Source organism: Capricornis sumatraensis, chromosome 11, assembly GCF_032405125.1.
Source record: "Capricornis sumatraensis isolate serow.1 chromosome 11, serow.2, whole genome shotgun sequence".
Taxonomy (NCBI): Eukaryota; Metazoa; Chordata; class Mammalia; order Artiodactyla; family Bovidae; genus Capricornis; species Capricornis sumatraensis.
In genome coordinates this window covers 6,292,453-6,362,015 of record NC_091079.1, presented here as the reverse complement: position 1 = coordinate 6,362,015, position 69,563 = coordinate 6,292,453, and positions in this window count along the sequence as shown.

Below are 69,563 nucleotides of genomic sequence, written 5' to 3'. Positions count from 1 at the left end.
TTCCCGTCGCGTGGTTCAAAGGATCTGTGGTTTTCCCTCGAGGCTTTCCCTCGAGGCTTTCCCACAGGCTGTCCCACGTGCCACCGTGGTGTGAGTCGATCCTCGGCGTGAAAGATGAGCCAGTGCAAGGCAAAGAGGTTCCTCTGGAATGGACTGAGACATCTGGGGGACTCTTGGAATGGTGGTACGACCATGGAGTTCCTCTCGCCTTTCCTGTTGAGAGTGCCTCCTCTTGAGATGCGACGGGAACGCCGGGAATTCTTTCCCGTTGAAAGCAGGGAAAGGATCGCTCATCTCGAGCTAGGAGGGGGAAACGGGGCTCCTCTGGATGTGGGCGGGACCATCGTGCTTCCTCTAGAGTGGAGACGGGTATGGTGGTGAACTTCTTGAGTTGCAGCAAGGGTGTGAAAGACCCTTTCGAAGTTCCAGAGTTTAGGTGTCATTAGTCTCCAGACGCCTCATCGGAAATAGGCCTCATCTCGCCTGGAAGGGAGAACTTCCTGGATTTTCTCGAGTTGCGGCAGGTGTTCTCGAGTTACGACGGGGACCTCAGGGACCCGCCCTGGTTTCCTCAGGAGAGGCCAGTCCCCATGCGAGTTGCTAGGGGCCCTCTCGGGATTCCTCTCCCGTCGATACTGGGGCCAAAAACCTTGTGTGGTGTCAAGGCCGGAACCGAGGATTTCTCTCAGGGGCTGACATGGATCTTTGGGTACTTCTGGAGTCTCCCCAGGGGAGTCAGGCCTTTTCTCGAGTCGGGGCATGCACGTGCGCTTTCCTTCCAGGCTGTAGCAGCAATGTCACGCTTCCGGTCGCGTGGATCAAAGGATCTGTGGTTTTCCCTCGAGGCTTTCCCTCGAGGCTTTCCCACAGGGCTGTCCCACGTGCCACCGTGGTGTGAGTCGATCCTCGGCGTGAAAGATGTGCCAGTGTAGGGCAAAGAGGTTCCTCTGGAATGGACTGAGACATCTGGGGGACTCTTGGAATGGTGGTACGACCATGGAGTTCCTCTCGCCTTTCCTGTTGAGAGTGTCTCCTCTTGAGATGCGACGGGAACGCCGGGAATTCTTTCCCGTTGAAAGCAGGGAAAGGATCCCTCATCTCGAGCTACGAGGGGAAACGGGGCTCCTCTGGATGTGGGCGGGACTATCGTGCTTCCTCTCGAGTGGAGACGGGTATGGCGGTGAACTTCTTGAGTTGCAGCAAGGGTGTGAAAGACCCTTTCGAAGTTCCAGAGGTTAGGTGTCATTAGTCTCCAGACGCCTCATCGGAAATAGGCCTCATCTCGCCTGGAAGGGAGAACTTCCTGGATTTTCTCGAGTTGCGGCAGGTGTTCTCGAGTTACGACGGGGACCTCAGGGACCCGCCCTGGTGGCCTCAGGAGAGGCCAGTCCCCATGCGAGTTGCTAGGGGGCCTCTCGGGATTACTCTCCCGTCGATACCGGGGCCAAAAACCTTGTGTGGAGTCAGGGCCGGAACCGAGGATTCCTCTCAGGGGCTGACATGGATCTTTGGGTACTTCTGGAGTCTCCCCAGGGGAGTCAGGCCTCGTCTCGTGTCGGGGCATGCAGGTGCACTTTCCTTCCAGGCTGTAGCAGCAATGTCACGCTTCCCGTGGCGTGTATCAAAGGATCTGTGGTTTTCCCTCGAGGCTTTCCCTCGAGGCTTTCCCACAGGGCTGTCCCACGTGCCACCGTGGTGTGAGTCGATCCTCGGCGTGAAAGATGAGCCAGTGCAGGGCAAAGAGGTTCCTCTGGAATGGACTGAGACATCTGGGGGACTCTTGGAATGGTGGTACGACCATGGAGTTCCTCTCGCCTTTCCTGTTGAGAGTGCCTCCGCTTGAGATGCGACGGGAACGCCGGGAATTCTTTCCCATTGAAAGCAGGGAAAGGATTCCTCATCTCGAGCTACGAGGGGGAAAGGGGGATCCTCTGGATGTGGGCGGGACGATCGTGCTTCCTCTCGAGTGGAGACGGGTATGGCGGTGAACTTCTTGAGTTGCAGCAAGGGTGTGAAAGACCCTTTCGAAGTTCCAGAGGTTAGGTGTCATTAGTCTCCAGACGCCTCATCGGAAATAGGCCTCATCTCGCCTGGAAGGGAGAACTTCCTGGATTTTCTCGAGTTGCGGCAGGTGTTCTCGAGTTACGACGGGGACCTCAGGGAACCGCCCTGGTGGCCTCAGGAGAGGCCAGTCCCCATGCGAGTTGCTAGGGGGCCTCTCGGGATTCCTCTCCCGTCGAAACCCGGGCCAAAAACCTTGTGTGGAGTCAGGGCCGGAACCGAGGATTCCTCTCACGGGCTGATATGGATCTTTGGGTACTTCTGGAGTCTCGCCAGGGGAGACAGGCCTCATCTCGAGTGGGGGCATGCACGTGCGCTTTCCTTCCAGGCTGTAGCAGCAATGTCACGCTTCCCGTCGCGTGGATCAAAGGATCTGTGGTTTTCCCTCGAGGCTTTCCCTCGAGGCTTTCCCACAGGCTGTCCCACGTGCCACCGTGGTGTGAGTCGATCCTCGGCGTGAAAGATGAGCCAGTGCAAGGCAAAGAGGTTCCTCTGGAATGGACTGAGACATCTGGGGGACTCTTGGAATGGTGGTACGACCATGGAGTTCCTCTCGCCTTTCCTGTTGAGAGTGCCTCCTCTTGAGATGCGACGGGAACGCCGGGAATTCTTTCCCGTTGAAAGCAGGGAAAGGATCGCTCATCTCGAGCTAGGAGGGGGAAACGGGGCTCCTCTGGATGTGGGCGGGACCATCGTGCTTCCTCTAGAGTGGAGACGGGTATGGTGGTGAACTTCTTGAGTTGCAGCAAGGGTGTGAAAGACCCTTTCGAAGTTCCAGAGTTTAGGTGTCATTAGTCTCCAGACGCCTCATCGGAAATAGGCCTCATCTCGCCTGGAAGGGAGAACTTCCTGGATTTTCTCGAGTTGCGGCAGGTGTTCTCGAGTTACGACGGGGACCTCAGGGACCCGCCCTGGTTTCCTCAGGAGAGGCCAGTCCCCATGCGAGTTGCTAGGGGCCCTCTCGGGATTCCTCTCCCGTCGATACTGGGGCCAAAAACCTTGTGTGGTGTCAAGGCCGGAACCGAGGATTTCTCTCAGGGGCTGACATGGATCTTTGGGTACTTCTGGAGTCTCCCCAGGGGAGTCAGGCCTTTTCTCGAGTCGGGGCATGCACGTGCGCTTTCCTTCCAGGCTGTAGCAGCAATGTCACGCTTCCCGTCGCGTGGATCAAAGGATCTGTGGTTTTCCCTCGAGGCTTTCCCTCGAGGCTTTCCCACAGGGCTGTCCCACGTGCCACCGTGGTGTGAGTCGATCCTCGGCGTGAAAGATGTGCCAGTGTAGGGCAAAGAGGTTCCCCTGGAATGGACTGAGACATCTGGGGGACTCTTGGAATGGTGGTACGACCATGGAGTTCCTCTCGCCTTTCCTGTTGAGAGTGTCTCCTCTTGAGATGCGACGGGAACGCCGGGAATTCTTTCCCGTTGAAAGCAGGGAAAGGATCCCTCATCTCGAGCTACGAGGGGAAACGGGGCTCCTCTGGATGTGGGCGGGACTATCGTGCTTCCTCTCGAGTGGAGACGGGTATGGCGGTGAACTTCTTGAGTTGCAGCAAGGGTGTGAAAGACCCTTTCGAAGTTCCAGAGGTTAGGTGTCATTAGTCTCCAGACGCCTCATCGGAAATAGGCCTCATCTCGCCTGGAAGGGAGAACTTCCTGGATTTTCTCGAGTTGCGGCAGGTGTTCTCGAGTTACGACGGGGACCTCAGGGACCCGCCCTGGTGGCCTCAGGAGAGGCCAGTCCCCATGCGAGTTGCTAGGGGGCCTCTCGGGATTCCTCTCCCGTCGATACCGGGGCCAAAAACCTTGTGTGGAGTCAGGGCCGGAACCGAGGATTCCTCTCAGGGGCTGACATGGATCTTTGGGTACTTCTGGAGTCTCCCCAGGGGAGTCAGGCCTCGTCTCGTGTCGGGGCATGCAGGTGCACTTTCCTTCCAGGCTGTAGCAGCAATGTCACGCTTCCCGTGGCGTGGATCAAAGGATCTGTGGTTTTCCCTCGAGGCTTTCCCTCGAGGCTTTCCCACAGGGCTGTCCCACGTGCCACCGTGGTGTGAGTCGATCCTCGGCGTGAAAGATGAGCCAGTGCAGGGCAAAGAGGTTCCTCTGGAATGGACTGAGACATCTGGGGGACTCTTGGAATGGTGGTACGACCATGGAGTTCCTCTCGCCTTTCCTGTTGAGAGTGCCTCCGCTTGAGATGCGACGGGAACGCCGGGAATTCTTTCCCATTGAAAGCAGGGAAAGGATTCCTCATCTCGAGCTACGAGGGGGAAAGGGGGATCCTCTGGATGTGGGCGGGACGATCGTGCTTCCTCTCGAGTGGAGACGGGTATGGCGGTGAACTTCTTGAGTTGCAGCAAGGGTGTGAAAGACCCTTTCGAAGTTCCAGAGGTTAGGTGTCATTAGTCTCCAGACGCCTCATCGGAAATAGGCCTCATCTCGCCTGGAAGGGAGAACTTCCTGGATTTTCTCGAGTTGCGGCAGGTGTTCTCGAGTTACGACGGGGACCTCAGGGAACCGCCCTGGTGGCCTCAGGAGAGGCCAGTCCCCATGCGAGTTGCTAGGGGGCCTCTCGGGATTCCTCTCCCGTCGATACCCGGGCCAAAAACCTTGTGTGGAGTCAGGGCCGGAACCAAGGATTCCTCTCACGGGCTGATATGGATCTTTGGGTACTTCTGGAGTCTCGCCAGGGGAGACAGGCCTCATCTCGAGTGGGGGCATGCACGTGCGCTTTCCTTCCAGGCTGTAGCAGCAATGTCACGCTTCCCGTCGCGTGGATCAAAGGATCTGTGGTTTTCCCTCGAGGCTTTCCCTCGAGGCTTTCCCACAGGCTGTCCCACGTGCCACCGTGGTGTGAGTCGATCCTCGGCGTGAAAGATGAGCCAGTGCAAGGCAAAGAGGTTCCTCTGGAATGGACTGAGACATCTGGGGGACTCTTGGAATGGTGGTACGACCATGGAGTTCCTCTCGCCTTTCCTGTTGAGAGTGCCTCCTCTTGAGATGCGACGGGAACGCCGGGAATTCTTTCCCGTTGAAAGCAGGGAAAGGATCGCTCATCTTGAGCTAGGAGGGGGAAACGGGGCTCCTCTGGATGTGGGCGGGACCATCGTGCTTCCTCTAGAGTGGAGACGGGTATGGTGGTGAACTTCTTGAGTTGCAGCAAGGGTGTGAAAGACCCTTTCGAAGTTCCAGAGTTTAAGTGTCATTAGTCTCCAGACGCCTCATCGGAAATAGGCCTCATCTCGCCTGGAAGGGAGAACTTCCTGGATTTTCTCGAGTTGCGGCAGGTGTTCTCGAGTTACGACGGGGACCTCAGGGACCCGCCCTGGTGGCCTCAGAAGAGGCCAGTCCCCATGCGAGTTGCTAGGGGGCCTCTCGGTATTCCTCTCCCATCGATACCGGGGCCAAAAACCTTGTGTGGAGTCAGGGCCGGAACCGAGGATTCCTCTCAGGTGCTGACATGGATCTTTGGGTACTTCTGGAGTCTCCCCAGGGGAGACAGGCCTCATCTCGAGTGGGAGCATGCACGTGCGCTTTCCTTCCAGGCTGTAGCAGCAATGTCACGCTTCCCATCGCGTGGATCAAAGGATCTGTGGTTTTCCCTCGAGGCTTTCCCACAGGGCTGTCCCACGTGCCACCGTGGTGTGAGTCGATCCTCGGCGTGAAAGATGAGCCAGTGCAGGGCAAAGAGGTTCCTCTGGAATGGACTGAGACATCTGGGGGACTCTTGGAATGGTGGTACGACCATGGAGTTCCTCTCGCCTTTCCTGTTGAGAGTGCCTCCGCTTGAGATGCGACGGGAACGCCGGGAATTCTTTCCCATTGAAAGCAGGGAAAGGATTCCTCATCTCGAGCTACGAGGGGGAAAGGGGGCTCCTCTGGATGTGGGCGGGACGATCGTGCTTCCTCTCGAGTGGAGACGGGTATGGCGGTGAACTTCTTGAGTTGCAGCAAGGGTGTGAAAGACCCTTTCGAAGTTCCAGAGGTTAGGTGTCATTAGTCTCCAGACGCCTCATCGGAAATAGGCCTCATCTCGCCTGGAAGGGAGAACTTCCTGGATTTTCTCGAGTTGCGGCAGGTGTTCTCGAGTTACGACGGGGACCTCAGGGACCCGCCCTGGTGGCCTCAGGAGAGGCCAGTCCCCATGCGAGTTGCTAGGGGGCCTCTCGGGATTCCTCTCCCGTCGATACCCGGTCCAAAAACCTTGTGTGGAGTCAGGGCCGGAACCGAGGATTCCTCTCACGGGCTGATATGGATCTTTGGGTACTTCTGGAGTCTCGCCAGGGGAGACAGGCCTCATCTCGAGTGGGTGCATGCACGTGCGCTTTCCTTCCAGGCTGTAGCAGCAATGTCACGCTTCCCATCGCCTGGATCAAAGGATCTGTGGTTTTCCCTCGAGGCTTTCCCTCGAGGCTTTCCCACAGGGCGGTCCCACGTGCCACCGTGGTGTGAGTCGATCCTCGGCGTGAAAGATGAGCCAGTCCAGGGCAAAGAGGTTCCTCTGAAATGGACTGAGACATCTGGGGGACTCTTGGAATGGTGGTACGAACATGGAGTTCCTCTCGCCTTTCCTGTTGAGAGTGCCTCCTCTTGAGATGCGACGGGAACGCCGGGAATTCTTTCCCGTTGAAAGCAGGGAAAGGATCGCTCATCTCGAGCTGGGAGGGGGAAACGGGGCTCCTCTGGATGTGGGCGGGACCATCGTGCTTCCTCTCGAGTGGAGACGGGTATGGCGGTGAACTTCTTGAGTTGCAGCAAGGGTGTGAAAGACCCTTTCGAAGTTCCAGAGGTTAGGTGTCATTAGTCTCCAGAGGCCTGATCGGAAATAGGCCTCATCTCGCCTGGAAGGGAGAACTTCCTGGATTTTCTCGAGTTGCGGCAGGTGTTCTCGAGTTACGACGGGGACCTCAGGGAACCGCCCTGGTGGCCTCAGGAGAGGCCAGTCCCCATGCGAGTTGCTAGGGGGCCTCTCGGGATTCCTCTCCCGTCGATACCCGGGCCAAAAACCTTGTGTGGAGTCAGGGCCGGAACCGAGGATTCCTCTCACGGGCTGATATGGATCTTTGGATACTTCTGGAGTCTCGCCAGGGGAGACAGGCCTCATCTCGAGTGGGGGCATGCACGTGCGCTTTCCTTCCAGGCTGTAGCAGCAATGTCACGCTTCCCGTGGCGTGGATCAAAGGATCTGTGGTTTTCCCTCGAGGCTTTCCCTCGAGGCTTTCCCACAGGGCTGTCCCACGTGCCACCGTGGTGTGAGTCGATCCTCGGCGTGAAAGATGAGCCAGTGCAGGGCAAAGAGGTTCCTCTGGAATGGACTGAGACATCTGGGGGACTCTTGGAATGGTGGTACGACCATGGAGTTCCTCTCGCCTTTTCTGTTGAGAGTGCCTCCTCTTGAGATGCGACGGGAACGCCGGGAATTCTTTCCCGTTGAAAGCAGGGAAAGGATCGCTCATCTCGAGCTACGAGGGGGAAACGGGGCTCCTCTGGATGTGGGCGGGACCATCGTGCTTCCTCTGGAGTGGAGACGGGTATGGCGGTGAACTTCTTGAGTTGCAGCAAGGGTGTGAAAGACCCTTTCGAAGTTCCAGAGTTTAGGTGTCATTAGTCTCCAGACGCCTGATCGGACATAGGCCTCATCTCGCCTGGAAGGGAGAACTTCCTGGATTTTCTCGAGTTGCGGCAGGTGTTCTCGAGTTACGACGGGTACCACAGGGACCCGCCCTGGTGTCCTCAGGAGAGGCCAGTCCCCATGCGAGTTGCTAGGGGGCCTTTCGGGATTCCTCTCCCGTCGATACCGGGGCCAAAAACCTTGTGTGGATTCAGGGCCGGAACCGAGGATTCCTCTCAGGGGCTGACATGGATCTTTGGGTACTTCTGGAGTCTCGCCAGGGGAGACAGGCCTCGTCTCGTGTGGGGGCATGCACGTGCACTTTCCTTCCAGGCTGTAGCAGCAATGTCACGCTTCACGTCGCGTGGATCAAAGGATCTGTGGTTTTCCCTCGAGGCTTTCCCTCGAGGCTTTCCCACAGGGCTGTCCCACGTGCCACCGTGGTGTGAGTCGATCCTCGGCGTGAAAGATGAGCCAGTGCAGGGCAAAGAGGTTCCTCTGGAATGGACTGAGACATCTGGGGGACTCTTGGAATGGTTGTACGACCATGGAGTTCCTCTCGCCTTTCCTGTTGAGAGTGCCTCCGCTTGAGATGCGACGGGAACGCCGGGAATTCTTTCCCGTTGAAAGCAGGGAAAGGATCGCTCATCTCGAGCTAGGAGGGGGAAACGGGGCTCCTCTGGATGTGGGCGGGACCATCGTGCTTCCTCTAGAGTGGAGACGGGTATGGCGGTGAACTTCTTGAGTTGCAGCAAGGGTGTGAAAGACCCTTTCGAAGTTCCAGAGTTTAGGTGTCATTAGTCTCCAGACGCCTCATCGGAAATATGACTCATCTCGCCTGGAAGGGAGAACTTCCTGGATTTTCTCGAGTTGCGGCAGGTGTTCTCGAGTTACGACGGGGACATCAGGGACCCGCCCTGGTGGTCTCAGGAGAGGCCAATCCCCAGGCGAGTTGCTAGGGGGCCTCTCGGGATTCCTCTCCCGTCGATACCGGGGCCAAAATCCTTGTGTGGAGTCAGGACCGGAAACGAGGATTCCTCTCAGGGGCTGACATGGATCTTTGGGTACTTCTGGAGTCTCCCCAGGGGAGTCAGGCCTCGGCTCGAGTGGGGCCATGCACGTGCGCTTTCCTTCCAGGCTGTAGCAGCAATGTCACGCTTCCCATCGCGTGGATCAAAGGATCTGTGGTTTTCCCTCGAGGCTTTCCCTCGAGGCTTTCCCACAGGGCTGTCCCACGTGCCACCGTGGTGTGAGTCGATCCTCGGCGTGAAAGATGAGCCAGTGCAGGGCAAAGAGGTTCCTCTGGAATGGACTGAGACATCTGGGGGACTCTTGGAATGGTGGTACGACCATGGAGTTCCTCTCGCCTTTTCTGTTGAGAGTGCCTCCTCTTGAGAAGCGACGGGAACGCCGGGAATTCTTTCCCGTTGAAAGCAGGGAAAGGATCGCTCATCTCGAGCTACGAGGGGGAAACGGGGCTCCTCTGGATGTGGACGGGACCATCGTGCTTCCTCTGGAGTGGAGACGGGTATGGCGGTGAACTTCTTGAGTTCCAGCAAGGGTGTGAAAGACCCTTTCGAAGTTCCAGAGTTTAGGTGTCATTAGTCTCCAGACGCCTGATCGGAAATAGGCCTCATCTCGCCTGGAAGGGAGAACTTCCTGGATTTTCTCGAGTTGCGGCAGGTGTTCTCGAGTTACGACGGGGACCTCAGGGACCCGCCCTGGTGGCCTCAGGAGAGGCCAGTCCCCATGCGAGTTGCTAGGGGGCCTCTCGGGATTCCTCTCCCGTCGATACCGGGGCCAAAAACCTTGTGTGGAGTCAGGGCCGGAACCGAGGATTCCTCTCAGGGGCTGACATGGATCTTTGGGTACTTCTGGAGTCTCCCCAGGGGAGTCAGGCCTCGTCTCGTGTCGGGGCATGCAGGTGCACTTTCCTTCCAGGCTGTAGCAGCAATGTCACGCTTCCCGTGGCGTGGATCAAAGGATCTGTGGTTTTCCCTCGAGGCTTTCCCTCGAGGCTTTCCCACAGGGCTGTCCCACGTGCCACCGTGGTGTGAGTCGATCCTCGGCGTGAAAGATGAGCCAGTGCAGGGCAAAGAGGTTCCTCTGGAATGGACTGAGACATCTGGGGGACTCTTGGAATGGTGGTACGACCATGGAGTTCCTCTCGCCTTTCCTGTTGAGAGTGCCTCCGCTTGAGATGCGACGGGAACGCCGGGAATTCTTTCCCATTGAAAGCAGGGAAAGGATTCCTCATCTCGAGCTACGAGGGGGAAAGGGGGATCCTCTGGATGTGGGCGGGACGATCGTGCTTCCTCTCGAGTGGAGACGGGTATGGCGGTGAACTTCTTGAGTTGCAGCAAGGGTGTGAAAGACCCTTTCGAAGTTCCAGAGGTTAGGTGTCATTAGTCTCCAGACGCCTCATCGGAAATAGGCCTCATCTCGCCTGGAAGGGAGAACTTCCTGGATTTTCTCGAGTTGCGGCAGGTGTTCTCGAGTTACGACGGGGACCTCAGGGAACCGCCTGGTGGCCTCAGGAGAGGCCAGTCCCCATGCGAGTTGCTAGGGGGCCTCTCGGGATTCCTCTCCCGTCGATAACCGGGCCAAAAACCTTGTGTGGAGTCAGGGCCGGAACCGAGGATTCCTCTCACGGGCTGATATGGATCTTTGGGTACTTCTGGAGTCTCGCCAGGGGAGACAGGCCTCATCTCGAGTGGGGGCATGCACGTGCGCTTTCCTTCCAGGCTGTAGCAGCAATGTCACGCTTCCCGTCGCGTGGATCAAAGGATCTGTGGTTTTCCCTCGAGGCTTTCCCTCGAGGCTTTCCCACAGGGCTGTCCCACGTGCCACCGTGGTGTGAGTCGATCCTCGGCGTGAAAGATGAGCCAGTTCAGGGCAAAGAGGTTCCTCTGGAATGGACTGAGACATCTGGGGGACTCTTGGAATGGTGGTACGACCATGGAGTTCCTCTCGCCTTTTCTGTTGAGAGTGCCTCCTCTTGAGAAGCGACGGGAACGTCGGGAATTCTTTCCCGTTGAAAGCAGGGAAAGGATCGCTCATCTCGAGCTACGAGGGGGAAACGGGGCTCCTCTGGATGTGGGCGGGACCATCGTGCTTCCTCTCGAGTGGAGACGGGTATGGCGGTGAACTTCTTGAGTTGCAGCAAGGGTGTGAAAGACCCTTTCGAAGTTCCAGAGTTTAGGTGTCATTAGTCTCCAGACGCCTCATCGGATATATGACTCATCTCGCCTGGAAGGGAGAACTTCCTGGATTTTCTCGAGTTGCGGCAGGTGTTCTCGAGTTACGACGGGGACATCAGGGACCCGCCCTGGTGGCCTCAGGAGAGGCCAGTCCCCAGGCGAGTTGCTAGGGGGCCTCTCGGGATTCCTCTCCCGTCGATACCGGGGCCAAAATCCTTGTGTGGAGTCAGGGCCGGAAACGAGGATTTCTCTCAGGGGCTGACATGGATCTTTGGGTACTTCTGGAGTCTCCCCAGGGGAGTCAGGCCTCGGCTCGAGTGGGGCCATGCACGTGCGCTTTCCTTCCAGGCTGTAGCAGCAATGTCACGCTTCCCATCTCGTGGATCAAAGGATCTGTGGTTTTCCCTCGAGGCTTTCCCTCGAGGCTTTCCCACAGGGCTGTCCCACGTGCCACCGTGGTGTGAGTCGATCCTCGGCGTGAAAGATGAGCCAGTGCAGGGCAAAGAGGTTCCTCTGGAATGGACTGAGACATCTGGGGGACTCTTGGAATGGTGGTACGACCATGGAGTTCCTCTCGCCTTTCCTGTTGAGAGTGCCTCCTCTTGAGATGCGACGGGAACGCCGGGAATTCTTTCCCGTTGAAAGCAGGGAAAGGATCGCTCATCTCGAGCTAGGAGGGGGAAACGGGGCTCCTCTGGATGTGGGCGGGACCATCGTGCTTCCTCTAGAGTGGAGACGGGTATGGCGGTGAACTTCTTGATTTGCAGCAAGGGTGTGAAAGACCCTTTCGAAGTTCCAGAGTTTAGGTGTCATTAGTCTCCAGACGCCTCATCGGAAATAGGCCTCATCTCGCCTGGAAGGGAGAACTTCCTGGATTTTCTCGAGTTGCGGCAGGTGTTCTCGAGTTACGACGGGGACCTCAGGGACCCGCCCTGGTGGCCTCAGGAGAGGCCAGTCCCCATGCGAGTTGCTAGGGGGCCTCTCGGGATTCCTCTCCCGTCGATACCGGGGCCAAAAACCTTGTGTGGAGTCAGGGCCGGAACCGAGGATTCCTCTCAGGGGCTGACATGGATCTTTGGGTACTTCTGGAGTCTCCCCAGGGGAGTCAGGCCTCGTCTCATGTCGGGGCATGCAGGTGCACTTTCCTTCCAGGCTGTAGCAGCAATGTCACGCTTCCCGTGGCGTGGATCAAAGGATCTGTGGTTTTCCCTCGAGGCTTTCCCTCGAGGCTTTCCCACAGGGCTGTCCCACGTGCCACCGTGGTGTGAGTTGATCCTCGGCGTGAAAGATGAGCCAGTGCAGGGCAAAGAGGTTCCTCTGGAATGGACTGAGACATCTGGGGGACTCTTGGAATGGTGGTACGACCATGGAGTTCCTCTCGCCTTTCCTGTTGAGAGTGCCTCCGCTTGAGATGCGACGGGAACGCCGGGAATTCTTTCCCATTGAAAGCAGGGAAAGGATTCCTCATCTCGAGCTACGAGGGGGAAAGGGGGATCCTCTGGATGTGGGCGGGACGATCGTGCTTCCTCTCGAGTGGAGACGGGTATGGCGGTGAACTTCTTGAGTTGCAGCAAGGGTGTGAAAGACCCTTTCGAAGTTCCAGAGGTTAGGTGTCATTAGTCTCCAGACGCCTCATCGGAAATAGGCCTCATCTCGCCTGGAAGGGAGAACTTCCTGGATTTTCTCGAGTTGCGGCAGGTGTTCTCGAGTTACGACGGGGACCTCAGGGAACCGCCCTGATGGCCTCAGGAGAGGCCAGTCCCCATGCGAGTTGCTAGGGGGCCTCTCGGGATTCCTCTCCCGTCGATACCCGGGCCAAAAACCTTGTGTGGAGTCAGGGCCGGAACCGAGGATTCCTCTCACGGGCTGATATGGATCTTTGGGTACTTCTGGAGTCTCGCCAGGGGAGACAGGCCTCATCTCGAGTGGGGGCATGCACGTGCGCTTTCCTTCCAGGCTGTAGCAGCAATGTCACGCTTCCCGTCGCGTGGATCAAAGGATCTGTGGTTTTCCCTCGAGGCTTTCCCTCGAGGCTTTCCCACAGGCTGTCCCACGTGCCACCGTGGTGTGAGTCGATCCTCGGCGTGAAAGATGAGCCAGTGCAAGGCAAAGAGGTTCCTCTGGAATGGACTGAGACATCTGGGGGACTCTTGGAATGGTGGTACGACCATGGAGTTCCTCTCGCCTTTCCTGTTGAGAGTGCCTCCTCTTGAGATGCGACGGGAACGCCGGGAATTCTTTCCCGTTGAAAGCAGGGAAAGGATCCCTCATCTCGAGCTAGGAGGGGGAAACGGGGCTCCTCTGGATGTGGGCGGGACCATCGTGCTTCCTCTAGAGTGGAGACTGGTATGGTGGTGAACTTCTTGAGTTGCAGCAAGGGTGTGAAAGACCCTTTCGAAGTTCCAGAGTTTAGGTGTCATTAGTCTCCAGACGCCTCATCGGAAATAGGCCTCATCTCGCCTGGAAGGGAGAACTTCCTGGATTTTCTCGAGTTGCGGCAGGTGTTCTCGAGTTACGACGGGGACCTCAGGGACCCGCCCTGGTGGCCTCAGGAGAGGCCAGTCCCCATGCGAGTTGCTAGGGGGCCTCTCGGGATTCCTCTCCCGTCGATACCCGGGCCAAAAACCTTGTGTGGAGTCAGGGCCGGAACCGAGGATTCCTCTCACGGGCTGATATATATCTTTGGGTACTTCTGGAGTCTCGCCAGGGGAGACAGGCCTTATCTCGAGTGGGTGCATGCACGTGCGCTTTCCTTCCAGGCTGTAGCAGCAATGTCACGCTTCCCATCGCGTGGATCAAAGGATCTGTGGTTTTCCCTCGAGGCTTTCCCTCGAGGCTTTCCCACAGGGCTGTCCCACGTGCCACCGTGGTGTGAGTCGATCCTCGGCGTGAAAGATGAGCCAGTGCAGGGCAAAGAGATTCCTCTGAAATGGACTGAGACATCTGGCGGACTCTAGGAATGGTGGTACGACCATGGAGTTCCTCTCGCCTTTCCTGTTGAGAGTGCCTCCTCTTGAGATGAGACGGGAACGCCGGGAATTCTTTCCCGTTGAAAGCAGGGAAAGGATCGCTCATCTCGAGCTAGGAGGGGGAAACGGGGCTCCTCTGGATGTGGGCGGGACCATCGTGCTTCCTCTAGAGTGGAGACGGGTATGGCGGTGAACTTCTTGAGTTTCAACAAGGGTGTGAAAGACCCTTTCGAAGTTCCAGAGGTTAGGTGTCATTAGTCACCAGACGCCTCATCGGAAATAGGCCTCATCTCGCCTGGAAGGGAGAACTTCCTGGATTTTCTCGAGTTGCGGCAGGTGTTCTCGAGTTACGACGGGGACCTCAGGGACCCGCCCTGGTGGCCTCAGGAGAGGCCAGTCCCCATGCGAGTTGCTAGGGGGCTCCTCGGGATTCCTCTCCCGTCGATACCGGGGCCAAAAACCTTGTGTGGAGTCACGGCCGGAACGGAGGATTCCTCTCAGGGGCTGACATGGATCTTTGGGTACTTCTGGACTCTCCCCATGGGAGTATGGCCTCGTCTCGAGTGGGGGCATGCACGTGCGCTTTCCTTCCAGGCTGTAGCAGCAATGTCACGCTTCCCGTGGCGTGGATCAAAGGATCTGTGGTTTTCCCTCGAGGCTTTCCCCCGAGGCTTTCCCACAGGGCTGTCCCACGTGCCACCGTGGTGTGAGTCGATCCTCGGCGTGAAAGATGAGCCAGTGCAGGGCAAAGAGGTTCCTCTGGAATGGACTGAGACATCTGGAGGACTCTTGGAATGGTGGTACGACCATGGAGTTCCCCTCGACTTTCCTGTTGAGAGTGCCTCCTCTTGAGATGCGACGGGAACGCCAGGAATTCTTTCCCGTTGAAAGCAGGGAAAGGATCCCTCATCTCGAGCTACGAGGGGGAAACGGGGCTCCTCTGGATGTGGGCGGGAGCATCGTGCTTCCTCTAGAGTGGACACGGGTGTGGCAGTGAACTTCTTGAGTTGCAGCAAGGGTGTGAAAGACCCTTTCGAAGTTCCAGAGGTTAGGTGTCATTAGTCTCCAGACGCCTCATCGGAAATAGGCCTCATCTCGCCTGGAAGGGGGAACTTCCTGGAATTTCTCGAGTTGTGGCAGGTGTTCTCGAGTTACGACGGGGACCTCAGGGACCCGCCCTGGTGGCCTCAGGAGAGGCCAGTCCCCATGCGAGTTGCTAGGGGGCTCCTCGGGATTCCTCTCCCGTCGATACCGGGGCCAAAAACCTTGTGTGGAGTCACGGCCGGAACGGAGGATTCCTCTCAGGGGCTGACATGGATCTTTGGGTACTTCTGGACTCTCCCCATGGGAGTATGGCCTCGTCTCGAGTGGGGGCATGCACGTGCGCTTTCCTTCCAGGCTGTAGCAGCAATGTCACGCTTCCCGTGGCGTGGATCAAAGGATCTGTGGTTTTCCCTCGAGGCTTTCCCCCGAGGCTTTCCCACAGGGCTGTCCCACGTGCCACCGTGGTGTGAGTCGATCCTCGGCGTGAAAGATGAGCCAGTGCAGGGCAAAGAGGTTCCTCTGGAATGGACTGAGACATCTGGAGGACTCTTGGAATGGTGGTACGACCATGGAGTTCCCCTCGACTTTCCTGTTGAGAGTGCCTCCTCTTGAGATGCGACGGGAACGCCAGGAATTCTTTCCCGTTGAAAGCAGGGAAAGGATCCCTCATCTCGAGCTACGAGGGGGAAACGGGGCTCCTCTGGATGTGGGCGGGAGCATCGTGCTTCCTCTAGAGTGGACACGGGTGTGGCAGTGAACTTCTTGAGTTGCAGCAAGGGTGTGAAAGACCCTTTCGAAGTTCCAGAGGTTAGGTGTCATTAGTCTCCAGACGCCTCATCGGAAATAGGCCTCATCTCGCCTGGAAGGGGGAACTTCCTGGAATTTCTCGAGTTGTGGCAGGTGTTCTCGAGTTACGACGGGGACCTCAGGGACCCGCCCTGGTGGCCTCAGGAGAGGCCAGTCCCCATGCGAGTTGCTAGGGGGCCTCTCGGGATTCCTCTCCCGTCGATACCGGGGCAAAAACCTTGTGTGGAGTCAGGGCCGGAACCGAGGATTCCTCTCAGGGGCTGACATGGATCTTTGGGTACTTCTGGAGTCTCCCCAGGGGAGTCAGGCCTCGTCTCGAGTCGGGGCATGCACGTGCACTTTCCTTCCAGGCTGTAGCAGCAATGTCACGCTTCCCGTGGCGTGGATCAAAGGATCTGTGGTTTTCCCTCGAGGCTTTCCCTCGAGGCTTTCCCACAGGGCTGTCCCACGTGCCACCGTGGTGTGAGTCGATCCTCGGCGTGAAAGATGAGCCAGTGCAGGGCAAAGAGGTTCCTCTGGAATGGACTGAGACATCTGGGGGACTCTTGGAATGGTGGTACGACCATGGAGTTCCTCTCGCCTTTCCTGTTGAGAGTGCCTCCGCTTGAAATGCGACGGGAACGCCGGGAATTCTTTCCCGTTGAAAGCAGGGAAAGGATCGCTCATTTCGAGCTAGGAGGGGGAAACGGGGCTCCTCTGGATGTGGGCGGGACCATCGTGCTTCCTCTAGAGTGGAGACGGGTATGGCGGTGAACTTCTTGAGTTGCAGCAAGGGTGTGAAAGACCCTTTCGAAGTTCCAGAGGTTAGGTGTCATTCGTCTCCAGACGCATCATCGGAAATAGGCCTCATCTCGCCTGGAAGGGAGAACTTCCTGGATATTCTCGAGTTGTGGCAGGTGTTCTCGAGTTATGACGGGGACCTCAGGGACCCGCCCTGGTGTCCTCAGTAAAGGCCAGTCCCCATGCGAGTTGCTAGGGGGCCTCTCGGGATTCCTCTCCCGTCGATACCGGGGCCAAAATCCTTGTCTGGAGTCAGGGCCTGAACCGAGGATTCCTCTCAGGGGCTGACATGGATCTTTGGGTATTTCTGGAGTCTCCCCAGGGGAGTCAGGCCTCGTCTCGAGTGGGGGCATGCACGTGTGCTTTCCTTCCAGGCTGTAGCAGCAATGTCACGCTTCCCGTGGCGTGGATCAAAGGATCTGTGGTTTTCCCTCGAGGCTTTCCCACAGGGCTGTCCCACGTGCCACTGTGGTGTGAGTCGACTTCTCCGTGAAAGATGAGCCAGTGCAGGGCAAAGAGGTTCCTCTGGAATGGAAAGAGACATCTGGGGGACTCTTGGAATGGTGGTACGGCCATGGAGTTCCTCTCGCCTTTCCTGTTGAGAGTGCCTCCTCTTGAGATGCGACGGGAACGCAGGAATTCTTTCCCGTTGAAAGCAGGGAAAGGATCCCTCATCGCGATCTCCGAGGGGGAAACGGGGCTCCTCTGGATGGGGGCGGGACCATCGTTCTTCCTCTCGAGTGGAGATGGGTATGGCGGTGAACTTCTTGAGTTGCAGCAAGGGTGTGAAAGACCCTTTCGAAGTTCCAGAGGTTAGGTGTCATTAGTCTCCAGACGTCTCATCGGAAATAGGCCTCATCTCGCTGGAAGGGAGAACTTCCTGGATTTTCTCGAGTTGCGGCAGGTGTTCTCGAGTTACGACGGGGACCTCAGGGACCCGCCCTGGTGGCCTCAGGAGAGGCCAGTCCCCATGCGAGTTGCTAGGGGGCCTCTCGGGATTCCTCTCCCGTCGATACCCGGGCCAAAAACCTTGTGTGGAGTCTGGGCCGGAACCGAGGATTCCTCTCACGGGCTGATATGGATCTTTGGGTACTTCTGGAGTCTCGCCAGGGGAGAAAGGCCTCATCTCGAGTGGGGGCATGCACGTGCACTTTCCTTCCAGGCTGTAGCAGCAATGTCACGCTTCCCATCGCGTGGATCAAAGAATCTGTGGTTTTCCCTCGAGGCTTTCCCTCGAGGCTTTCCCACAGGGCTGTCCCACGTGCCACCGTGGTGTGAGTCGATCCTCGGCGTGAAAGATGAGCCAGTGCAGGGCAAAGAGGTTCCTCTGGAATGGACTGAGACATCTGGGGGACTCTTGGAATGGTGGTACGACCATGGAGTTCCTCTCGCCTTTCCTGTTGAGAGTGCCTCCTCTTGAGATGCGACGGGAACGCCGGGAATTCTTTCCCGTTGAAAGCAGGGAAAGGATCGCTCATCTCGAGCTAGGAGGGGGAAACGGGGCTCCTCTGGATGTGGGCGGGACCATCGTGCTTCCTCTCGAGTGGAGACGGGTATGGCGGTGAACTTCTTGATTTGCAGCAAGGGTGTGAAATCCCTTTCGAAGTTCCAGAGTTTAGGTGTCATTAGTCTCCAGACGCCTCATCGGAAATAGGCCTCATCTCGCCTGGAAGGGAGAACTTCCTGGATTTTCTCGAGTTGCGGCAGGTGTTCTCGAGTTACGACGGGGACCTCAGGGACCCGCCCTGGTGGCCTCAGGAGAGGCCAGTCCCCATGCGAGTTGCTAGGGGGCCTCTCGGGATTCCTCTCCCGTCGATACCGGGGCCAAAAACCTTGTGTGGAGTCAGGGCCGGAACCGAGGATTCCTCTCAGGGGCTGACATGGATCTTTGGGTACTTCTGGAGTCTCCCCAGGGGAGTCAGGCCTCGTCTCGTGTCGGGGCATGCAGGTGCACTTTCCTTCCAGGCTGTAGCAGCAATGTCACGCTTCCCGTGGCGTGGATCAAAGGATCTGTGGTTTTCCCTCGAGGCTTTCCCTCGAGGCTTTCCCACAGGGCTGTCCCACGTGCCACCGTGGTGTGAGTCGATCCTCGGCGTGAAAGATGAGCCAGTGCAGGGCAAAGAGGTTCCTCTGGAATGGACTGAGACATCTGGGGGACTCTTGGAATGGTGGTACGACCATGGAGTTCCTCTCGCCTTTCCTGTTGAGAGTGCCTCCGCTTGAGATGCGACGGGAACGCCGGGAATTCTTTCCCATTGAAAGCAGGGAAAGGATTCCTCATCTCGAGCTACGAGGGGGAAATGGGGATCCTCTGGATGTGGGCAGGACGATCGTGCTTCCTCTCGAGTGGAGACGGGTATGGCGGTGAACTTCTTGAGTTGCAGCAAGGGTGTGAAAGACCCTTTCGAAGTTCCAGAGGTTAGGTGTCATTAGTCTCCAGACGCCTCATCGGAAATAGGCCTCATCTCGCCTGGAAGGGAGAACTTCCTGGATTTTCTCGAGTTGCGGCAGGTGTTCTCGAGTTACGACGGGGACCTCAGGGAACCGCCCTGGTGGCCTCAGGAGAGGCCAGTCCCCATGCGAGTTGCTAGGGGGCCTCTCGGGATTCCTCTCCCGTCGATACCCGGGCCAAAAACCTTGTGTGGAGTCAGGGCCGGAACCGAGGATTCCTCTCACGGGCTGATATGGATCTTTGGGTACTTCTGGAGTCTCGCCAGGGGAGACAGGCCTCATCTCGAGTGGGGGCATGCACGTGCGCTTTCCTTCCAGGCTGTAGCAGCAATGTCACGCTTCCCGTCGCGTGGATCAAAGGATCTGTGGTTTTCCCTCGAGGCTTTCCCTCGAGGCTTTCCCACAGGGCTGTCCCACGTGCCACCGTGGTGTGAGTCGATCCTCGGCGTGAAAGATGAGCCAGTGCAGGGCAAAGAGGTTCCTCTGGAATGGACTGAGACATCTGGGGGACTCGTGGAATGGTGGTACGACCATGGAGTTCCTCTCGCCTTTCCTGTTGAGAGTGCCTCCTCTTGAGATGCGACGGGAACGCCGGGAATTCTTTCCCGTTGAAAGCAGGGAAAGGATCGCTCATCTCGAGCTAGGAGGGGGAAACGGGGCTCCTCTGGATGTGGGCGGGACCATCGTGCTTCCTCTCGAGTGGAGACGGGTATGGTGGTGAACTTCTTGAGTTGCAGCAAGGGTGTGAAAGACCCTTTCGAAGTTCCAGAGTTTAGGTGTCATTAGTCTCCAGACGCCTCATCGGAAATAGGCCTCATCTCGCCTGGAAGGGAGAACTTCCTGGATTTTCTCGAGTTGCGGCAGGTGTTCTCGAGTTACGACGGGGACCTCAGGGACCCGCCCTGGTGGCCTCAGGAGAGGCCAGTCCCCATGCGAGTTGCTAGGGGCCCTCTCGGGATTCCTCTCCCGTCGATACTGGGGCCAAAAACCTTGTGTGGTGTCAAGGCCGGAACCGAGGATTTCTCTCAGGGGCTGACATGGATCTTTGGGTACTTGTGGAGTCTCCCCAGGGGAGTCAGGCCTTTTCTCGAGTCGGGGCATGCACGTGCGCTTTCCTTCCAGGCTGTAGCAGCAATGTCACGCTTCCCGTCGCGTGGATCAAAGGATCTGTGGTTTTCCCTCGAGGCTTTCCCTCGAGGCTTTCCCACAGGGCTGTCCCACGTGCCACCGTGGTGTGAGTCGATCCTCGGCGTGAAAGATGAGCCAGTGTAGGGCAAAGAGGTTCCTCTGGAATGGACTGAGACATCTGGGGGACTCTTGGAATGGTGGTACGACCATGGAGTTCCTCTCGCCTTTCCTGTTGAGAGTGTCTCCTCTTGAGATGCGACGGGAACGCCGGGAATTCTTTCCCGTTGAAAGCAGGGAAAGGATCCCTCATCTCGAGCTACGAGTGGAAACGGGGCTCCTCTGGATGTGGGCGGGACTATCGTGCTTCCTCTCGAGTGGAGACGGGTATGGCGGTGAACTTCTTGAGTTGCAGCAAGGGTGTGAAAGACCCTTTCGAAGTTCCAGAGGTTAGGTGTCATTAGTCTCCAGACGCCTCATCGGAAATAGGCCTCATCTCGCCTGGAAGGGAGCACTTCCTGGATTTTCTTGAGTTGCGGCAGGTGTTCTCGAGTTACGACGGGGACCTCAGGGACCCGCCCTGGTGGCCTCAGAAGAGGCCAGTCCCCATGCGAGTTGCTAGGGGGCCTCTCGGTATTCCTCTCCCATCGATACTGGGGCCAAAAACCTTGTGTGGAGTTAGGGCCGGAACCGAGGATTCCTTTCAGTGGCTGATATGGATCTTTGGGTACTTCTGGAGTCTCGCCAGGGGAGACAGGCCTCATCTCGAGTGGGGGCATGCACGTGCGCTTTCCTTCCAGGCTGTAGCAGCAATGTCACGCTTCCCGTGGCGTGGATCAAAGGATCTGTGGTTTTCCCTCGAGGCTTTCCCACAGGGCTGTCCCACGTGCCACCGTGGTGTGAGTCGATCCTCGGCGTGAAAGATGAGCCAGTGCAGGGCAAAGAGGTTCCTCTGGAATGGACTGAGACATCTGGGGGACTCTTGAAATGGTGGTACGACCATGCAGTTCCTCTCGCCTTTCTTGTTGAGAGTGCCTCCTCTTGAGATGCGACGGGAACGCCGGGAATTCTTTCCCGTTGAAAGCAGGGAAAGGATCCCTCATCTCGAGCTACGAGGGGGAAACGGGGCTCCTCTGCATGTGGGCGGGACCATCGTGCTTCCTCTCGAGTGGAGACGGGTATGGCGGTGAACTTCTTGAGTTGCAGCAAGGGTGTGAAAGACCCTTTCGAAGTTCCAGAGGTTAGGTGTCATTAGTCTCCAGACGCCTCATCGGAAATAGGCCTCATCTCGCCTGGAAGGGAGAAATTCCTGGATTTTCTCGAGTTGCGGCAGGTGTTCTCGAGTTACGACGGGGACCACAGGGACCCGCCCTGATGGCCTCAGGAGAGGCCAGTCCCCATGCGAGTTGCTAGGGGGCCTCTCGGGATTCCTCTCCCGTCGATACCGGGGCCAAAAACCTTGTGTGGAGTCAGGGCCGGAACCGAGGATTCTTCTCAGGGGCTGACATGGATGTTTGGGTACTTCTGGAGTCTCCCCAGGGGAGTCAGGCCTCGGCTCGAGTGGGGGCATGCACGTGCGCTTTCCTTCCAGGCTGTAGCAGCAATGTCACGCTTCTCGTGGCGTGGATCAAAGGATCTGTGGTTTTCCCTCGAGGCTTTCCCTCGAGGCTTTCCCACAGGGCTGTCCCACGTGCCACCGTGGTGTGAGTCGATCCTCGGCGTGAAAGATGAGCCAGTGCAGGGCAAAGAGGTTCCTCTGGAATGGACTGAGACATCTGGGGGACTCTTGGAATGGTGGTAAGACCATGGAGTTCCTCTCGCCTTTGCTGTTGAGAGTGCCTCCTCTTGAGATGCGACGGGAACGCAGGGAATTCTTTCCCGTTGAAAGCAGGGAAAGGATCGCTCATCTCGAGCTAGGAGGGGGAAAGGGGGCTCCTCTGGATGTGGGCGGGACGATCGTGCTTCCTCTCGAGTGGAGAGGGGTATGGCGGTGAACTTCTTGAGTTGCAGCAAGGGTGTGAAAGACCCTTTCGAAGTTCCAGAGTTTAGGTGTCATTAGACTCCAGACGCCTCATCGGAAATAGGACTCATCTCGCCTGGAAGGGAGAACTTCCTGGATTTTCTCGAGTTGCGGCAGGTGTTCTCGAGTTACGACGGGGACATCAGGGACCCGCCCTGGTGGCCTCAGGAGAGGCCAGTCCCCAGGCGAGTTGCTAGGGGGCCTCTCGGGATTCCTCTCCCGTCGATACCGGGGCCAAAATCCTTGTGTGGAGTCAGGGCCGGAAACGAGGATTCCTCTCAGGGGCTGACATGGATCTTTGGGTACTTCTGGAGTCTCCCCAGGGGAGTCAGGCCTCGGCTCGAGTGGGGCCATGCACGTGCGCTTTCCTTCCAGGCTGTAGCAGCAATGTCACGCTTCCCATCGCGTGGATCAAAGGATCTGTGGTTTTCCCTCGAGGCTTTCCCTCGAGTCTTTCCCACAGGGCTGTCCCACGTGCCACCGTGGTGTGAGTCGATCCTCGGCGTGAAAGATGAGCCAGTGCAGGGCAAAAGGTTCCTCTGGAATGGACTGAGACATCTGGGGGACTCTTGGAATGGTGGTACGACAATGGAGTTCCTCTCGCCTTTTCTGTTGAGAGTGCCTCCTCTTGAGATGCGACGGGAACGCCTGGAATTCTTTCCCGTTGAAAGCAGGGAAAGGATCGCTCATCTCGAGCTAGGAGGGGGAAACGGGGCTCCTCTGGATGTGGGCGGGACCATCGTGCTTCCTCTAGAGTGGAGACGGGTATGGCGGTGAACTTCTTGAGTTGCAGCAAGGGTGTGAAAGACCCTTTCGAAGTTCCAGAGTTTAGGTGTCATTAGTCTCCAGACGCCTCATCGGAAATAGGCCTCATCTCGCCTGGAAGGGAGAACTTCCTGGATTTTCTCGAGTTGCGGCAGGTGTTCTCGAGTTACGACGGGGACCTCAGGGACCCGCCCTGGTGGCCTCAGGAGAGGCCAGTCCCCATGCGAGTTGCTAGGGGGCCTCTCGGGATTACTCTCCCGTCGATACCGGGGCCAAAAACCTTGCGTGGAGTCAGGGCCGGAACCGAGGATTCCTCTCAGGGGCTGACATGGATCTTTGGGTACTTCTGGAGTCTCCCCAGGGCAGTCAGGCCTCGTCTCGTGTCGGGGCATGCACGTGCAATTTCCTTCCAGGCTGTAGCAGCAATGTCACGCTTCCCGTGGCGTGGATCAAAGGATCTGTGGTTTTCCCTCGAGGCTTTCCCTCGAGGCTTTCCCACAGGGCTGTCCCACGTGCCACCGTGGTGTGAGTCGATCCTCGGCGTGAAAGATGAGCCAGTGCAGGGCAAAGAGGTTCCTCTGGAATGGACTGAGACATCTGGGGGACTCTTGGAATGGTGGTACGACCATGGAGTTCCTCTCGCCTTTCCTGTTGAGAGTGCCTCCGCTTGAGATGCGACGGGAACGCCGGGAATTCTTTCCCATTGAAAGCAGGGAAAGGATTCCTCATCTCGAGCTACGAGGGGGAAAGGGGGATCCTCTGGATGTAGGCGGGACGATCGTGCTTCCTCTCGAGTGGAGACGGGTATGGCGGTGAACTTCTTGAGTTGCAGCAAGGGTGTGAAAGACCCTTTCGAAGTTCCAGAGGTTAGGTGTCATTAGTCTCCAGACGCCTCATCGGAAATAGGCCTCATCTCGCCTGGAAGGGAGAACTTCCTGGATTTTCTCGAGTTGCGGCAGGTGTTCTCGAGTTACGACGGCGACCTCAGGGACCCGCCCTGGTGGCCTCAGGAGAGGCCAGTCCCCATGCGAGTTGCTAGGGGGCCTCTCGGAATAACTCTCCCGTCGATACCGGGGCCAAAAACCTTGTGTAGAGTCAGGGCCGGAACCGAGGATTCCTCTCAGGGGCTGACATGGATCTTTGGGTACTTCTGGAGTCTCCCCAGGGGAGTCAGGCCTCGTCTCGAGTGGGGGCATGCACGTGCGCTTTCCTTCCAGGCTGTAGCAGCAATGTCACGCTTCCCGTGGCGTGGATCAAAGGATCTGTGGTTTTCCCTCGAGGCTTTCCCTCGAGGCTTTCCCACAGGGCTGTCCCACGTGCCACCGTGGTGTGAGTCGATCCTCGGCGTGAAAGATGAGCCAGTGCAGGGCAAAGAGGTTCCTCTGGAATGGACTGAGACATCTCGGGGACTCTTGGAATGGTGGTACGACCATGGAGTTCCTCTCGCCTTTCCTGTTGAGAGTGCCTCCTCTTGAGATGTGACGGGAACGCTGGGAATTCTTTGCGTTGAAAGCAGGGAAAGGATCCCTCATCTCGAGCTTCGAGGGGGAAACGGGGCTCCTCTGGATGTGGGCGGGACCATCGTGCTTCCTCTCGAGTGGAGACGGGTATGGCGGTGAACTTCTTGAGTTGCACCAAGGGTGTGAAAGACCCTTTCGAAGTTCAAGAGGTTTGGTGTCATTAGTCTCCAGAGGCCTCATCGGAAATAGGCCTCATCTCGCCTGGAAGGGAGAACTTCCTGGATTTTCTCGAGTTGCGGCAGGTGTTCTCGAGTTACGACGGGGACCTCAGGGACCCGCCCTGGTGGCCTCAGGAGAGGCCAGTCCCCATGCGAATTGCTAGGGGGCCTCTCGGGATTCCTCTCCCGTCGATACCGGGGCCAAAAACCTTGTGTGGAGTCAGGGCCGGAACCGAGGATTCCTCTCAGGGGCTGACATGGATCTTTGGGTACTTCTGGAGTCTCCCCAGTGGAGTCAGGCCTCGTCTCGAGTGGGGGCATGCACGTGCGCTTTCCTTCCAGGCTGTAGCAGCAATGTCACGCTTCCCGTCGCTTGGATCAAAGGATCTGTGGTTTTCCCTCGAGGCTTTCCCTCGAGGCTTTCCCACAGGGCTGTCCCACGTGCCACCGTGGTGTGAGTCGATCCTCGGCGTGAAAGATGAGCCAGTGCAAGGCAAAGAGCTTCCTCTGGAATGGACTGAGACATCTGGGGGACTCTTGGAATGGTGGTACGACCATGGAGTTCCTCTCGCCTTTCCTGTTGAGAGTGCCTCCTCTTGAGATGCGACGGGAACGCAGGGAATTCTTTCCCGTTGAAAGCAGGGAAAGGATCCCTCATCTCGAGCTACGAGGGGGAAACGGGGCTCCTTTGGATGTGGTCGGGACCATCGTGCTTCCTCTCGAGTGGAGACGGGTATGGTGGTGAACTTCTTGAGTTGCACCAAGGGTGTGAAAGACCCTTTCGAAGTTCCAGAGGTTAGGTGTCATTAGTCTCCAGACGCCTCATCGGAAATAGGCCTCATCTCGCCTGGAAGGGAGAACTTCCTGGATTTTCTCGAGTTGCGGCAGGTGTTCTCGAGTTACGACGGGGAACTCAGGGACCCGCCCTGGTGGCCTCAGGAGAGGCCAGTCCCCATGCGAGTTGCTAGGGGGCCTCTCGGGATTCCTCTCCCGTCGATACCGGGGCCAAAAACCTTGAGTGGAGTCAGGGCCGGAACCGAGGATTCCTCTCAGGGGCTGACATGGATCTTTGGGTACTTCTGGAGTCTCCCCAGGGGAGTCAGGCCTCGTCTCGAGTGGGTGCATGCACGTGCGCTTTCCTTCCAGGCTGTAGCAGCAATGTCACGCTTCCCGTCACGTGGATCAAAGGATCTGTGGTTTTCCCTCGAGGCTTTCCCTCGAGGCTTTCCCACAGGGCTGTCCCACGTGCCACCGTGGTGTGAGTCGATCCTCGGCGTGAAAGATGAGCCAGTGCAGGGCAAAGAGTTTCCTCTGGAATGGACTGAGACATCTGGGGGACTCTTGGAATGGTGGTACGACCATGGAGTTCCTCTCGCCTTTCCTGTTGAGAGTGCCTCCTCTTTAGATGCGACGGGAACGCAGGGAATTCTTTCCCGTTGAAAGCAGGGAAAGGATCCCTCATCTCGAGCTACGAGGGGGAAACGGGGCTCCTCTGGATGTGGGCGGGACCATCGTGCTTCCTCTCGAGTGGAGACGGGTATGGCGGTGAACTTCTTGAGTTGCAGCAAGGGTGTGAAAGACCCTTTCGAAGTTCCAGAGGTTAGGTGTCATTAGTCTCCAGAGGCCTCATCGGAAATAGGCCTCATCTCGCCTGGAAGGGAGAACTTCCTGGATTTTCTCGAGTTGCGGCAGCTGTTCTGGAGTTACGACGGGGACCTCAGGGACCCGCACTGGTGGCCTCAGGAGAGGCCAGTCCCCATGCGAGTTGCTAGGGGGCCTCTCGGGATTCCTCTCCCGTCGATACCGGGGCCAAAAACCTTGTGTGGAGTCAGGGCCGGAACCGAGGATTCCTCTCAGGGGCTGACATGGATCTTTGGGTACCTCTGGAGTCTCCACAGGGGAGTCAGGCCTCATCTCGAGTGGGGGCATGCACGTGCGCTTTCCTTCCAGGCTGTAGCAGCAATGTCACGCTTCCCGTGGCGTGGATCAAAGGATCTGTGGTTTTCCCTCGAGGCTTTCCCTCGAGGCTTTCCCACAGGGCTGTCCCACGTGCCACCGTGGTGTGAGTCGATCCTGGCGTGAAAGATGAGCCAGTGCAGGGCAAAGAGTTTCCGCTGGAATGGACTGAGACATCTGGGGGACTCTTGGAATGGTGGTACGACCATGGAGTTCCTCTCGCCTTTCCTGTTGAGAGTGCCTCCTTTTGAGATGCGACGGGAACGCCGGGAATTCTTTCCCGTTGAAAGCAGGGAAAGGATACCTCATCTCCAGCTACGAGGGGGAAACGGGGCTCCTCTGGATGTGGGCGGGACCATCGTGCTTCCTCTCGAGTGGAGACGGGTATGGCGGTGAACTTCTTGAGTTGCAGCAAGGGTGTGAAAGACCCTTTCGAAGTTCCAGAGGTTAGGTGTCATTAGTCTCCAGACGCCTCATCGGAAATAGGCCTCATCTCGCCTGGAAGGGAGAACTTCCTGGATTTTCTCGAGTTGCGGCAGGTGTTCTCGAGTTACGACGGGGACCTCAGGGACCCGCCCTGGTGGCCTCAGGAGAGGCCAGTCCCCATGCGAGTTGCTAGGGGGCCTCTCGGGATTCCTCTCCCGTCGATACCGGGGCCAAAAACCTTGTGTGGAGTCAGGGCCGGAACCGAGGATTCCTCTCATGGGCTGACATGGATCTTTGGGTACTTCTGGAGTCTCCCCAGGGGAGTCAGGCCTCGTTTCCAGTGGGGGCATGCACGATCGCTTTCCTTCCAGGCTGTGGCAGAAATGTCACGCTTCCCGTCGCGTGGATCAAAGGATCTGTGGTTTTCCCTCGAGGCTTTCCTCGAGGCTTTCCCACAGGGCTGCCCCACGTGCCACCGTGGTGTGAGTCGATCCTCGGCGTGAAAGATGAGCCAGTGCAGGGCAAAGAGGTTCCTCTGGAATGGACTGAGACATCTGGGGGACTCTTGGAATGGTGGTACGACCATGGAGTTCCTCTCGCCTTTCCTGTTGAGAGTGCCTCCTCTTGAGATGCGACGGGAACGCCGGGAATTCTTTCCCGTTGAAAGCAGGGAAAGGATCCCACATCTCGAGCTACGATGGGGAAACGGGGCTCCTCTGGATGTGGGCGGGACCATCGTGTTTCCTCTCGAGTGGTGACGGGTATGGCGGTGAATTCTTGAGTTGCAGCAAGGGTGTGAAAGACCCTTTCGAAGTTCCAGAGGTTTGGTGTCATTAGTCTCCAGATGCCTCATCGGAAATAGGCCTCATCTCGCCTGGAAGGGTGAACTTCCTGGATTTTCTCGAGTTGCGGCAGGTGTTCTCGAGTTACGACGGGGACCTCAGGGACCCGCCCTGGTGTCCTCAGGAGAGGCCAGTCCCCATGCGAGTTGCTAGGGGGCCTCTCGGGATTCCTCTCCCGTCGATACCGGGGACAAAAACCTTGTGTGGAGTCAGGGCCGGAACCGAGGATTCCTCTCAGAGGCTGACATGGATCTCTGGGTACTTCTGGAGTCTTCCCAGGGGAGTCAGGCCTCGTCTCGAGTGGGGGCATGCACGTGCTCTTTCCTTCCAGGCTGTATCAGCAATGTCACGCTTCCCTTCGCGTGGATCAAAGGATCTGTGGTTTTCCCTCGAGGCTTTCCCTCGAGCCTTTCCCACAGGGCTGTCCCACGTGCCACCGTGGTGTGAGTCGATCCTGGCGTGAAAGATGAGCCAGTGCAGGGCAAAGAGGTTCCTCTGGAATGGACTGAGACATCTGGGGGACTCTTGGAATGGTGGTACGACCATGGAGTTCCTCTCGCCTTTCCTGTTGAGAGTGCCTCCTCTTGAGATGCGACGGGAACGCCGGGAATTCTTTCCCGTTGAAAGTAGGGAAAGGATCCCTCATCTCGAGCTACGAGGGGGAAACGGGGCTCCTCTGGATGTGGGCGGGACCATCGTGCTTCCTCTCGAGTGGAGGCGGGTATGGCGGTGAACTTCTTGAGTTGCAGCAAGTGTGTGAAAGACCCTTTCGAATTTCCAGAGGTTAGGTGTCATTAGTCTCCAGACGCCTCATCGGAAATAGGCCTCATCTCGCCTGGAAGGGAGAACTTCCTGGATTTTCTCGAGTTGCAGCAGGTGTTCTCGAGTTACGACGGGGACCACAGGGACCCGCCCTGGTGGCCTCAGGAGAGGCCAGTCCCTATGCGAGTTGCTAGGGGGCCTCTCGGGATTCCTCTCCCGTCGATACCGGGGCCAAAAACCTTGTGTGGAGTCAGGGCCGGAACCGAGGATTCCTCTCAGGGGCTGACATGGATCTTTGGGTACTTCTGGAGTCTCCCCAGGGGAGTCAGGCCTCGTCTCGAGTTGGGGCATGCACGTGCGCTTTCCTTCCAGGCTGTAGCAGCAATGTCACGCTTCCCGTCGCGTGGATCAAAGGATCTGTGGTTTTCCCTCGAGGCTTTCCCTCGAGGCTTTCCCACAGGGCTGTCCCACGTGCCACCGTGGTGTGAGTCAATCCTGGGCGTGAAAGATGAGCCAGTGCAGGGCAAAGAGGTTCCTCTGGAATGGACTGAGACATCTGGGGGACTCTTGGAATGGTGGTACGACCATGGAGTTCCTCTCGCCTTTCCTGTTGAGAGTGCCTCCTCTTGAGATGCGACGGGAACGCCGGGAATTCTTTCCCGTTTAAAGCAGGGAAAGGATCCCTCATCTCGAGCTACGAGGGGGAAACGGGGCTCCTCTGGATGTGGGCGGGACCATCGTGCTTCCTCTCTAGTGGAGACGGGTATGGTGGTGAACTTCTTGAGTTGCAGCAAGGCTGTGAAAGACCCTTTCGAAGTTCCAGAGGTAAGGTGTCATTAGTCTCCAGACGCCTCATCGGAAATAGGCCTCATTTCGCCTGGAAGGGAGAACTTCCTGGATTTTCTCCAGTTGCGGCAGGTGTTCTCGAGTTACGACGGGGACCTCAGGGACCCGCCCTGGTGGCCTCCGGAGAGGCCAGTCCCCATGCGAGTTGCTAGGGGGCCTCTCGGGATTCCTCTCCCGTCGATACCGGGGCCAAAAACCTTGTGTGGAGTCAGGGCCGGAACCGAGGATTCCTCTCAGGGGCTGACATGGATCTTTGGGTACTTCTGGAGTCTCCCCAGGGGAGTCAGGCCTCGTCTCGAGTGGGGGCATGCACGTGCACTTTCCTTCCAGGCTGTAGCAGCAATGTCACGCTTCCCGTCGCGTGGATCAAATGATGTCTGGTTTTCCCTCGAGGCTTTCCCACAGGGCTGTCCCACGTGCCACCGTGGTGTGAGTCGATCCTCGGCGTGAAAGATGAGCCAGTGCAGGGCAAAGAGGTTCCTCTGGAATGGACTGAGACATCTGGGGGACTCTTGGAATGGTGGTACGACCATGGAGTTCCTCTCGCCTTTCCTGTTGAGAGTGCCTCCTCTTGAGATGCGACGGGAACGCCGGGAATTTTTTGCCGTTGAAAGCAGGGAAAGGATCCCTCATCTCGAGCTACGAGGGGGAAACGGGGCTCCTCTGGATGTGGGCGGGACCATCGTGCTTTCTATCGAGTGGAGACGGGTATGGCGGTGAACTTCTTGAGTTGCAGCAAGGGTGTGAAAGACCCTTTCGAAGTTCCAGAGGTTAGGTGTCATTAGTCTCCAGACGCCTCATCGGAAATAGGCCTCATCTCGCCTGGAAGGGAGAACTTCCTTGATTTTCTCGAGTTGTGGCAGGTGTTCTCGAGTTACGACGGGGACCTCAGGGACCCGCCCTGTTGGCCTCAGGAGAGGCCAGTCCCTATGCGTGTTGCTAGGGGGCCCCTCGGGATTCCTCTCCCGTCGATACCGGGGCCAAAAACCTTGTGTGGAGTCAGGGCCGGAACCGAGGATTCCTCTCAGGGACTGATATGGATCTTTGCGTACTTCTGGAGTCTCGCCAGGGGAGACAGGCCTCGTCTAGTGTGGGGGCATGCACGTGCACTTTCCTTCCAGGCTGTAGCATCAATGTCACGCTTCCCGTCGCGTGGATCAAAGGATCTGCGGTTTTCGCTGGAGGCTTTCCCTCGAGGCTTTCCCACAGGGCTGTCCCACGTGACACCGTGGTGTGAGTCGATTCTCGGCGTGAAAAATGATCCAGTGCAGGGCAAAGAGGTTCCTCTGGAATGGACTGAGACATCTGGGGGACTCTTGGAATGGTGGTACGACCATGGAGATCCTCTCGCCTTTCCTGTTGAGAGTGCCTCCTCTTGAGATGCGACGGGAACGCCGGGAATTCTTTCCCGTTGAAAGCAGGGAAAGGATCCCTCATCTCGAGCTACGAGGGGGAAACGGGGCTCCTCTGGATGTGGGCGGGACCATCGTGCTTCCTCTCTAGTGGAGACGGGTATGGCGGTGAACTTCTTGAGTTGCAGCAAGGGTGTGAAAGACCCTTTCGAAGTTCCAGAGGTTAGGTGTCATTAGTCTCCAGAGGCCTCATCGGAAATAGGCCTCATCTCGCCTGGAAGGGAGAACTTCCTGGATTTTCTCGAGTTGCGGCAGGTGTTCTCGAGTTACGACGGGGACCTCAGGGACCCGCCCTGGTGGCCTCAGGAGAGGCCAGTCCATAGGCGAGTTGCTAGGGGGCCTCTCGGGATTCCTCTCCCGTTGATACCGGGGCCAAAAACCTTGTGTGGAGTCAGGGCCAGAACCGAGGATTCCTCTCAGGGGCTGACATGGATCTTTGGGTACTTCTGGAGTCTCCCCAGGGGAGTCAGGCCTCGTCTCGAGTGGGGGCATGCACGTGCGCTTTCCTTCCAGGCTGTAGCAGCAATGTCACGCTTCCCGTGGCGTTGATCAAAGGATCTGTGGTTTTCCCTCGAGGCTTTCCCTCGAGGCTTTCCCACAGGGCTGTCCCACGTGCCACCGTGGTGTGAGTCGATCCTCGGCGTGAAAGATGAGCCAGTGCAGGGCAAAGAGGTTCCTCTGGAATGGACTGAGACATCTGGGGGACTCTTGGAATGGTGGTACGACCATGGAGTTCCTCTCGCCTTTCCTGTTGAGAGTGCCTCCTCTTGAAATGCGACGGGAACGCAGGGAATTCTTTCCCGTTGAAAGCAGGGAAAGGATCCCTCATCTCGAGCTACGAGGGGGAAACGGGGCTCCTTTGGATGTGGTCGGGACCATCTTGCTTCCTCTCGAGTGGAGACGGGTATGGCGGTGAACTTCTTGAGTTGCAGCAAGGGTGTGAAAGACCCTTTCGAAGTTCCAGAGGTTAGGTGTCATTAGTCTCCAGACGCCTCATCGGAAATAGGCCTCATCTCGCCTGGAAGGGAGAACTTCCTGGATTTTCTCGAGTTGCGGCACGTGTTCTCGAGTTACGACGGGGACCTCAGGGACCGGCCCTGGTGGCCTCAGGAGAGGCCAGTCCCCATGTGAGTTGCTAGGGGGCCTCTCGGGATTCCTCTCCCGTCGATACCGGGGCCAAAAAGCTTCTGTGGAGTCAGGGCCTGAACCGAGGATTCCTCTCAGGGGCTGACATGGATCTTTGGGTACTTCTGGAGTCTCCCCAGGGGAGTCAGGCCTCGTCTCGAGTGGGGGCATGCACGTGCGCTTTCCTTCCAGGCTGTAGCAGCAATGTCACGCTTCCCGTCGCGTGGATCAAAGGATCTGTGGTTTTCCCTCGAGGCTTTCCCTCGAGGCTTTCCCACAGGGCTGTCCCACGTGCCACCGTGTTGTGAGTGGATCCTCGGCGTGAAAGATGAGCCAGTGCAGGGCAATGAGGTTCCTCTGGAATGGACTGAGACATCTGGGGGACTCTTGGAATGGTGGTACGACCATGGAGTTCCTCTCGCCTTTCCTGTTTAGAGTGCCTCCACTTGAGATGCGACGGGAACGCCGGGAATTCTTTCCCGTTGAAACCAGGGAAAGGATCCCTCATCTCGAGCTACGAGGGGGAAACGGGGCTCCTCTGGATGTGGGCGGGACCATCGTGCTTCCTCTCGAGTGGAGACGGGTATGGCGGTGAACTTCTTGAGTTGCAGCAAGGGTGTGAAAGACCCTTTCGAAGTTCCAGAGGTTTGGTGTCATTAGTCTCCAGAGGCCTCATCGGAATTAGGCCTCATTTTGCCTGGAAGGGAGAACTTCCTGGATTTTCTCGAGTTGCGGCAGGTGTTCTCGAGTTACGACGGGGACCTCAGGGACCCGCCCTGGTGGCCTCCGGAGAGGCCAGTCCCCATGCGAGTTGCTAGGGGGCCTCTCGGGATTCCTCTCCCGTCGATACCGGGGCCAAAAACCTTGTGTGGAGTCAGGGCCAGAACCGAGGATTTCTCTCAGGGGCTGACATGGATCTTTGGGTACTTCTGGAGTCTCCCCAGTGGAGTCAGGCCTCGTCTCGAGTGGGGGCATGCACGTGCGCTTTCCTTCCAGGCTGTAGCAGCAATGTCACGCTTCCCGTCGCGTGGATCAAAGGATCTGTGGTTTTCCCTCGAGGCTTTCCCACAGGGCTGTCCCACGTGCCACCGTGGTGTGAGTCGATCCTCGGCGTGAAAGATGAGCCAGTGCAGGGCAAAGAGGTTCCTCTGGAATGGACTGAGACATCTGGGGGACTCTTGGAATGGTGGTACGACCATGGAGTTCCTCTCGCCTTTCCTGTTGAGAGTGCCTCCTCTTGAGATGCGACGGGAACGCCGGGAATTCTTTCCCGTTGAAAGCAGGGAAAGGATCCCTCATCTCGAGCTGCGAGGGGGAAACGGGGCTCCTCTGGATGTGGGCGGGACCATCGTGCTTCCTCTCGAGTGGAGACGGGTATGGCGGTGAACTTCTTGAGTTGCACCAAGGGTGTGAAAGACCCTTTCGAAGTTCCAGAGGTTTGGTGTCATTAGTCTCCAGAGGCCTCATCGGAAATAGGCCTCATCTCGCCTGGAAGGGAGAACTTCCTGGATTTTCTCGAGTTGCGGCAGGTGTTCTCGAGTTACGACGGGGACCTCAGGGACCCGCCCTGGTGGCCTCAGGAGAGGCCAGTCCCCATGCGAGTTGCTAGGGGGCCTCTCGGGATTCCTCTCCCGTCGATACCGGGGCCAAAAACCTTGTGTGGAGTCAGGGCCGGAACCGAGGATTCCTCTCAGGGGCTGACATGGATCTTTGGGTACTTCTGGAGTCTCCCCAGGGGAGTCAGGCCTCGTCTCGAGTGGGGGCATGCACGTGCGCTTTCCTTCCAGGCTGTAGCAGCAATGTCACGCTTCCCGTCGCGTGGATCAAAGGATCTGTGGTTTTCCCTCGAGGCTTTCCCTCGAGGCTTTCCCACAGGGCTGTCCCACGTGCCACCGTGGTGTGAGTCGATCCTCGGCGTGAAAGATGAGCCAGTGCAGGGCAAAGAGGTTCCTCTGGAATGGACTGAGACATCTGGGGGACTCTTGGAATGGTGGTACGACCATGGAGATCCTCTCGCCTTTCCTTTTGAGAGTGCCTCCTCTTGAGATGCGACGGGAACGCCGGGAATTCTTTCCCGTTGAAAGCAGGGAAAGGATCCCTCATCTCGAGCACCGAGGGGAAAACGGGGCTCCTCTGGATGTGCGGGACCATCGTGCTTCCTCTCGAGTGGAGACGGGTATGGCGGAGAACTTCTTGAGTTGCAGCAAGGGTGTGAAAGACCCTTTCAAAGTTCCAGAGGTTAGGTGTCATTAGTCTCCAGACGCCTCATCGGAAATAGGCCTCATCTCGCCTGGAAGGGAGAACTTCCTGGATTTTCTCGAGTTGCGGCAGATGTTCTTAAGTTACGACGGGGAACTCAGGGACCCGCCCTGGTGGCCTCAGGAGAGGCCAGTCCCCAAGCGAGTTGCTAGGGGGCCTCTCGGGATTCCTCTCCCGTCGATACCGGGGCCAAAAACCTTGAGTGGAGTCAGGGCCGGAACCGAGGATTCCTCTCAGGGGCTGACATGGATCTTTGGGTACTTCTGGAGTCTCCCCAGGGGAGTCAGGCCTCGTCTCGAGTGGGGGCATGCACGTGCGCTTTCCTTCCAGGCTGTAGCAGCAATGTCACGCTTCCCGTCGCGTGGATCAAAGGATCTGTGGTTTTCCCTCGAGGCTTTCCCTCGAGGCTTTCCCACAGGGCTGTCCCACGTGCCACCGTGGTGTGAGTCGATCCTCGGCGTGAAAGATGAGCCAGTGCAGGGCAAAGAGGTTCCTCTGGAATGGACTGAGACATCTGGGGGACTCTTGGAATGGTGGTACAACCATGGAGATCCTCTCGCCTTTCCTGTTGAGAGTGCCTCCTCTTGAGATGCGACGGGAACGCCGGGAATTCTTTCCCGTTGAAAGCAGGGAAAGGATCCCTCATCTCGAGCCCCGAGGGGAAAACGGGGCTCCTCTGGATGTGGGCGGGACCATCGTGCTTCCTCTCGAGTGGAGACGGGTATGGCGGAGAACTTCTTGAGTTGCAGCAAGGGTGTGAAAGACCCTTTCAAAGTTCCAGAGGTTAGGTGTCATTAGTCTCCAGACGCCTCATCGGAAATAGGCCTCATCTCGCCTGGAAGGGAGAACTTCCTGGATTTACTCGAGTTGCGGCAGGTGTTCTTAAGTTACGACGGGGAACTCAGGGACCCGCCCTGGTGGCCTCAGGAGAGGCCAGTCCCCATGCGAGTTGCTAGGGGGCCTCTCGGGATTCCTCTCCCGTCGATACCGGGGCCAAAAACCTTGAGTGGAGTCAGGGCCCGAACCGAGGATTCCTCTCAGGGGCTGACATGAATCTTTGGGTACTTCTGGAGTCTCCCCAGGGGAGTCAGGCCTCGTCTCGAGTGGGGGCATGCACGTGCGCTTTCCTTCCAGGCTGTAGCAGCAATGTCACCCTTCCCGTCACGTGGATCAAAGGATCTGTGGTTTTCCCTCGAGGCTTTCCCTCGAGGCTTTCCCACAGGGCTGTCCCACGTGCCACCGTGGTGTGAGTCGATCCTCGGCGTGAAAGATGAGCCAGTGCAGGGCAAAGAGTTTCCTCTGGAATGGACTGAGACATCTGGGGGACTCTTGGAATGGTGGTACGACCATGGAGTTCCTCTCGCCTATCCTGTTGAGAGTGCCTCCTCTTGATATGCGACGGGAACGCCGGGAATTCTTTCCCGTTGAAAGCAGGGAAAGTATCCCTCATCTCGAGCTACGAGGGGGAAACGGGGCTCCTCTGGATGTGGGCGGGACCATCGTGCTTCCTCTCGAGTGGAGACGGGTATGGCGGTGAACTTCTTGAGTTGCAGCAAGGGTGTGAAAGACCCTTTCGAAGTTCCAGAGGTTAGGTGTCATTAGTCTCCAGACGCCTCATCGGAAATAGGCCTCATCTCGCCTGGAAGGGAGAACTTCCTGGATTTTCTCGAGTTGCGGCAGGTGTTCTCGAGTTACGACGGGGACCTCAGGGACCCGCCCTGGTGGCCTCAGGAGAGGCCAGTCCCCATGCGAGTTGCTAGGGGGCCTCTCGGGATTCCTCTCCCGTCGATACCGGGGCCAAAAACCTTGTGTGGAGTCAGGGCCGGAACCGAGGATTCCTCTCAGGGGCTGACATGGATCTTTGGGTACTTCTGGAGTCTCCCCAGGGGAGTCAGGCCTCGTCTCGAGTGGGGGCATGCACGTGCACTTTCCTTCCAGGCTGTAGCAGCAATGTCACGCTTCCCGTCGCGTGGATCAAAGGATCTGTGGTTTTCCCTCGAGGCTTTCCCATAGGGCTGTCCCACGTGCCACCGTGGTGTGAGTCGATCCTCGGCGTGAAAGATGAGCCAGTGCAGGGCAAAGAGGTTCCTCTGGAATGGACTGAGACATCTGGGGGACTCTTGGAATGGTGGTACGACCATGGAGTTCCTCTCGCCTTTCCTGTTGAGAGTGCCTCCTCTTGAGATGCGACGGGAACGCCGGGAATTCTTTCCCGTTGAAAGCAGGGAAAGGATCCCTCATCTCGAGCTACGAGGGGGAAACGGGGCTCCTCTGGATTTGGGCGGGACCATCGTGCTTCCTCTCTAGTGGAGACGGGTATGGCGGTGAACTTCTTGAGTTGCAGCAAGGGTGTGAAAGACCCTTTCGAAGTTCCAGAGGTTAGGTGTCATTAGTCTCCAGAGGCCTCATCGGAAATAGGCCTCATCTCGCCTGGAAGGGAGAACTTCCTGGATTTTCTCGAGTTGCGGCAGGTGTTCTCGAGTTACGACGGGGACCTCAGGGACCCGCCCTGGTGGCCTCAGGAGAGGCCAGTCCGTAGGCGAGTTGCTAGGGGGCCTCTCGGGATTCCTCTCCCGTTGATACCGGGGCCAAAAACCTTGTGTGGAGTCAGGGCCGGAACCGAGGATTCCTCTCAGGGGCTGACATGGATCTTTGGGTACTTCTGGAGTCTCCCCAGGGGAGTCAGGCCTCGTCTCGAGTGGGGGCATGCACGTGCGCTTTCCTTCCAGGCTGTAGCAGCAATGTCACGCTTCCCGTCGCGTGGATCAAAGGATCTGTGGTTTTCCCTCGAGGCTTTCCCTCGAGGCTTTCCCACAGGGCTGTCCCACGTGCCACCGTGGTGTGAGTCGATCCTCGGCGTGAAAGATGAGCCAGTGCAGGGCAAAGAGGTTCCTCTGGAATGGACTGAGACATCTGGGGGACTCTTGGAATGGTGGTACGACCATGGAGTTCCTCTCGCCTTTCCTGTTGAGAGTGCCTCCTCTTGAGATGCGACGGGAACGCCGGGAATTCTTTCCCGTTGAAAGCAGGGAAAGGATCCCTCATCTCGAGCTGCGAGGGGGAAACGGGGCTCCTCTGGATGTGGGCGGGACCATCGTGCTTCCTCTCGAGTGGAGACGGGTATGGCGGTGAACTTCTTGAGTTGCACCAAGGGTGTGAAAGACCCTTTCGAAGTTCCAGAGGTTTGGTGTCATTAGTCTCCAGAGGCCTCATCGGAAATAGGCCTCATCTCGCCTGGAAGGGAGAACTTCCTGGATTTTCTCGAGTTGCGGCAGGTGTTCTCGAGTTACGACGGGGACCTCAGGGACCCGCCCTGGTGGCCTCAGGAGAGGCCAGTCCCCATGCGAGTTGCTAGGGGGCCTCTCGGGATTCCTCTCCCGTCGATACCGGGGCCAAAAACCTTGTGTGGAGTCAGGGCCGGAACCGAGGATTCCTCTCAGGGGCTGACATGGATCTTTGGGTACTTCTGGAGTCTCCCCAGGGGAGTCAGGCCTCGTCTCGAGTGGGGGCATGCACGTGCGCTTTCCTTCCAGGCTGTAGCAGCAATGTCACGCTTCCCGTCGCGTGGATCAAAGGATCTGTGGTTTTCCCTCGAGGCTTTCCCTCGAGGCTTTCCCACAGGGCTGTCCCACGTGCCACCGTGGTGTGAGTCGATCCTCGGCGTGAAAGATGAGCCAGTGCAGGGCAAAGAGGTTCCTCTGGAATGGACTGAGACATCTGGGGGACTCTTGGAATGGTGGTACGACCATGGAGATCCTCTCGCCTTTCCTTTTGAGAGTGCCTCCTCTTGAGATGCGACGGGAACGCCGGGAATTCTTTCCCGTTGAAAGCAGGGAAAGGATCCCTCATCTCGAGCACCGAGGGGAAAACGGGGCTCCTCTGGATGTGCGGGACCATCGTGCTTCCTCTCGAGTGGAGACGGGTATGGCGGAGAACTTCTTGAGTTGCAGCAAGGGTGTGAAAGACCCTTTCAAAGTTCCAGAGGTTAGGTGTCATTAGTCTCCAGACGCCTCATCGGAAATAGGCCTCATCTCGCCTGGAAGGGAGAACTTCCTGGATTTTCTCGAGTTGCGGCAGATGTTCTTAAGTTACGACGGGGAACTCAGGGACCCGCCCTGGTGGCCTCAGGAGAGGCCAGTCCCCAAGCGAGTTGCTAGGGGGCCTCTCGGGATTCCTCTCCCGTCGATACCGGGGCCAAAAACCTTGAGTGGAGTCAGGGCCGGAACCGAGGATTCCTCTCAGGGGCTGACATGGATCTTTGGGTACTTCTGGAGTCTCCCCAGGGGAGTCAGGCCTCGTCTCGAGTGGGGGCATGCACGTGCGCTTTCCTTCCAGGCTGTAGCAGCAATGTCACGCTTCCCGTCGCGTGGATCAAAGGATCTGTGGTTTTCCCTCGAGGCTTTCCCTCGAGGCTTTCCCACAGGGCTGTCCCACGTGCCACCGTGGTGTGAGTCGATCCTCGGCGTGAAAGATGAGCCAGTGCAGGGCAAAGAGGTTCCTCTGGAATGGACTGAGACATCTGGGGGACTCTTGAAATGGTGGTACGACCATGGAGTTCCTCTCGCCTATCCTGTTGAGAGTGCCTCCTCTTGATATGCGACGGGAACGCCGGGAATTCTTTCCCGTTGAAAGCAGGGAAAGTATCCCTCATCTCGAGCTACGAGGGGGAAACGGGGCTCCTCTGGATGTGGGCGGGACCATCGTGCTTCCTCTCGAGTGGAGACGGGTATGGCGGTGAACTTCTTGAGTTGCAGCAAGGGTGTGAAAGACCCTTTCGAAGTTCCAGAGGTTAGGTGTCATTAGTCTCCAGACGCCTCATCGGAAATAGGCCTCATCTCGCCTGGAAGGGAGAACTTCCTGGATTTTCTCGAGTTGCGGCAGGTGTTCTCGAGTTACGACGGGGACCTCAGGGACCCGCCCTGGTGGCCTCAGGAGAGGCCAGTCCCCATGCGAGTTGCTAGGGGGCCTCTCGGGATTCCTCTCCCGTCGATACCGGGGCCAAAAACCTTGTGTGGAGTCAGGGCCGGAACCGAGGATTCCTCTCAGGGGCTGACATGGATCTTTGGGTACTTCTGGAGTCTCCCCAGGGGAGTCAGGCCTCGTCTCGAGTGGGGGCATGCACGTGCACTTTCCTTCCAGGCTGTAGCAGCAATGTCACGCTTCCCGTCGCGTGGATCAAAGGATCTGTGGTTTTCCCTCGAGGCTTTCCCATAGGGCTGTCCCACGTGCCACCGTGGTGTGAGTCGATCCTCGGCGTGAAAGATGAGCCAGTGCAGGGCAAAGAGGTTCCTCTGGAATGGACTGAGACATCTGGGGGACTCTTGGAATGGTGGTACGACCATGGAGTTCCTCTCGCCTTTCCTGTTGAGAGTGCCTCCTCTTGAGATGCGACGGGAACGCCGGGAATTCTTTCCCGTTGAAAGCAGGGAAAGGATCCCTCATCTCGAGCTACGAGGGGGAAACGGGGCTCCTCTGGATTTGGGCGGGACCATCGTGCTTCCTCTCTAGTGGAGACGGGTATGGCGGTGAACTTCTTGAGTTGCAGCAAGGGTGTGAAAGACCCTTTCGAAGTTCCAGAGGTTAGGTGTCATTAGTCTCCAGAGGCCTCATCGGAAATAGGCCTCATCTCGCCTGGAAGGGAGAACTTCCTGGATTTTCTCGAGTTGCGGCAGGTGTTCTCGAGTTACGACGGGGACCTCAGGGACCCGCCCTGGTGGCCTCAGGAGAGGCCAGTCCGTAGGCGAGTTGCTAGGGGGCCTCTCGGGATTCCTCTCCCGTTGATACCGGGGCCAAAAACCTTGTGTGGAGTCAGGGCCGGAACCGAGGATTCCTCTCAGGGGCTGACATGGATCTTTGGGTACTTCTGGAGTCTCCCCAGGGGAGTCAGGCCTCGTCTCGAGTGGGGGCATGCACGTGCGCTTTCCTTCCAGGCTGTAGCAGCAATGTCACGCTTCCCGTCGCGTGGATCAAAGGATCTGTGGTTTTCCCTCGAGGCTTTCCCTCGAGGCTTTCCCACAGGGCTGTCCCACGTGCCACCGTGGTGTGAGTCGATCCTCGGCGTGAAAGATGAGCCAGTGCAGGGCAAAGAGGTTCCTCTGGAATGGACTGAGACATCTGGGGGACTCTTGGAATGGTGGTACGACCATGGAGTTCCTCTCGCCTTTCCTGTTGAGAGTGCCTCCTCTTGAGATGCGACGGGAACGCCGGGAATTCTTTCCCGTTGAAAGCAGGGAAAGGATCCCTCATCTCGAGCTACGAGGGGGAAACGGGGCTCCTTTGGATGTGGTCGGGACCATCTTGCTTCCTCTCGAGTGGAGACGGGTATGGCGGTGAACTTCTTGAGTTGCAGCAAGGGTGTGAAAGACCCTTTCGAAGTTCCAGAGGTTAGGTGTCATTAGTCTCCAGACGCCTCATCGGAAATAGGCCTCATCTCGCCTGGAAGGGAGAACTTCCTGGATTTTCTCGAGTTGCGGCAGGTGTTCTCGAGTTACGACGGGGACCACAGGGACCGGCCCTGGTGGCCTCAGGAGAGGCCAGTCCCCATGTGAGTTGCTAGGGGGCCTCTCGGGATTCCTCTCCCGTCGATACCGGGGCCAAAAAGCTTCTGTGGAGTCAGGGCCGGAACCGAGGATTCCTCTCAGGGGCTGACATGGATCTTTGGGTACTTCTGGAGTCTCCCCAGGGGAGTCAGGCCTCGTCTCGAGTGGGGGCATGCACGTGCGCTTTCCTTCCAGGCTGTAGCAGCAATGTCACGCTTCCCGTCGCGTGGATCAAAGGATCTGTGGTTTTCCCTCGAGGCTTTCCCTCGAGGCTTTCCCACAGGGCTGTCCCACGTGCCACCGTGTTGTGAGTCGATCCTCGGCGTGAAAGATGAGCCAGTGCAGGGCAAAGAGGTTCCTCTGGAATGGACTGAGACATCTGGGGGACTCTTGGAATGGTGGTACGACCATGGAGTTCCTCTCGCCTTTCCTGTTTAGAGTGCCTCCACTTGAGATGCGACGGGAACGCCGGGAATTCTTTCCCGTTGAAACCAGTGAAAGGATCCCTCATCTCGAGCTCCGAGGGGGAAACGGGGCTCCTCTGGATGTGGGCGGGACCATCGTGCTTCCTCTCGAGTGGAGACGGGTATGGCGGTGAACTTCTTGAGTTGCAGCAAGGGTGTGAAAGACCCTTTCGAAGTTCCAGAGGTTTGGTGTCATTAGTCTCCAGAGGCCTCATCGGAAATAGGCCTCATTTTGCCTGGAAGGGAGAACTTCCTGGATTTTCTCGAGTTGCGGCAGGTGTTCTCGAGTTACGACGGGGACCTCAGGGACCCGCCCTGGTGGCCTCCGGAGAGGCCAGTCCCCATGCGAGTTGCTAGGGGGCCTCTCGGGATTCCTCTCCCGTCGATACCGGGGCCAAAAACCTTGTGTGGAGTCAGGGCCGGAACCGAGGATTCCTCTCAGGGGCTGACATGGATCTTTGGGTACTTCTGGAGTCTCCCCAGTGGAGTCAGACCTCGTCTCGAGTGGGGGCATGCACGTGCGCTTTCCTTCCAGGCTGTAGCAGCAATGTCACGCTTCCCGTCGCGTGGATCAAAGGATCTGTGGTTTTCCCTCGAGGCTTTCCCTCGAGGCTTTCCCACAGGGCTGTCCCACGTGCCACCGTGGTGTGAGTCGATCATCGGCGTGAAAGATGAGCCAGTGCAGGGCAAAGAGGTTCCTCTGGAATGGACTGAGACATCTGGGGGACTCTTGGAATGGTGGTACGACCATGGAGATCCTCTCGCCTTTCCTGTTGAGAGTGCCTCCTCTTGAGATGCGACGGGAACGCCGGGAATTCTTTCCCGTTGAAAGCAGGGAAAGGATCCCTCATCTCGAGCACCGAGGGGAAAACGGGGCTCCTCTGGATGTGGGCGGGACCATCGTGCTTCCTCTCGAGTGGAGACGGGTATGGCGGTGAACTTCTTGAGTTGCAGCAAGGGTGTGAAAGACCCTTTCGAAGTTCCAGAGGTTAGGTGTCATTAGTCTCCAGACGCCTCATCGGAAATAGGCCTCATCTCGCCTGGAAGGGAGAACTTCCTGGATTTTCTCGAGTTGCGGCAGGTGTTCTTAAGTTACGACGGGGAACTCAGGGAACCGCCCTGGTGGCCTCAGGAGAGGCCAGTCCCCATGCGAGTTGCTAGGGGGCCTCTCGGGATTCCTCTCCCGTCGATACCGGGGCCAAAAACCTTGAGTGGAGTCAGGGCCGGAACCGAGGATTCCTCTCAGGGGCTGACATGGATCTTTGGGTACTTCTGGAGTCTCCCCAGGGGAGTCAGGCCTCGTCTCGAGTGGGGGCATGCACGTGCACTTTCCTTCCAGGCTGTAGCAGCAATGTCACGCTTCCCGTCGCGTGGATCAAAGGATCTGTGGTTTTCCCTCGAGGCTTTCCCATAGGGCTGTCCCACGTGCCACCGTGGTGTGAGTCGATCCTCGGCGTGAAAGATGAGCCAGTGCAGGGCAAAGAGGTTCCTCTGGAATGGACTGAGACATCTGGGGGACTCTTGGAATGGTGGTACGACCATGGAGTTCCTCTCGCCTTTCCTGTTGAGAGTGCCTCCTCTTGAGATGCGACGGGAACGCCGGGAATTCTTTCCCGTTGAAAGCAGGGAAAGGATCCCTCATCTCGAGCTACGAGGGGGAAACGGGGCTCCTCTGGATTTGGGCGGGACCATCGTGCTTCCTCTCTAGTGGAGACGGGTATGGCGGTGAACTTCTTGAGTTGCAGCAAGGGTGTGAAAGACCCTTTCGAAGTTCCAGAGGTTAGGTGTCATTAGTCTCCAGAGGCCTCATCGGAAATAGGCCTCATCTCGCCTGGAAGGGAGAACTTCCTGGATTTTCTCGAGTTGTGGCAGGTGTTCTCGAGTTATGACGGGGACCTCAGGGACCCGCCCTGGTGGCCTCAGGAGAGGCCAGTCCCTAGGCGAGTTGCTAGGGGGCCTCTCGGGATTACTCTCCCGTTGATACCGGGGCCAAAAACTTTGTGTGGAGTCAGGGCCGGAACCGAGGATTCCTCTCAGGGGCTGACATGGATGTTTGGGTACTTCTGGAGTCTCCCCAGGGGAGTCAGGCCTCGTCTCGAGTGGGGGCATGCACGTGCGCTTTCCTTCCAGGCTGTAGCAGCAATGTCACGCTTCCCGTCGCGTGGATCAAAGGATCTGTGGTTTTCCCTCGAGGCTTTCCCTCGAGGCTTTCCCACAGGGCTGTCCCACGTGCCACCGTGGTGTGAGTCAATCCTGGGCGTGAAAGATGAGCCAGTGCAGGGCAAAGAGGTTCCTCTGGAATGGACTGAGACATCTGGGGGACTCTTGGAATGGTGGTACGACCATGGAGGTCCTCTCGCCTTTCCTGTTGAGAGTGCCTCCTCTTGAGATGCGACGGGAACGCCGGGAATTCTTTCCCGTTTAAAGCAGGGAAAGGATCCCTCATCTCGAGCTACGAGGGGGAAACGGGGCTCCTCTGGATGTGGGAGGGACCATCGTGCTTCCTCTCTAGTGGAGACGGGTATGGTGGTGAACTTCTTGAGTTGCAGCAAGGCTGTGAAAGACCCTTTCGAAGTTCCAGAGGTAAGGTGTCATTAGTCTCCAGACGCCTCATCGGAAATAGGCCTCACTTCGCCTGGAAGGGAGAACTTCCTGGATTTTCTCGAGTTGCGGCAGGTGTTCTCGAGTTACGACGGGGACCTCAGGGACCCGCCCTGGTGGCCTCAGGAGAGGCCAGTCCCTATGCGAGTTGCTAGGGGGCCTCTCGGGATTCCTCTCCCGTCGATACCGGGGCCAAAAACCTTGTGTGGAGTCAGGGCCGGAACCGAGGATTCCTCTCAGGGGCTGACATGGATCTTTGGGTACTTCTGGAGTCTCTCCAGGGGAGTCAGGCCTCGTCTCGAGTGGGGGCATGCACGTGCACTTTCCTTCCAGGCTGTAGCAGCAATGTCACGCTTCCCGTCGCGTGGATCAAATGATGTGTGGTTTTCCCTCGAGGCTTTCCCACAGGGCTGTCCCACGTGCCACCGTGGTGTGAGTCGATCCTCGGCGTGAAAGATGAGCCAGTGCAGGGCAAAGAGGTTCCTCTGGAATGGACTGAGACATCTGGGGGACTCTTGGAATGGTGGTACGACCATGGAGTTCCTCTCGCCTTTCCTGTTGAGAGTGCCTCCTCTTGAGATGCGACGGGAACGCCGGGAATTTTTTGCCGTTGAAAGCAGGGAAAGGATCCCTCATCTCGAGCTACGAGGGGGAAACGGGGCTCCTCTTGATGTGGGCGGGACCATCGTGCTTTCTCTCGAGTGGAGACGGGTATGGCGGTGAACTTCTTGAGTTGCAGCAAGGGTGTGAAAGACCCTTTCGAAGTTCCAGAGGTTAGGTGTCATTAGTCTCCAGACGCCTCATCGGAAATAGGCCTCATCTCGCCTGGAAGGGAGAACTTCCTTGATTTTCTCGAGTTGCGGCAGGTGTTCTCGAGTTACGACGGGGACCTCAGGGACCCGCCCTGTTGGCCTCAGGAGAGGCCAGTCCCTATGCGTGTTGCTAGGGGGCCCCTCGGGATTCCTCTCCCGTCGATACCGGGGCCAAAAACCTTGTGTGGAGTCAGGGCCGGAACCGAGGATTCCTCTCAGGGACTGATATGGATCTTTGGGTACTTCTGGAGTCTCGTCAGGGGAGACAGGCCTCGTCTCGTGTGGGGGCATGCACGTGCACTTTCCTTCCAGGCTGTAGCAGCAATGTCACGCTTCCCGTAGCGTGGATCAAAGGATCTGCGGTTTTCCCTCGAGGCTTTCCCTCGAGGCTTTCCCACAGGGCTGTCCCACGTGACACCGTGGTGTGAGTCGATTCTCGGCGTGAAAAATGAGCCAGTGCAGGGCAAAGAGGTTCCTCTGGAATGGACTGAGACATCTGGGGGACTCTTGGAATGGTGGTACGACCATGGAGTTCCTCTCGCCTTTCCTGTTGAGAGTGCCTCCTCTTGAGATGCGACGGGAACGCCGGGAATTCTTTCCCGTTGAAAGCAGGGAAAGGATCCCTCATCTCGAGCTACGAGGGGGAAACGGGGCTCCTCTGGATGTGGGCGGGACCATCGTGCTTCCTCTCGAGTGGAGACGGGTATGGCGGTGAACTTCTTGAGTTGCAGCAAGGGTGTGAAAGACCCTTTCGAAGTTCCAGAGGTTTGGTGTCATTAGTCTCCAGAGGCCTCATCGGAAATAGGCCTCATCTCGCCTGGAAGGGAGAACTTCCTGGATTTTCTCGAGTTGCGGCAGGTGTTCTCGAATTACGACGGGGACCTCAGGGACCCGCCCTGGTGGCCTCAGGAGAGGCCAGTCCCCATGCGAGTTGCTAGGGGGCCTCTCGGGATTCCTCTCCCGTCGATACCGGGGCCAAAAACCTTGTGTGGAGTCAGGGCCGGAACCGAGGATTCCTCTCAGGGACTGATATGGATCTTTGGGTACTTCTGGAGTCTCTCCAGGGGAGACAGGCCTCGTCTCGTGTGGGGGCATGCACGTGCACTTTCCTTCCAGGCTGTAGCAGCAATGTCACGCCTCCCGTCGCGTGGATCAAAGGATCTGCGGTTTTCCCTCGAGGCTTTCCCTCGAGGCTTTCCCACAGGGCTGTCCCACGTGACACCGTGGTGTGAGTCGATTCTCGGCGTGAAAAATGAGCCAGTGCAGGGCAAAGAGGTTCCTCTGGAATGGACTGAGACATCTGGGGGACTCTTGGAATGGTGGTACGACCATGGAGTTCCTCTCGCCTTTCCTGTTGAGAGTGCCTCCTCTTGAGATGCGACGGGAACGCCGGGAATTCTTTCCCGTTGAAAGCAGGGAAAGGATCCCTCATCTCGAGCTACGAGGGGGAAACGGGGCTCCTCTGGATGTGGGCGGGACCATCGTGCTTCCTCTCGAGTGGAGACGGGTATGGCGGTGAACTTCTTGAGTTGCAGCAAGGGTGTGAAAGACCCTTTCGAAGTTCCAGAGGTTAGGTGTCATTAGTCTCCAGACGCCTCATCGGAAATAGGCCTCATCTCTCCTGGAAGGGAGAACTTCCTGGATTTTCTCGAGTTGCGGCATGTGTTCTCGAGTTACGACGGGGACCTCAGGGACCCGCCCTGGTGGCCTCAGGAGAGGCCAGTCCCCATGCGAGTTGTTAGGGGGCCTCTCGGGATTCCTCTCCCGTCGATACTGGGGCCAAAAACCTTGTGTGGAGTCAGGGCCGGAACCGAGGATTCCTCTCAGGGGCTGACATGGATCTTTGGGTACTTCTGGAGTCTCCCCAGGGGAGTCAGGCCTCGTCTCGAGTGGGGGCATGCGCGTGCGCTTTCCTTCCAGGCATTAGCAGCAATGTCACGCTTCCCGTCGCTTGGATCAAAGGATCTGTGGTTTTCCCTCGAGGCTTTCCCTCGAGGCTTTCCCACAGGGCTGTCCCACGTGCCACCGTGGTGTGAGTCGATCCTCGGCGTGAAAGATGAGCCAGTGCAGGGCAAAGAGGTTCCTCTGGAATGGACTGAGACATCTGGGGGACTCTTGGAATGGTGGTACGACCATGGAGTTCCTCTCGCCTTTCCTGTTGAGAGTGCCTCCTCTTGAGATGCGACGGGAACGCCGGGAATTCTTTCCCGTTGAAACCAGGGAAAGGATCCCTCATCTCGAGCTATGAGGGGGAAACGGGGATCCTCTGGATGTGGTCGGGACCATCGTGCTTCCTCTCGAGTGGAGACGGGTATGGTGGTGAACTTCTTGAGTTGCAGCAAGGGTGTGAAAGACCCTTTCGAAGTTCCAGAGGTTAGGTGTCATTAGTCTCCAGACGCCTCACCGGAAATAGGCCTCATCTCGCCTAGAAGGGAGAACTTCCTGGATTTTCTCGAGTTGCGGCAGGTGTTCTCGAGTTACGACGGGGACCTCAGGGACCGGCCCTGGTGGCCTCAGGAGAGGCCAGTCCCCATGCGAGTTGCTAGGGGGCCTCTCGGGATTCCTCTCCCGTCGATACCGGGGCCAAAAACCTTGTGTGGAGTCAGGGCCGGAACCAAGGATTCCTCTCAGGGGCTGATATGGATCTTTGGATACTTCTGGAGTCTCGCCAGGGGAGACAGGCCTCGTTTCGTGAGGGGGCATGCACGTGCACTTTCCTTCCAGGCTGTAGCAGCAATGTCACGCTTCCCGTCGCGTGGATCAAAGGATCTGTGGTTTTCCCTCGAGGCTTTCCCTCGAGGCTTTCCCACAGGGCTGTCCCACGTGCCACGGTGGTGTGAGTCGATCCTCGGCGTGAAAGATGAGCCAGTGCAGGGCAAAGAGGTTCCTCTGGAATGGACTGAGACATCTGGGGGACTCTTGGAATGGTGGTACGACCATGGAGTTCCTCTCGCCTTTCCTGTTGAGAGTGCCTCCTCTTGAGATGCGACGGGAACGCCGGGAATTCTTTCCCGTTGAAACCAGGGAAAGGATCCCTCATCTCGAGCTATGAGGGGGAAACGGGGATCCTCTGGATGTGGGCGGGACCATCGTGCTTCCTCTCGAGTGGAGACGGGTATGGCGGTGAACTTCTTGAGTCGCAGCAAGGGTGTGAAAGACCCTTTCGAATTTCCAGAGGTTAGGTGTCATTAGTCTCCAGACGCCTCATCGGAAATAGGCCTCATCTCGCCTGGAAGGGAGAACTTCCTGGATTTTCTCGAGTTGCGGCAGGTGTTCTCGAGTTACGACGGGGACCTCAGGGACCGGCCCTGGTGGCCTCAGGAGAGGCCAGTCCCCATGCGAGTTGCTAGGGGGCCTCTCGGGATTCCTCTCCCGTCGATACCGGGGCCAAAAACCTTGTGTGGAGTCAGGGCCGGAACCAAGGATTCCTCTCAGGGGCTGATATGGATCTTTGGATACTTCTGGAGTCTCGCCAGGGGAGACAGGCTTCGTTTCGTGAGGGGGCATGCACGTGCACTTTCCTTCCAGGCTGTAGCAGCAATGTCACGCTTCCCGTCGCGTGGATCAAAGGATCTGTGGTTTTCCCTCGAGGCTTTCCCTCGAGGCTTTCCCACAGGGCTGTCCCACGTGCCACCGTGGTGTGAGTCGATCCTCGGCATGAAAGATGAGCCAGTGCAGGGCAAAGAGGTTCCTCTGGAATGGACTGAGACATCTGGGGGACTCTTGGAATGGTGGTACGACCATGGAGTTCCTCTCGCCTTTCCTGTTGAGAGTGCCTCCTCTTGAGATGCGACGGGAACGCCGGGAATTCTTTCCCGTTGAAACCAGGGAAAGGATCCCTCATCTCGAGCTATGAGGGGGAAACGGGGATCCTCTGGATGTGGGCGGGACCATCGTGCTTCCTCTCGAGTGGAGACGGGTATGGCGGTGAACTTCTTGAGTCGCAGCAAGGGTGTGAACGACCCTTTCGAAGTTCCAGAGGTTAGGTGTCATTAGTCTCCAGACGCCTCATCGGAAATAGGCCTCATCTCGCCTGGAAGGGAGAACTTCCTGGATTTTCTCGAGTTGCGGCAGGTGCTCTCGAGTTACGACGAGGACCTCAGGGACACGCCCTGGTGGCCTCAGGAGAGGCCAGTCCCCATGCGAGTTGCTAGGGGGCCTCTCGGGATTCCTCTCCCGTCGATACCGGGGCCAAAAACCTTGTGTGGAGTCAGGGCCGGAACCGAGGATTCCTCTCAGGGGCTGACATGGATCTTTGGGTACTTCTGGAGTCTCCCCAGTGGAGTCAGGCCTCGTCTCGAGTGGGGGCATGCACGTGCGCTTTCCTTCCAGGCTTTAGCAGCAATGTCACGCTTCCCGTCGCGTGGATCAAAGGATCTGTGGTTTTCCCTCGAGGCTTTCCCTCGAGGCTTTCCCACAGGGCTGTCCCACGTGCCACCGTGGTGTGAGTCGATCCTCGGCGTGAAAGATGAGCCAGTGCAGGGCAAAGAGGTTCCTCTGGAATGTACTGAGACTTCTGGGGGACTCTTGGAATGGTGGTACGACCATGGAGTTCCTCTCCTTTCCTGTTGACAGTGCCTCCTCTTGAGATGCGACGGGAACGCAGGGAATTCTTTCCCGTTGAAAGCAGGGAAAGGATCCCTCATCTCGAGCTACGAGGGGGAAACGGGGCTCCTTTGGATGTGGTCGGGACCATCGTGCTTCCTCTCGAGTGGAGACGGGTATGGTGGTGAACTTCTTGAGTTGCAGCAAGGGTGTGAAAGACCCTTTCGAAGTTCCAGAGGTTAGGTGTCATTAGTCTCCAGACGCCTCATCGGAAATAGGCCTCATCTCGCCTGGAAGGGAGAACTTCCTGGATTTTCTCGAGTTGCGGCAGGTGTTCTCGAGTTACGACGGGGAACTCAGGGACCGGCCCTGGTGGCCTCAGGAGAGGCCAGTCCCCATGCGAGTTGCTAGGGGGCCTCTCGGGATTCCTCTCCCATCGATACCGGGGCCAAAAACCTTGCGTGGAGTCAGGGCCGGAACCGAGGATTCCTCTCAGGGGCTGATATGGATCTTTGGATACTTCTGGAGTCTCGCCAGGGGAGACAGGCCTCGTTTCGTGAGGGGGCATGCACGTGCACTTTCCATCCAGGCTTTAGCAGCAATGTCACGCTTCCCGTGGCGTGGATCAAAGGATCTGTGGTTTTCCCTCGAGGCTTTCCCTCGAGGCTTTCCCACAGGGCTGTCCCACGTGCCACCGTGGTGTGAGTCGATCCTCGGCGTGAAAGATGAGCCAGTGCAGGGCAAAGAGGTTCCTCTGGAATGGACTGAGACACCTGGGGGACTCTTGGAATGGTGGTACGACCATGGAGTTCCTCTCGCCTTTCCTGTTGAGAGTGCCTCCTCTTGAGATGCGACGGGAACGCCGGGAATTCTTTCCCGTTTAAAGCAGGGAAAGGATCCCTCATCTCGAGCTACGAGGGGGAAACGGGGCTCCTCTGGATGTGGGCGGGACCATCGTGCTTCCTCTCGAGTGGAGACGGGTATGGCGGTGAACTTCTTGAGTCGCAGCAAGGGTGTGAAAGACCCTTTCGAAGTTCCAGAGGTTAGGTGTCATTAGTCTCCAGACGCCTTATCGGAAATAGGCCTCATCTCGCCTGGAAGGGAGAACTTCCTGGATTTTCTCGAGTTGCGGCAGGTGTTCTCGAGTTACGACGGGGACCTCAGGGACCCGCCCTGGTGGCCTCAGGAGAGGCCAGTCCCCATGCGAGTTGCTAGGGGGCCTCTCGGGATTCCTCTCCCGTCGATACCGGGGCCAAAAACCTTGTGTGGAGTCAGGGCCGGAACCGAGGATTCCTCTCAGGGGCTGACATGGATCTTTGGGTACTTCTGGAGTCTCCCCAGGGGAGTCAGGCCTCGTCTCGAGTGGGGGCATGCACGTGCGCTTTCCTTCCAGGCTGTAGCAGCAATGTCACGCTTCCCGTCGCGTGTATCATAGGATCTGTGGTTTTCCCTCGAGGCTTTCCCTCGAGGCTTTCCCACAGGGCTGTCCCACGTGCCACCGTGGTGTGAGTCGATCCTCGGCGTGAAAGATGAGCCAGTGCAGGGCAAAGAGGTTCCTCTGGAATGGACTGAGACATCTGGGGGACTCTTGGAATGGTGGTACGACCATGGAGTTCCTCTCGCCTTTCCTGTTGAGAATGCATCCTCTAGAGATGCGACGGGAACGCAGGGAATTCTTTCCCGTTGAAAGCAGGGAAAGGATCCCTCATCTCGAGCTACGAGGGGGAAAGAGGGCTCCTCTGGATGTGGTCGGGACCATCGTGCTTCCTCTCGAGTGGAGACGGGTATGGTGGTGAACTTCTTGAGTTGCAGCAAGGGTGTGAAAGACCCTTTCGAAGTTCCAGAGGTTAGGTGTCATTAGTCTCCAGACGCCTCACCGGAAATAGGCCTCATCTCGCCTGGAAGGGAGAACTTCCTGGATTTTCTCGAGTTGCGGCAGGTGTTCTCGAGTTACGACGGGGACCTCAGGGACCGGCCCTGTTGGCCTCAGGAGAGGCCAGTCCCCATGCGAGTTGCTAGGGGGCCTCTCGGGATTCCTCTTCCGTCGATAGCGGGGCCAAAAACCTTGTGTGGAGTCAGGGCCGGAACAGAGGATTCCTCTCAGGGGCTGATATGTATCTTTGGATACTTCTGGAGTCTCGCCAGGGGAGACAGGCCTCGTTTCGTGAGGGGGCATGCACGTGCACTTTCCTTCCAGGCTTTAGCAGCAATGTCACGCTTCCCGTGGCGTGGATCAAAGGATCTGTGGTTTTCCCTCGAGGCTTTCCCTCGAGGCTTTGCCACAGGGCTGTCCCACGTGCCACCGTGGTGTGAGTCGATCCTCGGCGTGAAAGATGAGCCAGTGCAGGGCAAAGAGGTTCCTCTGGAATGGACTGAGACATCTGGGGGACTCTTGGAATGGTGGTACGACCATGGAGTTCCTCTCGCCTTTCCGGTTGAGAGTGCCTCCTCTTGAGATGCGACGGGAACGCCGGGAATTCTTTCCCGTTGAAAGCAGGGAAAGGTTCCCTCATCTCGAGCTACGAGGGGGAAACGGGGATCCTATGGATGTGGGCGGGACCATCGTGCTTCCTCTCGAGTGGAGACGGGTATGGCGGTGAACTTCTTGAGTCGCAGCAAGGGTGTGAAAGACCCTTTCGAAGTTCCAGAGGTTAGGTGTCATTAGTCTCCAGACGCCTCATCGGAAATAGGCCTCATCTCGCCTGGAAGGGAGAACTTCCTGGATTTTCTCGAGTTGCGGCAGGTGCTCTCGAGTTACGACGAGGACCTCAGCGACCCGCCCTGGTGGCCTCAGGAGAGGCCAGTCCCCATGCGAGTTGCTAGGGGGCCTCTCGGGATTCCTCTCCCGTCGATACCGGGGCCAAAAACCTTGTGTGGAGTCAGGGCCGGAACCGAGGATTCCTCTCAGGGGCTGACATGGATCTTTGGGTACTTCTGGAGTCTCCCCAGGGGAGTCAGGCCTCGTCTCGAGTGGGGGCATGCACGTGCGCTTTCCTTCCAGGCTGTAGCAGCAATGTCACGCTTCCCGTCGCGTGGATCGAAGGATCTGTGGTTTTCCCTCGAGGCTTTCCCTCGAGGCTTTCCCACAGGGCTGTCCCACGTGCCACCGTGGTGTGAGTCGATCCTCGGCGTGAAAGATGAGCCAGTGCAGGGCAAAGAGGTTCCTCTGGAATGGACTGAGACATCTGGGGGACTCTTGGAATGGTGGTACGACCATGGAGTTCCTCTCGCCTTTCCTGTTGAGAGTGCCTCCTCTTGAGATGCGACGGGAACGCCGGGAATTCTTCCCCGTTTAAAGCAGGGAAAGGATCCCTCATCTCGAGCTACGAGGGGGAAACGGGGATCCTCTGGATGTGGGCGGGACCACCGTGCTTCCTCTCGAGTGGAGACGGGTATGGCGGTGAACTTCTTGAGTCGCAGCAAGGGTGTGAAAGACCCTTTCGAAGTTCCAGAGGTTAGGTGTCATTAGTCTCCAGACGCCTCATCGGAAATAGGCCTCATCTCGCCTGGAAGGGAGAACTTCCTGGATTTTCTCGAGTTGCGGCAGGTGCTCTCGAGTTACGACGAGGACCTCAGGGACCCGCCCTGGTGGCCTCAGGAGAGGCCAGTCCCCATGCGAGTTGCTAGGAGGCCTCTCGGGATTCCTCTCCCGTCGATACCGGGGCCAAAAACCTTGTGTGGAGTCAGGGCCGGAACCGAGGATTCCTCTCAGGGGCTGACATGGATCTTTGGGTACTTCTGGAGTCTCCCCAGGGGAGTCAGGCCTCGTCTCGAGTGGGGGCATGCACGTGCGCTTTCCTTCCAGGCTGTAGCAGCAATGTCACGCTTCCCGTCGCGTGGATCAAAGGATCTGTGGTTTTCCCTCGAGGCTTTCCCTCGAGGCTTTCCCTCGAGGCTTTCCCACAGGGCTGTCCCACGTGCCACCGTGGTGTGAGTCGATCCTCGGCGTGAAAGATGAGCCAGTGCAGGGCAAAGAGGTTCCTCTGGAATGGACTGAGACATCTGGGGGACTCTTGGAATGGTGGTACGACCATGGAGTTCCTCTCGCCTTTCCTGTTGAGAGTGCCTCCTCTTGAGATGCAACGGGAATGCCGGGAATTCGTTCCCGTTGAAAGCAGGGAAAGGATCCCTCATCTCGAGCTACGAGGGGGAAACGGGGCTCCTCTGGATGTGGGCGGGACCATCGTGCTTCCTATCGAGTGGAGATGGGTATGGCAGTGAACTTCTTGAGTTGCAGCAAAGGTGTGAAAGACCCTTTCGAATTTCCAGAGTTAGGTGTCATTAGTCTCCAGACGCCTCATCGGAAATAGGCCTCATCTCGCCTGGAAGGGAGAACTTCCTGGATTTTCTCGAGTTGCGGCAGGTGTTCTCGAGTTACGACGGGGACCTCAGGGACCCACCCTGGTGGCCTCAGGAGAGGCCAGTCCCCATGCGAGGTGCTAGGGGGCCTCTCGGGATTCCTCTCCCGTCGATACCGTGGCCAAAAGCCTTGTGTGCAGTCAGGGCTGGAACCGAGGATTCCTCTCAGGGGCTGACATGGATCTTTGGGTACTTGTGGAGTCTCCCCAGGGGAGTCAGGCCTCGTCTCGAGTGGGGGCATGCACGTGCGCTTTCCTTTCAGGCTGTAGCAGCAATGTCACGCTTCCCGTCGCATGGATCAAACAATCTGTGGTTTTCCCTCGAGGCTTTCCCTCGAGGCTTTCCCACAGGGCTGTCCCACATGCCACCGTGGTGTGAGTCGATCCTCGGCGTGAAAGATGAGCCAGTGCAGGGCAAAGAGGTTCCTCTGGAATGGACTGAGACATCTGGGGGACTCTTGGAATCGTGCAACGACCATGGAGTTCCTCTCGACTTTCCTGTTGAGAGTGCCTCCTCTTGAGATGCGACGGGAACGCCGGGAATTCTTTCCCGTTGAAAGAAGGGAAAGGATCCATCATCTCGAGCTATGAGGGGGAAACGGGGCTCCTCTGGATGTGGGCGGGACCATCGTGCTTCCTCTAGAGTGGAGACGGGTATGGCGGTGAACTTCTTGAGTTGCAGCAAGGGTGTGAAAGACCCTTTCGAAGTTCCAGAGGTTAGGTGTCATTAGTCTCCAGACGCCTCATCGGAAATAGGCCTCATCTCGCCTGGAAGGGAGAACTTCCTGGATTTTCTCGAGTTGTGGCAGGTGTTCTCGAGTTACGACGGGGACCTCAGGGACCCGCCCTGGTGGCCTCAGGAGTGGCCAGTCCCCATGCGAGGTGCTAGGGGGCCTCTCGGGATTCCTCTCCCGTCGATACCGGGGCCAAAATCCTTGTGTGGAGTCAGGGCCGGAACCGAGGATTCCTCTCAAGGGCTGACATGGATCTTTGGGTACTTGTGGAGTCTCCCCAGGGGAGTCAGGCCTCGTCTCGAGTGGGGGCATGCACGTGCGCTTTCCTTCCAGGCTGTAGCAGCAATGTCACGCTTCCCGTGGCGTGGATCAAAGGATCTGTGGTTTTCCCTCGAGGCTTTCCCTCGAGGCTTTCCCACAGGGCTGTCCCACGTGCCACCGTGGTTTTGAGTCGATCCTCGGCGTGAAAGATGAGCCAGTGCAGGGCAAAGAGGTTCCTCTGGAATGGACTGAGACATCTGGGGGACTCTTGGAATGGTGGTACGACCATGGAGTTCCTCTCGCCTTTCCTGTTGAGAGTGCCTCCTCTTGAGATGCGACGGGAACGCCGGGAATTCTTTCCCGTTGAAAGCAGGGAAAGGATCCCTCATCTCGAGCTATGAGGGGAAACGGGGCTCCTCTGGATGTGGGCGGGCCCATCGTTCATCCTCTCGAGTATAGACGGGTATGGCGGTGAACTTCTTGAGTTGCAGCAAGGGTGTGAAAGACCCTTTCGAAGTTCCAGAGGTTAGGTGTCATTAGTCTCCAGACGCCTCATCGGAAATAGGCCTCATCTCGCCTGGAAGGGAGAACTTCCTGGATTTTCTCGAGTTGCGGCAGGTGTTCTCGAGTTACGACGGGGACCTCAGGGACCCGCCCTGGTGGCCTCAGGAGAGGCCAGTCCCCATGCGAGTTGCTAGGGGGCCTCTCGGGATTCCTCTCCCGTCGATACCGGGGCCAAAAACCTTGTGTGGAGTCAGGGCCGGAACCGAGGATTCCTCTCAGGGGCTGACATGGATCTTTGGGTACTTGTGGAGTCTCCCCAGGAGAGTCAGGCCTCGTCTCGAGTGGGGGCATGCACGTGCGCTTTCCTTCCAGGCTGTAACGGCAATGTCACGCTTCCCGTCGAGTGGATCAAAGGATCTGTGGTTTTCCCTCGAGGCTTTCCCTCGAGGCTTTCCCACAGGGCTGTCCCACGTGCCACCGTGGTGTGAGTCGATCCTCAGCGTGAAAGATGAGCCAGTGCAGGGCAAAGAGGTTCCTCTGGAATGGACTGAGACATCTGGGGGACTCTTGGAATGGTGGTACGACCATGGAGTTCCTCTCGCCTTTCCTGTTGAGAGTGCCTCCTGTTGAGTTGCGACGGGAACGCCGGGAATTCTTTCCCGTTGAAAGCAGGGAAAGGATCCCTCATCTCGAGCTACGAGGGGGAAACGGGGCTCCTCTGGATGTGGGCGGGACCATCGTGCTTCCTCTCGAGTGGAGACGGGTATGGCGGTGAACTTCTTGAGTTGCAGCAAGGGTGTGAAAGACCCTTTCGAAGTTCCAGAGGTTAGGTGTCATTAGTCTCGAGACGCCTCATCGGAAATAGGCCTCATCTCGCCTGGAAGGGAGAACTTCCTGGATTTTCTCGAGTTGCGGCAGGTGTTCTCGAGTTACGACGGGTACCTCAGGGACCCGCCCTGGTGGCCTCAGGAGAGGCCAGTCCCCATGCGAGTTGCTAGGGGGCCTCTCTGGATTCCTCTCCCGTCGATACCGGGGCCAAAAACCTTGTGTGGAGTCAGGGCCGGATCCGAGGATTCCGCTCAGGGACTGACATGGATCTTTGGGTACTTGTGGAGTCTCCCCAGGGGAGTCAGGCCTCGTCTCGAGTGGGGGAATGCACGTGCGCTTTCGTTCCAGGCTGTAGCAGCAATGTCACGCTTCCCGTCGCGTGGATCAAAGGATCTGTGGTTTTCCCTCGAGGCTTTCCCTCGAGGCTTTCCCACAGGGCTGTCCCACGTGCCACCGTGGTGTGAGTCGATTCTCGGCGTGAAAGATGAGCCAGTGCAGGGCAAAGAGGTTCCTCTGGAATGGACTGAGACATCTGGGGAACTCTTGGAATGGTGGTACTACCATGGAGTTCCTCTCGCCTTTCCTGTTGAGAGTGCCTCCTCTTGAGATGCGACGGAAACGCCGGGAATTCTTTCCCGTTGAAAGCAGGGAAAGGATCCCTCATCTCGAGCTACGAGGGGGAAACGGGGCTCCTCTTGATGTGGGCGGGACCATCGTGCTTCGTCTCGAGTGGAGACGGGCATGGCGGTGAACTTCTTGAGTTGCAGCAAGGGTGTGAAAGACCCTTTCGAAGTTCCAGAGGTTAGGTGTCATTAGTCTCCAGACGCCTCATCGGAAATAGGCCTCATCTCGCCTGGAAGGGAGAACTTCCTGGATTTTCTCCAGTTGCGGCAGGTGTTCTCGATTTACGACGCGGACCTCAGGGACCCGCCCTGGTGGACTCAGAAGAGGCCAGTCCCCATGCGATGTGCTAGGGGGCCTCTCGGGATTCCTCTCCCGTCGATACCGGGGCCAAAAACCTTGTGCGGAGTCAGGGCCAGAACCGAGGATTCCTCTCATGGTCTGACATGGATCTTTGTGTACTTGTGGAGTCTCCCCAGGGGAGTCAGGCCTCGTCTCGAGTGGGGGCATGCATGTGCGCTTTCCTTCCAGGCTGTAGCAGCAATGTCACGCTTCCCGTGGCGTGGATCAAAGGATCTGTGGTTTTCCCTCGAGGCTTTCCCTCGAGGCTTTCCCACAGGGCTGTCCCACGTGCCACCGTGGTGTGAGTCGATCCTCGGCGTGAAAGATGAGCCAGTGCAGGGCAAAGAGGTTCCTCTGGAATGGACTGAGACATCTGGGGGACTCTTGGAATGGTGGTACGACCATGGATTTCCTCTCGCCTTTCCTGTTGAGAGTGCCTCCTCTTGAGATGCGACGGGAACGCCAGGAATTCTTTCCCGTTGAAAGCAGCGAAAGGATCCCTCATCTCGAGCTCCGAGGGGGAAACGGGGCTCCTCTGGATGTGGGCGGGACCATCGTGCTTCCTCTCGAGTGGAGACGGGTATGGCAGTGAACTTCTTGAGTTGCAGCAAGGGTGTGAAAGACCCTTTCGAAGTTCCAGAGGTTAGGTGTCATTAGTCTCCAGACACCTCATCGGAAATAGGCCTCATCTCGCCTGGAATGGAGAACTTCCTGGATTTTCTCGAGTTGTGGCAGGTGTTCTCGAGTTACGACGGGGACCTCAGGGACCCGCCCTGATGGCCTCAGGAGAGGCCAGTCCCCATGCGAGGTGCTAGGGGGCCTCTCGGGATTCCTCTCCCATCGATACCGGGGCCAAAATCCTTGTGTGCAGTCAGGGCCGGAACCGAGAATTCCTCTCAGCGGCTGACATGGATCTTTGGGTACGTCTGGAGTCTCCCCAGGGGAGTCAGGCCTCGTCTCGAGTGGGGGCATGCACGTGCGCTTTCCTTCCAGGCTGTGGCAGCAATGTCACGCTTCCCGTCTCGTGGATCAAAGGATCTGTGGTTTTCCCTCGAGGCTTTCCCACAGGGCTGTCCCACGTGCCACCGTGGTGTGAGTCGATTCTCGGCGTGAAAGATGAGCCAGTGCAGGGCAAAGAGGTTCCTCTGGAATGGACTGAGACATCTGGGGGACTCTTGGAATGGTGGTACGACCATGGAGTTCCTCTTGCCTTTCCTGTTGAGAGTGCCTGCTCTTGAGATGCAACGGGAACGCCAGGAATTCTTTCCCGTTGAAAGCAGGGAAAGGATCCCTCATCTCGAGCTACGAGGGGGAAACGGGGCTCCTCTGGATGTGGGTGGGACCATCGTGCTTCCTCTCGAGTGGAGACGGGTATGGCGGTGAAATTCTTGAGTTGCAGCAAGGGTGTGAAAGACCCTTTCGAAGTTCCAGAGGTTAGGTGTCATTAGTCTCCAGACGCCTCATAGGAAATAGGCCTCATTTCGCCTGGAAAGGAGAACTTCCTGGATTTTCTCGAGTTGCGGCAGGTGTTCTCGAGTTACGACTGGGACCTCAGGGACCCGCCCTGGTGGCCTCAGGAACGGCCAGTCCCCATGCTAGTTGCTAGGGGGCCTCTCGGGATTCCTCTCCCGTCGATACCGGGGCCAAAAACCTTGTGTGGAGTCAGGGCCGGAACCGAGGATTCCTCTCAGGGGCTGACATGTATCTTTGGGTACTTCTGGAGTCTCCCCAGGGGAGTCAGGCTTCGTCTCGACTGGGGGCATGCACGTGCGCTTTCCTTCCAGGCTGTAGCAGCAATGTCATGCTTCCCGTCGCGTGGATCAAAGGATCTGTGGTTTTCCCTCGAGGCTTTCCCTCGAGGCTTTCCCACAGGGCTGTCCCACGTGCCACCGTGGTGTGAGTCGATCCTCGGCATGAAAGATGAGCCAGTACAGGGCAAAGAGGTTCCTCTGGAATGGACTGAGATATCTGGGGGACTCTTGGATTGGTGGTACGACCATGGAGCTCCTCTCGCCTTTCCTGTTGAGAGTGCCTCCTCTTGAGATGCGACGGAAACGCCGGGAATTCTTTCCCGTTGAAAGCAGGGAAAGGATCCCTCATCTCGAGCTACGAGGGGGAAACGGGGCTCCTCTGGATGTGGGCGGGACCATCGTGCTTCCTCTCGAGTGGAGACGGGTATGGCGGTGAACTTCTTGATTTGCAGCAAGGGTGTGAAAGACACTTTCGAAGTTCCAGAGGTTAGGTGTCATTAGTCTCCAGACGCCTCATCGGAAATAGGCCTCATCTCGCCTGGAAGGGAGAACTTCCTGGATTTTCTCGAGTTGCGGCAGGTGTTCTCGAGTTACGACGGGGACCTCAGGGACCCGCCCTGGTGGCCTCAGGAACGGCCAGTCCCCATGCTAGTTGCTAGGGGGCCTCTCGGGATTCCTCTCCCGTCAATACCGGGGCCAAAAACCTTGTGTGGAGTCAGGGCCGGAACCGAGGATTCCTCTCAGGGGCTGACATGGATCTTTGGGTACTTCTGGAGTCTCCCCAGGAGAGTCAGGCCTCGTCTCGAGTGGGGGCATGCTCGTGCGCTTTCCTTCCAGGCTGTAGCAGCAATGTCATGCTTCCCGTCGCGTGGATCAAAGGAACTGTGGTTTTCCCTCGAGGCTTTCCCTCGAGGCTTTCCCACAGGGCTGTCCCACGTGCCACCGAGGTGTGAGTCGATCCTCGGCGTGAAAGATGAGCCAGTACAGGGCAGAGAGGTTCCCCTGGAATGGACTGAGACATCTGCGGGACTCTTGGAATGGTGGTACGACCATGGAGCTCCTCTCGCCTTTCCTGTTGAGAGTGCCTCCTCTTGAGATGCGACGGAAACGCCGGGAATTCTTTCCCGTTGAAAGCAGGGAAAGGATCCCTCATCTGAGCTACGAGGGGCAAACGGGGCTCCTCTGGATGTGGGCGGGACCATCGTGCTTCCTCTCGAGTGGAAACGGGTATGGCGGTGAACTTCTTGAGTTGCAGCAAGGGTGTGAAAGACCCTTTCGAAGTTCCAGAGGTTAGGTGTCATTAGTCTCCAGACGCCTCATCGGAAAAAGGCCTCATCTCGCCTGGAAGGGAGAACTTCCTGGATTTTCTCGAGTTGCGGCAGGTGTTCTCGAGTTACGACGGGGACCTCAGGGACCCGCCCTGGTGGCCTCAGGAGAGGCCAGTCCCCATGCGAGTTGCTAGGGGGCCTCTCGGGATTCCTCTCCCGTAGATACCGGGGCCAAAAACCTTGTGTGGAGTCAGGGCCGGAACCGAGGATTCCTCTCAGGGGCTGACATGGATCTTTGGGTACTTCTGGAGTCTCCCCAGGGGAGTCAGGCCTCGTCTCGAGTGGGGGCATGCACGTGCGCTTTCCTTCCAGGCTGTAGCAGCAATGTCACGCTTCCCGTCGCGTGGATCAAGGGATCTGTGGTTTTCCCTCGAGGCTTTCCCTAGAGGCTTTCCCACAGGGCTGTCCCACGTGCCACCGTGGTGTGAGTCGATCCTCGGCGTGAAAGATGAGCCAGTGCAGGGCAAAGAGGTTCCTCTGGAATGGACTGAGACATCTGGGGGACTCTTGGAATGGTGGTACGACCATGGAGTTCCTCTCGCCTTTCCTGTTGAGAGTGCCTCCTCTTGAGATGCGAAGGGAACCCCGGAATTCTTTCCCATTTAAAGCAGGGAAAGGATCCCTCATCTTGAGCTACGAGGGGGAAACGGGGTTCCTCTGGTTATGGGTGGGACGATCGTGCTTCCTCTCGAGTGGAGACGGGTATGGCGGTGAACTACTTGAGTTGCAGCAAGGGTGTGAAAGACCCTTTCGAAGTTCCAGAGATTAGGTGTCATTAGTCTCCAGACGCCTCATCAGAAAGAGGCCTCATCTCGCCTGGAAGGGAGAACTTCCTGGATTTTCTCGAGTTGCGGCAGGTGTTCTCCAGTTACGACGGGGACCTCAGGGACCGGCCTGGTGGCCTCAGGAATGGCCAGTCCCCATGCGAGGTGCTAGGGGGCCTCTCGGGATTCCTCTTCCGTCGATACCGGGGCCAAAAACCTTGTGTGGAGTCAGGGCCGGAACCGAGGATTCCTCTCAAGGGCTGACATGGATCTTTGGGTACTTGTGGAGTCTCCCCAGGGGAGTCAGGCCTCGTCTCGAGTGGGGGCATGCACGTGCGCTTTCCTTCCAGGCTGTAGCAGCAATGTCACGCTTCCCGTGGCGTGGATCAAAGGATCTGTGGTTTTCCCTCGAGGCTTTCCCTCGAGGCTTTCCCACAGGGCTGTCCCACGTGCCACCGTGGTGTGAGTCGATCCTCGGCGTGAAAGATGAGCCAGTGCAGGGCAAAGAGCTTCCTCTGGAATGGACTGAGACATCTGGGGGACTCTTGGAATGGTGGTACGACCATGGAGTTCCTCTCGCCTTTCCTGTTGAGAGTGCCTCCTCTTGAGATGCGACGGGAACGTCGGGAATTCTTTCCCGTTGAAAGCAGGGAAAGGATCCCTCATCTCGAGCTATGAGGGGAAACGGGGCTCCTCTGGATGTGGGCGGGACGATCGTGCATCCTCTCGAGTATAGACGGGTATGGCGGTGAACTTCTTGAGTTGCAGCAAGGGTGTGAAAGACCCTTTCGAAGTTCCAGAGGTTAGGTGTCATTAGTCTCCAGACGCCTCATCGGAAATAGGCCTCATCTCGCCTGGAAGGGAGAACTTCCTGGATTTTCTCCAGTTGCGGCAGGTGTTCTCGATTTACGACGCGGACCTCAGGGACCCGCCCTGGTGGACTCAGGAGAGGCCAGTCCCCATGCGATGTGCTAGGGGGCCTCTCGGGATTCCTCTCCCGTCGATACCGGGGCCAAAAACCTTGTGCGGAGTCAGGGCCAGAACCGAGGATTCCTCTCATGGTCTGACATGGATCTTTGTGTACTTGTGGAGTCTCCCCAGGGGAGTCAGGCCTCGTCTCGAGTGGGGGCATGCATGTGCGCTTTCCTTCCAGGCTGTAGCAGCAATGTCACGCTTCCCGTGGCGTGGATCAAAGGATCTGTGGTTTTCCCTCGAGGCTTTCCCTCGAGGCTTTCCCACAGGGCTGTCCCACGTGCCACCGTGGTGTGAGTCGATCCTCGGCGTGAAAGATGAGCCAGTGCAGGGCAAAGAGGTTCCTCTGGAATGGACTGAGACATCTGGGGGACTCTTGGAATGGTGGTACGACCATGGATTTCCTCTCGCCTTTCCTGTTGAGAGTGCCTCCTCTTGAGATGCGACGGGAACGCCAGGTATTCTTTCCCGTTGAAAGCAGCGAAAGGATCCCTCATCTCGAGCTCCGAGGGGGAAACGGGGCTCCTCTGGATGTGGGCGGGACCATCGTGCTTCCTCTCGAGTGGAGACGGGTATGGCAGTGAACTTCTTGAGTTGCAGCAAGGGTGTGAAAGACCCTTTCGAAGTTCCAGAGGTTAGGTGTCATTAGTCTCCAGACACCTCATCGGAAATAGGCCTCATCTCGCCTGGAATGGAGAACTTCCTGGATTTTCTCGAGTTGTGGCAGGTGTTCTCGAGTTACGACGGGGACCTCAGGGACCCGCCCTGATGGCCTCAGGAGAGGCCAGTCCCCATGCGAGGTGCTAGGGGGCCTCTCGGGATTCCTCTCCCATCGATACCGGGGCCAAAATCCTTGTGTGCAGTCAGGGCCGGAACCGAGGATTCCTCTCAGCGGCTGACATGGATCTTTGGGTACGTCTGGAGTCTCCCCAGGGGAGTCAGGCCTCGTCTCGAGTGGGGGCATGCACGTGCGCTTTCCTTCCAGGCTGTGGCAGCAATGTCACGCTTCCCGTCTCGTGGATCAAAGGATCTGTGGTTTTCCCTCGAGGCTTTCCCACAGGGCTGTCCCACGTGCCACCGTGGTGTGAGTCGATTCTCGGCGTGAAAGATGAGCCAGTGCAGGGCAAAGAGGTTCCTCTGGAATGGACTGAGACATCTGGGGGACTCTTGGAATGGTGGTACGACCATGGAGTTCCTCTTGCCTTTCCTGTTGAGAGTGCCTCCTCTTGAGATGCAACGGGAACGCCAGGAATTCTTTCCCGTTGAAAGCAGGGAAAGGATCCCTCATCTCGAGCTACGAGGGGGAAACGGGGCTCCTCTGGATGTGGGTGGGACCATCGTGCTTCCTCTCGAGTGGAGACGGGTATGGCGGTGAAATTCTTGAGTTGCAGCAAGGGTGTGAAAGACCCTTTCGAAGTTCCAGAGGTTAGGTGTCATTAGTCTCCAGACGCCTCATAGGAAATAGGCCTCATTTCGCCTGGAAAGGAGAACTTCCTGGATTTTCTCGAGTTGCGGCAGGTGTTCTCGAGTTACGACTGGGACCTCAGGGACCCGCCCTGGTGGCCTCAGGAACGGCCAGTCCCCATGCTAGTTGCTAGGGGGCCTCTCGGGATTCCTCTCCCGTCGATACCGGGGCCAAAAACCTTGTGTGGAGTCAGGGCCGGAACCGAGGATTCCTCTCAGGGGCTGACATGTATCTTTGGGTACTTCTGGAGTCTCCCCAGGGGAGTCAGGCTTCGTCTCGACTGGGGGCATGCACGTGCGCTTTCCTTCCAGGCTGTAGCAGCAATGTCATGCTTCCCGTCGCGTGGATCAAAGGATCTGTGGTTTTCCCTCGAGGCTTTCCCTCGAGGCTTTCCCACAGGGCTGTCCCACGTGCCACCGTGGTGTGAGTCGATCCTCGGCATGAAAGATGAGCCAGTACAGGGCAAAGAGGTTCCTCTGGAATGGACTGAGATATCTGGGGGACTCTTGGATTGGTGGTACGACCATGGAGCTCCTCTCGCCTTTCCTGTTGAGAGTGCCTCCTCTTGAGATGCGACGGAAACGCCGGGAATTCTTTCCCGTTGAAAGCAGGGAAAGGATCCCTCATCTCGAGCTACGAGGGGGAAACGGGGCTCCTCTGGATGTGGGCGGGACCATCGTGCTTCCTCTCGAGTGGAGACGGGTATGGCGGTGAACTTCTTGATTTGCAGCAAGGGTGTGAAAGACACTTTCGAAGTTCCAGAGGTTAGGTGTCATTAGTCTCCAGACGCCTCATCGGAAATAGGCCTCATCTCGCCTGGAAGGGAGAACTTCCTGGATTTTCTCGAGTTGCGGCAGGTGTTCTCGAGTTACGACGGGGACCTCAGGGACCCGCCCTGGTGGCCTCAGGAGAGGCCAGTCCCCATGCGAGTTGCTAGGGGGCCTCTCGGGATTCCTCTCCCGTAGATACCGGGGCCAAAAACCTTGTGTGGAGTCAGGGCCGGAACCGAGGATTCCTCTCAGGGGCTGACATGGATCTTTGGGTACTTCTGGAGTCTCCCCAGGGGAGTCAGGCCTCGTCTCGAGTGGGGGCATGCACGTGCGTTTTCCTTCCAGGCTGTAGCAGCAATGTCACGCTTCCCGTCGCGTGGATCAAGGGATCTGTGGTTTTCCCTCGAGGCTTTCCCTAGAGGCTTTCCCACAGGGCTGTCCCACGTGCCACCGTGGTGTGAGTCGATCCTCGGCGTGAAAGATGAGCCAGTGCAGGGCAAAGAGGTTCCTCTGGAATGGACTGAGACATCTGGGGGACTCTTGGAATGGTGGTACGACCATGGAGTTCCTCTCGCCTTTCCTGTTGAGAGTGCCTCCTCTTGAGATGCGAAGGGAACCCCGGAATTCTTTCCCATTTAAAGCAGGGAAAGGATCCCTCATCTTGAGCTACGAGGGGGAAACGGGGTTCCTCTGGTTATGGGTGGGACGATCGTGCTTCCTCTCGAGTGGAGACGGGTATGGCGGTGAACTACTTGAGTTGCAGCAAGGGTGTGAAAGACCCTTTCGAAGTTCCAGAGATTAGGTGTCATTAGTCTCCAGACGCCTCATCAGAAATAGGCCTCATCTCGCCTGGAAGGGAGAACTTCCTGGATTTTCTCGAGTTGCGGCAGGTGTTCTCCAGTTACGACGGGGACCTCAGGGACCGGCCTGGTGGCCTCAGGAATGGCCAGTCCCCATGCGAGGTGCTAGGGGGCCTCTCGGGATTCCTCTTCCGAAGATACCGGGGCCAAAAACCTTGTGTGGAGTCAGGGCCGGAACCGAGGATTCCTCTCAAGGGCTGACATGGATCTTTGGGTACTTGTGGAGTCTCCCCAGGGGAGTCAGGCCTCGTCTCGAGTGGGGGCATGCACGTGCGCTTTCCTTCCAGGCTGTAGCAGCAATGTCACGCTTCCCGTGGCGTGGATCAAAGGATCTGTGGTTTTCCCTCGAGGCTTTCCCTCGAGGCTTTCCCACAGGGCTGTCCCACGTGCCACCGTGGTGTGAGTCGATCCTCGGCGTGAAAGATGAGCCAGTGCAGGGCAAAGAGCTTCCTCTGGAATGGACTGAGACATCTGGGTGACTCTTGGAATGGTGGTACGACCATGGAGTTCCTCTCGCCTTTCCTGTTGAGAGTGCCTCCTCTTGAGATGCGACGGGAACGTCGGGAATTCTTTCCCGTTGAAAGCAGGGAAAGGATCCCTCATCTCGAGCTATGAGGGGAAACGGGGCTCCTCTGGATGTGGGCGGGCCCATCGTGCATCCTCTCGAGTATAGACGGGTATGGCGGTGAACTTCTTGAGTTGCAGCAAGGGTGTGAAAGACCCTTTCGAAGTTCCAGAGGTTAGGTGTCATTAGTCTCCAGACGCCTCATCGGAAATAGGCCTCATCTCGCCTGGAAGGGAGAACTTCCTGGATTTTCTCGAGTTGCGGCAGGTGTTCTCGAGTTACTACGGGGACCTCAGGGACCCGCCCTGGTGGCCTCAGGAGAGGCCAGTCCCCATGCGAGTTGCTAGGGGGCCTCTCGGGATTCCTCTCCCGTCGATACCGGGGCCAAAAACCTTGTGTGGAGTCAGGGCCGGAACCGAGGATTCCTCTCAGGGGCTGACATGGATCTTTGGGTACTTGTGGAGTCTCCCCAGGGGAGTCAGGCCTCGTCTCGAGTGGGGGCATGCACGTGCGCTTTCCTTCCAGGCTGTAACGGCAATGTCACGCTTCCCGTCGAGTGGATCAAAGGATCTGTGGTTTTCCCTCGAGGCTTTCCCTCGAGGCTTTCCCACAGGGCTGTCCCACGTGCCACCGTGGTGTGAGTCGATCCTCAGCGTGAAAGATGAGCCAGTGCAGGGCAAAGAGGTTCCTCTGGAATGGACTGAGACATCTGGGGGACTCTTGGAATGGTGGTACGACCATGGAGTTCCTCTCGCCTTTCCTGTTGAGAGTGCCTCCTCTTGAGTTGCGACGGGAACGCCGGGAATTCTTTCCCGTTGAAAGCAGGGAAAGGATCCCTCATCTCGAGCTCCGAGGGGGAAACGGGGCTCCTCTGGATGTGGGCGGGACCATCGTGCTTCCTCTCGAGTGGAGACGGGTATGGCGGTGAACTTCTTGAGTTGCAGCAAGGGTGTGAAAGACCCTTTCGAAGTTCCAGAGGTTAGGTGTCATTAGTCTCGAGACGCCTCATCGGAAATAGGCCTCATCTCGCCTGGAAGGGAGAACTTCCTGGATTTTCTCGAGTTGCGGCAGGTGTTCTCGAGTTACGACGGGTACCTCAGGGACCCGCCCTGGTGGCCTCAGGAGAGGCCAGTCCCCATGCGAGTGGCTAGGGGGCCTCTCTGGATTCCTCTCCCGTCGATACCGGGGCCAAAAACCTTGTGTGGAGTCAGGGCCGGAACCGAGGATTCCTCTCAGGGGCTGACATGGATCTTTGGGTACTTGTGGAGTCTCCCCAGGGGAGTCAGGCCTCGTCTCGAGTGGGGGCATGCACGTGCGCTTTCCTTCCAGGCTGTAACGGCAATGTCACGCTTCCCGTCGAGTGGATCAAAGGATCTGTGGTTTTCCCTCGAGGCTTTCCCTCGAGGCTTTCCCACAGGGCTGTCCCACGTGCCACCGTGGTGTGAGTCGATCCTCAGCGTGAAAGATGAGCCAGTGCAGGGCAAAGAGGTTCCTCTGGAATGGACTGAGACATCTGGGGGACTCTTGGAATGGTGGTACGACCATGGAGTTCCTCTCGCCTTTCCTGTTGAGAGTGCCTCCTCTTGAGTTGCGACGGGAACGCCGGGAATTCTTTCCCGTTGAAAGCAGGGAAAGGATCCCTCATCTCGAGCTCCGAGGGGGAAACGGGGCTCCTCTGGATGTGGGCGGGACCATCGTGCTTCCTCTCGAGTGGAGACGGGTATGGCGGTGAACTTCTTGAGTTGCAGCAAGGGTGTGAAAGACCCTTTCGAAGTTCCAGAGGTTAGGTGTCATTAGTCTCGAGACGCCTCATCGGAAATAGGCCTCATCTCGCCTGGAAGGGAGAACTTCCTGGATTTTCTCGAGTTGCGGCAGGTGTTCTCGAGTTACGACGGGTACCTCAGGGACCCGCCCTGGTGGCCTCAGGAGAGGCCAGTCCCCATGCGAGTGGCTAGGGGGCCTCTCTGGATTCCTCTCCCGTCGATACCGGGGCCAAAAACCTTGTGTGGAGTCAGGGCCGGATCCGAGGATTCCTCTCAGGGACTGACATGGATCTTTGGGTACTTGTGGAGTCTCCCCAGGGGAGTCAGGCCTCGTCTCGAGTGGGGGCATGCACGTGCACTTTCCTTCCGGGCTGTAGCAGCAATGTCACGCTTCCCGTCGCGTGGATCAAAGGATCTGTGGTTTTCCCTAGAGGCTTTCCCACAGGGCTGTCCCACGTGCCACCGTGGTGTGAGTCGATTCTCGGCATGAAAGATGAGCCAGTGCAGGGCAAAGAGGTTCCTCTGGAATGGACTGAGACATCTGGGGAACTCTTGGAATGGTGGTACTACCATGGAGTTCCTCTCGCCTTTCCTGTTGCGAGTGCCTCCTCTTGAGATGCGACGGAAACGCCGGGAATTCTTTCCCGTTGAAAGCAGGGAAAGGATCCCTCATCTCGAGCTACGAGGGGGAAACGGGGTTCCTCTTGATGTTTGGCGGGACCATCGTGCTTCCTCTCGAGTGGAGACGGGCATGGCGGTGAACTTCTTGAGTTGCAGCACGGGTGTGAAAGACCCTTTCGAAGTTCCAGAGGTTAGGTGTCATTAGTCTCCAGACGCCTCATCGGAAATAGGCCTCATCTCGCCTGGAAGGGAGAACTTCCTGGATTTTCTCGAGTTGCGGCAGGTGTTCTCGATTTACGACGCGGACCTCAGGGACCCGCCCTGGTGGACTCAGGAGAGGCCAGTCCCCATGCGATGTGCTAGGGGGCCTTTCGGGATTCCTCTCCCGTCGATACCGGGGCCAAAAACCTTGTGCGGAGTCAGGGCCAGAACCGAGGATTCCTCTCAGGGTCTGACATGGATCTTTGTGTACTTGTGGAGTCCCCCCAGGGGAGTCAGGCCTCGTCTCGAGTGGGGGCATGCATGTGCGCTTTCCTTCCAGGCTGTAGCAGCAATGTCACGCTTCCCGTGGCGTGGATCAAAGGATCTGTGGTTTTCCCTCGAGGCTTTCCCTCGAGGCTTTCCCACAGGGCTGTCCCACGTGCCTCCGTGGTGTGAGTCGATCCTCGGCGTGAAAGATGAGCCAGTGCAGGGCAAAGAGGTTCCTCTGGAATGGACTGAGACATCTGGGGGACTCTTGGAATGGTGGTACGACCATGGATTTCCTCTCGCCTTTCCTGTTGAGAGTGCCTCCTCTTGAGATGCGACGGGAACGCCAGGAATTCTTTCCCGTTGAAAGCAGCGAAAGGATCCCTCATCTCGAGCTCCGAGGGGGAAACGGGGCTCCTCTGGATGTGGGCGGGACCATCGTGCTTCCTCTCGAGTGGAGACGGGTATGGCAGTGAACTTCTTGAGTTGCAGCAATGGTGTGAAAGACCCTTTCGAAGTTCCAGAGGTTAGGTGTCATTAGTCTCCAGACACCTCATCGGAAATAGGCCTCATCTCGCCTGGAATGGAGAACTTCCTGGATTTTCTCGAGTTGTGGCAGGTGTTCTCGAGTTACGACGGGGACCTCAGGGACCCGCCCTGGTGGCCTCAGGAGAGGCCAGTCCCCATGCGAGGTGGTAGGGGGCCTCTCGGGATTCCTCTCCCATCGATACCGGGGCCAAAATCCTTGTGTGCAGTCAGGGCCGGAACCGAGGATTCCTCTCAGCGGCTGACATGGATCTTTGGGTACGTCTGGAGTCTCCCCAGGGGAGTCAGGCCTCGTCTCGAGTGGGGGCATGCACGTGCGCTTTCCTTCCAGGCTGTGGCAGCAATGTCACGCTTCCCGTCTCGTGGATCAAAGGATCTGTGGTTTTCCCTCGAGGCTTTCCCACAGGGCTGTCCCACGTGCCACCGTGGTGTGAGTCGATTCTCGGCGTGAAAGATGAGCCAGTGCAGGGCAAAGAGGTTCCTCTGGAATGGACTGAGACATCTGGGGGACTCTTGGAATGGTGGTACGACCATGGAGTTCCTCTTGCCTTTCCTGTTGAGAGTGCCTCCTCTTGAGATGCAACGGGAACGCCAGGAATTCTTTCCCGTTGAAAGCAGGGAAAGGATCCCTCATCTCGAGCTACGAGGGGGAAACGGGGCTCCTCTGGATGTGGGCGGGACCATCGTGCTTCCTCTCGAGTGGAGACGGGTATGGCGGTGAAATTCTTGAGTTGCAGCAAGGGTGTGAAAGACCCTTTCGAAGTTCCAGAGGTTAGGTGTCATTAGTCTCCAGACGCCTCATAGGAAATAGGCCTCATTTCGCCTGGAAAGGAGAACTTCCTGGATTTTCTCGAGTTGCGGCAGGTGTTCTCGAGTTACGACTGGGACCTCAGGGACCCGCCCTGGTGGCCTCAGGAACGGCCAGTCCCCATGCTAGTTGCTACGG